General features: G+C 33.7%; 2 protein-coding genes across 5 annotated transcripts; one reads left to right on the forward strand and one right to left on the reverse strand.

The window, feature by feature from the left end:
* The first annotated feature begins 981 nt into the window (after positions 1 to 981).
* LOC141446583 (facilitated trehalose transporter Tret1-like) lies at positions 982 to 24,957 on the forward strand. The gene is made up of 11 exons (XM_074113124.1): positions 982 to 1,128; positions 4,676 to 5,010; positions 5,949 to 6,224; positions 8,403 to 8,705; positions 8,843 to 8,951; positions 9,072 to 9,368; positions 16,268 to 16,605; positions 16,692 to 16,967; positions 20,538 to 20,843; positions 21,741 to 21,849; positions 22,445 to 24,957. The coding sequence occupies exons 1-11, from the start codon at positions 1,035 to 1,037 to the stop codon at positions 22,744 to 22,746; spliced, it is 2,745 nt and encodes a 914-aa protein (XP_073969225.1). The 5' UTR covers positions 982 to 1,034; the 3' UTR covers positions 22,747 to 24,957.
* A 1,475-nt stretch (positions 24,958 to 26,432) lies between these two features.
* Positions 26,433 to 44,666, reverse strand: LOC141446989 (uncharacterized). Of its 4 annotated transcripts, none has more exons than XM_074114085.1 (8): positions 44,529 to 44,666; positions 35,385 to 35,904; positions 33,079 to 33,248; positions 32,618 to 32,763; positions 30,991 to 31,211; positions 30,764 to 30,906; positions 29,050 to 29,350; positions 26,433 to 26,923 (listed from the first exon to the last, which is right to left on the reverse strand). In XM_074114085.1, exons 2-8 carry the CDS (start codon positions 35,759 to 35,761, stop codon positions 26,665 to 26,667), a joined length of 1,617 nt encoding a protein of 538 aa, XP_073970186.1. In that variant the 5' UTR covers positions 35,762 to 35,904; positions 44,529 to 44,666; the 3' UTR covers positions 26,433 to 26,664. The 4 variants fall into 4 exon arrangements, with proteins under 4 accessions (XP_073970186.1, XP_073970187.1, XP_073970188.1 ...); XM_074114086.1 differs by lacking the exon at positions 44,529 to 44,666 and adding an exon at positions 36,147 to 36,382; XM_074114087.1 differs by lacking the exon at positions 44,529 to 44,666 and adding an exon at positions 36,102 to 36,382.
* Between the last annotated feature and the right edge of the window lie 27,423 nt (positions 44,667 to 72,089).

Below are 72,089 nucleotides of genomic sequence, written 5' to 3' on the forward strand. Positions count from 1 at the left end.
GAGGTAGCCTACTGTGTCGTTGCTCTTTTACTTTTATCTTGATGTTTTGTTGAATGAAAAATAAATAACTAGGTTTAGTATCAAAAAAATGTGCATAATTTTTTTGGCTAGGGAACTCATACATTTGCTAGATGCATCAATTTCAAAACAACTTACTTTAATAAGAGAAAATATTGTCCTCTATTCAAAAATTGTTTTTTGAACTAGAATACTTTGGAAATTTTGGGGTTCTCTTAAGAAACTCGCACATGTTTTTTTTTTTAAACCACCATTCCACAGTTATGTATGAAAAATTTACTTCGGATTTTCTGCAAACTTGGAACTTTAAGCCATATATAAAGGTTGAAAGGAAAATTTTGCTGGTTTCAGGTGTTCTTTTAAAAATGGTTTAACTTAACCAATAATTCCTTCAATTTATTCCAAATGAGCCCAATTAGCATTAGCCAATAATGGCCATCAAGAAACAAATCTATTTATTCCATCATTATAAAAATTGGGTCTTCTGGATTTAATTCCGGATTATACAAATGCCATGCAAGTATATCCTCATTAGTGAAAGTTCCACCAGCGAGAAAATTATCTAAATGATTCAAATATTCGGATAATTCCATTTTTGGATTGGTACCAGAGGGTAGGACTTCTTGGTGCAAGAACAATGGTATTATGCTTACAATTAAGACTTGGAAACCCGCAGAGACCCAAGATCCTTGAAGAAATGGCTAATATAACTCCCTCCCACAGGTTGCAAGGTGGATTATCTTTGAGTTACCATTAAAAAGCGTTTGTAACTGACATGGTCACAAAAAAAAAAATCCTGTGAACAATAATGAAATATTAGCATATTAGATGAGTATATTCTGTGCATGTTTTAACAGGTGTTTGTTCCTTAATACCAGATTAATGGTGCAGATAATGGGATATAGTCTGAGTGTGAAGATACAGGTGAATCAGATATAAGTGGGGGGAAGGGATAAGAATTTCATTTAATAATAAAACACCAAGATAAGAAATTTTGAGGATGCAATCATGCAGTGATGAGCTTATTTCCTTGCCTAACCATGGAAGGTAAGGTTCAGGAGGCAGTTGCATCTGGTTCCAGGATTAGATTGTATTTCGCTGTTGCCGTAGGTAAGTAAGAAATGGAATTTTTTCATATTTAGGTACTTTGAATTAAATTTTTTTTTTATCTGTCGTCACTATTTCAAGAAAATATTAGTGAAATTGTGAGTTTTTGAATTTAATAGACAGAAAAAGATTTTGGGTAACAAAATTTAAAGAATAATGTAGGAGAGATAATGAAAAAAAAAAACAATTGAAAAGATTTAAACGACTCGTCTTTCAGTTTTCAGATTTCAGCAAAAATTTTAGTATTAGGACAATACGAAATGTTAGTTTTGTACGATTTTGCATCTTTGATTTTTTTTTCCACAACAAGACAAGTATTTCTTAGGACAAGGTCTACGCAATGTTGGTGTGTGTGTCTTAGAGAGAAATAGATCGAGCTAAAATAATTTCTTCATATTTATTATTCTAATGCTCCTGGTAAAACCATAATTTCGAAAATTTGTAATTAGCGTAAGAAAAATAGTGTTCCAAAGTCTAAACCAGACTTACTGTAGCTTATTAGTTACTTATCTCTTTGCAAACATGATGAGCATTTAATTTAAAAAAATTGAAATTGCTACTTTAGTTGATAAAAAAAAAAAATTAATTAAATAAATAAACAATCTCGATTAAAATTTTCCATTAAAAATTTTAAAAAATGGGACGAAATAGGCACTTTTTTCCCCACATACTTTTCAAGTACATAATGCATTTTATCTTTGGAAAAACCACTTAAAGGTCAGAAGAGAAATAATTGTGTTTTATAAAATAGCAATATTTAATAATTTTCCCCATTTTTATTTTTGTTCCTATTTTCCTTATTTTTTCCAAATTTTTACAGATAAAAGGCACGTTTACAAGAGAACAAGTTTTGCATTTGAACGCCAAATATTCAGTTGAAATATTAAATAAATATTTAAAACTCTTAAAACTATTTAAAATTTTTTTTTTTTTTGTTATTGTCTTCGAGGAAGTATTTTGATTGAGAAGTTTTCATAGAAATACGTTTTGAATTTTCTCAAATAATGGCGTCTCAGATAGGTGTATTGGAGTTTCGTCCTTATTCTCACCATCGCTTTCTAGACCCAGTTTCTATTAGTTACCCTTTTAAATCGACAATGTCCTGTGAGGAAATCTGTCAGACCGAAGAAAAGCTCCAGTCTCTCTTTGTACTCTTCTCTTTGGGGGGAAAAATGTTCAACGAAATTTTTCTTCTTGATCATTCCGCCCTTGTAGAAGTTTCCACCCTCTGCTGCTCATGACCTTTCTCACATCAATCGCCCTATCCTAGTCATTCTAAGGGCGTTTTTTTTTGCTAACACATTTCATCAACTAACAATAGAGGCACTAATTCAAGAAGCACAACCATACTGGTTGGGGGTAAGGTCTACAATAGCACAATAGGCAGGCCTGCTCAAGTCATCGCTCCGCAAGGCCATCTTAGTATAATTGGGGACCAGTTCCCGGGGGGTTCTCCGCTGTGTTTCTGGACGCCACAAAAATCACGAGTGGCTATACTATCAGTTGCTTTTATGCGGCTGTTCCAGAGGGGCTTTCAGGTTTTTAACCTCTTCAATTCCAGTTCTTTTTCAGTCAATCGGATCGTAGGGGACATTGTTCTGATAAACGGCATAACTATGTTTTTTTTTTTTAAAAAATATTTTTTTTTTAAAAAAACCACAGAGATGGTGAATTCAGTAAAATTCACCTTAAGTGTTATTTATTGCTACCATCATGGTGAGGCGGCCCTTAGCAATGAACAGGGCTTGTTCACGCGGAGAGAAAGTATTTGAGTAGAGATAAAGATAACCATAATAATAATAATAATAATAAGGGAAGGGGGGAAGGGATTAGCTATGAGGTTAGCATACTGGACTCCCACGCGGAGGTCCCGGGTTCGAATCCAGCAGCTGACCCTTAGATTTTCTCTTCCTAGGAGCTTCTTACAGCTCACTGTCCGGTGATGGACAGTGTTGTCTGTAACGAGAGAACACTGTCCGGAGGCCGGCAGTGCACTGGAAAAAGCTCCGGGCGCTAATGACCTCAGCTGTTGATGCGCCAAAAAAAAAAAAAAAAAAATAAGGGAAGGGGTGAAGGGATTAGCTATGAGGTTAGCATACTGGACTCCCACGCGGAGGTCCCGGGTTCGAATCCAGCAGCTGACCCTTAGATTTTCTCTTCCTAGGAGCTTCTTACAGCTCACTGTCCGGTGATGGACAGTGTTGTCTGTAACGAGAGAACACTGTCCGGAGGCCGGCAGTGCACTGGAAAAAGCTCCGGGCGCTAATGACCTCAGCTGTTGATGCGCCAAAAAAAAAAATTAAAAATAATAATAATAATAGGCGCTAATGACCTTTGGCAGTCGATGTGCCAAAGAAAAAAAAAATTATAATAATCCAAATATGTTTATTGTGGAAATTTTTTTAATTAATTTCACTTTATAAACATTTAAATTTTTCAATTCAATACTGTTATTAAAACTGATCACTTGAATATAATGTTATAAACAACTTCAACAGCTATTATACTGGATAATATACACTTGTAATCAATCTTCAAACTTCAATTTTTTTCTTTTATTTACACCACTCACGTTTACAGCAAGAGTCTCCTCATAATCACTTTCTATTTCTCATCTTGTAGACTTCCAACCATTTTCTCTTCTAAGTCTGACCTTCTATTTCTTGCTCGTCTGATCTTTTCTGAAGGAATCCATTTTCTGGAGATATTTTTTTGGAGGTATCATGTATATTACTGATAATTCTCTTAGCTGGTCGTGGATATTCACATTTTTTTCTCCCTTTTTTCTCAAACTGCCCTTGCACTTCTTCAGAAATCTATTTCAACTGTTTTCACCTGACTGATAAAACTTTTTTAACAGTTGTCCTCGTTTTGAAAACCTTTAATTTTCGCAAATTCCAGAAACATGAAAATAATTGTATTTAGCTAATGGTCTTGTTGAATGTATGTATGTTTACAGGATAGCTAAAAACGAGAATACTTAGGTTTTCTGAAATATTGTATTCAGTTTTGGTATTTCTTCAATTTAAGATACTAAGGTTTAAATCGGAATCCATTAAGCCAATGTGCGTTTTTACCTAAGCGAGTTTCAGTTTTTTTAAAAGAAATAGTCCCTACGATTACCTTTAACATCGTGTGCTATTCACCCAACTAAATACATTTCACTTTCATTTTAAAATTTTCTTTTAGTTTTTATAAAATTATTTTTGTGTGGAGTTTACAAGCCATTACAACTTTAAGCTTGAGTTATATTTGTTGCATATTCTGTTAACCATTTCTTGCTTAAAGTTTGAACCTATCTGGGTAAATATTACTTACATGTAGTAACTTATATTTAAGTCCAAAGCTTTTTATTATTATTATTTGTTGTCTTATTTTTTTTAATGGTTAATGTTTGAATATCTATTGAAAATACGTTTAAGTCCTCAGCTAGATAATATTTTTGATTTTGCGGTGCCTGCCTTTACGGCTCCTTAATTTAATGTATATGATCTACTTATATTAAGAATTTGTTTTTCTTCTTAGTACAGTTAATTTACTTTGTTTACAGTGAATCTACTTTATGTTGGTGTTGGCTGTGTTATGGCATGGACTTCTCCTACGGTTCCCAAGCTATCAAAATTTATAACACATGAGGAAGCTTCCTGGATTGGCTCGTTATACTCACTGGGTGCAACGTTTGGTCCAATTATAACATACCTAGGACTGGACAATATTGGACGTAAAGGAACTTTATATATTTTAGCCGGATGTTATATTATTTCTTGGATTACGTTAGCTGTATCTACTAATATATATGTAATATATGCGGGTAGAATTATTGGCGGAATTGGCGTTGGTGGCACGTTCAGCTGTGGTCCAGTCTTTGTTGCAGAAATAACGGATGTAAGTCAGATCATTTTATCTTATCTTTATGATGCTAAAATTTTATTCGTAAGGCAAAAAATATCATTCAGAAATTAAGATACGAGAAAGAACGAGTAATCTGTAACATCAGCTGAGTAGAACTTGCTCGATGTTGTCAAACATTTAATAATATAAAAAAGGATACTTTTAATCGATTTATATTTTAAAACATTATTATATCTCCCTTCCACATAAAATACCAATTCTGTTTGTAAAGAAAGTTTGCTGAGTCTTTAACTACGACCTTTGTAAACATTGGGCTAGATAAAAGATAATTAGAAATAGTTTGCGACTTCGGCTTTAACTCGTTTGTGGAAAGGAGCCTGAAATTTAGGGGTCGTCAGTCTCTTAAATCAAGTATTTCAGGTGCTAGCTGCAGAACGGATACTGGAAAGTGGGTTATATTATTCTTCTAATCATTTCAATGCACATTTACATTTCATAGTCCTAGACGGAAACACGTCTTTGACGACTCTCATGAACTGTACTTATGTGCACCAGTCTGGGATATCAAAACAGATTAATCGGGGGATTTCACTAATGGTTTATTTGGGCCCTTTTTTTTTAAATTTTCTATACAGTCTGTATTGCACAGACAGCGAAATTGTATAACCAAAACTAATTCGACCAAAAGAACTATTGGGACATCCCGAAATATCTAGGTTTATTCATTTAGAATTTAAGGAACACCTGTGAAGTGTTCAGTGTGTAAGTATGAGAGTTTTGCGTTTGGGTTGGGAGAGTCAGAATTTTGCTTGTATGTTCGCTAACCTCAAAAATAGTTGTGTACCTCAGTTATCTCTGCAACTCCAGTAAGGATAAAAGCAAATAGTTCAATTAAATATTTTAAAATGACTTTTATCCTATTGTTTGTTATTTTATATAAATTCTATACCTATATCTTTTTACTGTTTCAGGACGAAAACAGAGGAATGTTGGGCTCTGTAACGCAAGCAACAATGGCTATTGGTTTTCTAATGGAATACTGTATCGGCCCCTACACCACTTACTTTGTCTTGACAACAATCTCAGTAATACCAATTATAGTTTTTATTGCACTATTCTATCTAATACCGGAAAGTCCGTACTATTTATTGATCAAGAATAGAAAAGCTGAAGCAATTGAATCGCTTAAATGGTACAGAGGCGCTGACCAGTTATATTCAGTGCAAAAGGAATTAACGAGCATTGAGGTAAGATAATGTTAGAGTTAATTATTTTTTTTAAATTAAAATTTTCAGTGTTGAAATCATAGCAGGTTCTATTTTGACGAAAGTGGTGGATTTTACGAACTGCTCTGGTGTTTTTGCGAGGGTAAATTGGGTCTGTGGTTAACTTAACTCTAAAATAAAAAAAAATTTCTACAGTTTTCTAGCCAGATGTCACAGTGGATCCACTGAACTTGGACATAACATCTTACGCCTGTTTATCCTTTGGTTTAATACATTTCCTTCACTGTATATTGCTTTTGGTGAAGGCCTTCTTAGTGGCTATCAAGTCTAGTTTCCTTTAAACAATATCCTTTTACAAAACATTAAATCAAGTCCCTTTTTTGGTACAAACTTGTAAATTAAAAAAACAAAATTAATTACGTGCATTTCGGTAAGAGATAATCATGTGAATATTCAGCCCCAGATCTTTACTTTTATTTAACCCAAAAATAAAATTGATTATGAGAAGTGTTCAAGATAATAAAATTTCCGTTCTTAAAATTTGGTACGAAAAAAACCTTGAAACTACATTCCTATCTATGTATCACTTAAATTATAATTCACGTGGTAGCTATTTGTTCGTTTAAACTGATTAATTCTTATTAATTATAAGTGTCTAGCCTAAACTCTTGTACATTAGCTATTTTTTCCAATCTCGTTTTGCCACGATTAAAATTATTCCTGATAATTAACACATTTAAAATTGTTCATCGAGTGTGCTGAAAAACGTGTAAACTTTTTTTTTTGTAAATTTCAAGTAGGAAGTTTTTATTCGATCTTGAATGTCACAAGTGTTAAGTAATTTTGGTTGTTTTTTTTTTTTTTTTCAGAGTAAGTTGACATCTTAATGCGAATAAGTGAAAGTAATTGTGTTTTTTTTAGTCGTATTACGACATCAGGTGCTGTCAAAGAATTTCCTCGAATATCATTAAAAAATTGTTTAAATTATAAAAAAAAAATATGATAATAATTAGTAGCGAGAGCTGTAAATTGCACATATGCTCATTTATGGGCAGATAAGCTAATTAAACCATTTTGATAACGTTTAACAATAAAGAGTATAGAAGAGTATATGCTACTAAGCTCTCCGTATATTTAATTAATTTTACAAATTAATATCTTTTAATTAACCCGAATTATATTTGTCACAATTTATTGTACTAGATATTAATACCTTTTATGTAACATCACGAAGTTTATTAAATGGCAAGGCCGTTTTGTGCTGATTGCCGAAATCATGCCTACAACTTGTACAGTCACATGTAGAACTATAGATGGCTGTAGGTAGTTCTAGGTTATAGTATTTGAGTTTAACTTCAATTCTTAATTGTCATTTAAGTATAAGTATTATGAGCCAACTCTTAACTTTGAAATACAATTAGGTATTAATTATGTAAGTAAAATTGTAAGAAATCGGTCGAGCAGAATCGCCAAGTTTTTAGCAATTGTTTCATGTTTTTCTTTTGCTTAAATTGCTGTAAAAGAGTCATGTGAGTAACTCTGATTTATATTATTTCTTAACTTTATTACTATTTATCACTGATTGATAGATGGACAGAAAAATTTATCGCAAATATATTAACAGAAATAAAACATGTGAATAGTGTGATTACTGAAATGATTACAACAATTATCTGCTAGGAGATTGTGACTGCTATTTTGACAACAAAATATTTTACAAAATTAGGGATGGTAAATTTAAAACAAAAACAAATATATAACAATTAAATCAGGCTGTAAAAAGAAAATGAAAACAAATCTATTCAATTTAAGTAATTGAATTGTGGAGTGAACAATAGAATGCTAATTACATACAAGTTTTGGGCTAGAATTGTAAATTAATAATTAAAATTTTCCATGAAAGTATGACCCGGATATTTTGATATACCCAATATGCCAGCCAATTAAAGCCATTCAGAAGCAGAATTTCTCTTTCTGAATCGATCTTGGCAAAGAAGTTCTTTCTCGTAAAATCGACTATTTTACAATGATCCAGAAAATGAAAAACATCTTCAATGACGCTCATACTACATATGTATACTGCGTTTATAATTTCTACCCTGAATTTACGGCTTATAGTTTAGATCAAGCAGTTCTTCCCTGATTTTCACAATTAGTTAGTGATGGACAGTTATTGAAATAAAAATTGTAATGTTCCAGGAGAGTGTTGAATTGAGAAAGAACAAAGTTGGAATATCTGGACTCTGGCAACGAGGCCCGAAGAAAGCACTCCTAATATCACTGTACTTGCTGATTATACAACAGGGCAGCGGAAACAATGCAATCATCAGTTTTGCCGAGTATATCTTTGAAATGGGTCATATTGCCGTTACGGGTTCAATGTGTGCCATTATTGGAGGTTTTACAAATCTTGTTGGCGGTATTATGACACCGTTTGTTGTGCGTAAATTCTCCATGAAGACTTCATTTCTAATCTCAGCATTTGGAGTTGCTATAACATTGGTAAATTTTGTTTGTAATGTTTTAGTGATTTTTTGTTCAGTTCTAATGTTAGTTTGTAAGTTAGTTTTAGCTTATCAGTAAATGATTTTTGCTCTATTTCACATCAATTATATTCAAACAGTAATTTCTTGTTCCAGGGTCTCCTTGCTTTGTACTTTTATCTACAATCGTCTGGGGCAGACGGTGCTAAAGTTTGGTTTCTACCACTTGCAGCTTACATTCTATTCAACATATTTTTTTGTTTGGGTTAGTAATTTAATTTGAAACATCTCAGCTAACTGCACCCTTTCCATCGCAAGCATATTTATTGAATTTAATTTTTATTTTAGTCTAAACACAAATCAAAATAGTTTATTTTGATTTCAGGTTGTGGCCCACTTCCTTGGCCAATGTTAGCGGAAATGTATCCAATAGAAGTGAAAAGTATGGCGTCATTTGTGTGTGGAATGTTCTCCTGTTTATTTGGTTTTATTGTGATTGAAGTAACGGCTGAATTTCTAAACTTGGCCGGACCAACCACGGTATTTGCATCGCTTTGCCTCTTTATAACATTGATCACTTTTGGTGCTGTGTTTTTGGTACCGGATACCACAGGATTGTCATTGTCTGAAATTCATAATTATTTGGCCACGGGAAAACGACCGCAAAAATCTGAAGGTAATTGCTAAATGTTGTCGAAAATACCCAGAGGCGCACCTAATTTTTTATCGAGGGTTTCGATAACTTGGGAAGTAAATGCTTTACTTTTTTTTTTCATTTTAAAACTATTCAGTTTCATTATTTATTTTTTTCCACATCAAAACTTTTCTAATTCAGGTAATTTCTGAGATAATGTTTACAAAATAATTTTGGCTATAAAATAATCAATAAGTGGCAATTTCTAATAAGTGAGTAATTACTTTAAACTGAAGTTTTGGTACCAGAAAACCTCTTAGGAAAAAGAGTTAGGGCCACAGGATAAAGTGCTAAGCCGAAGAGTTGTACCTCGGTAAACCTAGGAAAACTATCCACAGTCTTTCAAGCAGATATTGTTGCCAACTTAGAAGAATTAAGAGTTGGTTGGTTTCTGTGGTGATTTCATTTATGCTGCTGAGATAATCTAAAAGCACTCAATTCCAGAGTTGTCATTTTCTCAGGTATCCAGGTGGATTTTTTGGATAACTAATCCTACAAAGCAAACTCAAGGCTAGTGAGGGTCTGCTTGGATATACTGATGAGTGACGGTGTCCGAGTATTGAAGATCCGGGGGGTAATAAAGCAAAAGTATTCCCTCGCAGGTATTGCATCATGTATGGCAAAAGTTAAATGTTAAATAGTGCAAACAACAGAACGTATGTACGAATATCTGCACAATATAACAATATTCTCCTCATAAAGTAGGACCTGGATTTCCTCCTATAAGTTTTCGTCATCCGTCCTGGCCTTTGTCCTTGAGGCTGCGACCTTATCAAACTAATCTGACTAAGGTCCTTCTTCATTCAACTAGCCATCTAAATAGAGGTATTTCTTGAATTCTTTATCAATGCTGAAATTTCTTTAGTCTGGATTACAATAGATTGTTATATGAAAAACTTTTTCTGAAGGAATGATTTCAATCTTTGGGTGTGCCACAACAATTAATCAGCAAAGAATCTCAATTTTATTAGACAAAGGGACTGATTTTCCTTTTTGAAGAGCGAAAGATAAAAAGACGTCGGTACTAAGCCTTATTGATCGTAGTATAATACTAACAATCATCAATTTCAATTTTTAAATATTAATGAATTAATTATAAATGATGAGTGGAAGAGTTTTCGGCAATGGCCAGAGAAAGTCTTCATTAAAAAAGTGAAAAATAAATAAATGAATATAAAACTTTATTGATGTTCTACGTTTCAGGAACTGTACATGCACTTCATCCGGAGTTTCTGGAAAACGATAATAGAATCCCCAGAAGCTACTGATGAAGAGCACCCATGGTACCCAAAACGTAGAGCACCAATAAAAATTGTTTTTATGAAGTCTTTTTCTGGTCATAGCCGAATATCTTTCTTTTTAATTTAAGGCCTGACAAGTTATGAACCAGATTTTTTAAAAAAGAGAAGTTTTTAACTGAGAAATTCTGAAATAATTTACGCCAAAACTAGTGTGGTTAGTCCCATAGTGCTAGATAATATCGTTGATTTTATCTATAGTAGCACGCATGATTATTGTTTCCCTATCTGGTCTCAGACTATATCGTACTTCATCATAAGTTGATTAATCAATTCGGAGTAGAGATTTCGATTTCATTTCTGTTTCTGTCACGTACTAAACTTGCTGATTACAGTCATTAGCAGCCAATTCAAAATGGGACCAACTTTGCACATTATGAATATACGTATTTAAAATTTCTTTTTAGGGCTCATCTTTGAAATTCTTTTGCATAATGCAGTATTATTATTTTTATAAGGGGAATGCTTTTTTATTGTTTTAAAAATATTACATCTAACATTCTTATTTGAATTAGATAACACATTTGCATTTTTTTTTTTAATTTAATATTTGTGATCTCAAATAGTTAGATAATTTAAATAAAAATCTGTAAATATTACTAATGACTTTCAAATGGATTCATAAAAAGACAAATATAAAATAATAAATGTGATAATGAGTTAACTTGCAAACAAAACTGTTTTTTATTCATAGCATTTTATAAAAAAATTATTAAAAATAAATTGAGCAATTTTTTTACCTTAAACTGTATCTTTTTTAATTTAATATCTCCCCAAATTGACTATAATTGACTCATATTGACTATAATCTAGAAATTACGTTGGTGAAAGCTAGTAAGAACGTAGGCTAGGCCACAGCCTCTAGCTTAGGACTACATTTTTTCTAAAAAAATTTTGTAATAGTAAGATTGTAACTAAAAAATTATAGAAAAAAATTAAATTATTTGTTATTAATAAACAAAAGAAATTATAAATCATTCTGAGTAGGTGTAACACTGTCTGAATTTAATTAAGACGCAACCATTATGGGAACAAAAAAAGGAAAATTGGGTAAACTTTGGTTTCCAGGTAATAACACAATTTGGGTGGCAGTTGCAGATATAAGAATATTCTTTTAAAATATGTGTTCAAATTTTTTTACATCTTCAATTCTCTCCATAAAACAGAGATAAAGACCACAAATTTAGACGAAGTGGAGAGGTATCAAGTATTCTTAAAGAAGTTATTGTAAGTGGTATATTTAGCGGGCATTTCCAGGCAAACTCTACCAACAAAGTGTTTTAATCAAGAAAAAGCAAGGAAATTTATAGTTTATTAATTCGAACTCCAAAATTAAATATCGAATAAAATTATTTAAATTCAGCAAATATTTTAAACAATATTTTTCGAAGGATTTCATAGTATTTCAGAAAAAAAGAATGAGTAAAACATAGTTTCTTTTTAAGCCAGCAGATGCCACTAGGTCCCAAACAAGAATTGGAAAATTCAACAATCATCGGTGGAAATAATACCGAATTTATTCAATGGAGAAAAGTATTTCTTTTTTAAATAAAATAATGGATTGGTTTTTAGTTTTTTATTCATTTATATATATTATTCAGCTACCTTAAACTATTATAGTTTTCTGTAAATTAAAATAATAGATGCGATTAATAATTGAATACATAAATATTCATTCTACAGAAACAGATTTAATCTTTTACTGGTGCAGAATTACAGAGATTTTCCCTGAACAAACCTTGACAATACATTAGTGCTAGAATAGAAAAGCTGGCTGGTTTTCAGCAAATTACCTGTGGTAGTCACCCACAAAATGTAATAAATTTTAAATAGTTGCTTTAATGGTTAAAGTTCCATAAAAGGAATCTTAATAGAAAGGTTTATTATCGGAAAATGAGAAATATTTGTTTCGAAGAGGAAGAGTAAAGGGGTCTGACTAAGCTTTTTCGAAAGAATAGAAATCTACGATTTGTGCAAACAGATGGATCTAGTAACTAGTGTGTGGTACAAGTTCTGCTGAGATGTGCGACCGTTTTGACAATAATGCTAAAGGGCAAAACTGCACCGAGGAGTCCTTTGTACATAAAAATTCTGTCGGATTCGGAGACCTTGATCAGGGGCTTTTCTGGATTCATTCGAGGAAGTAGAGGTAGAGGTGCTTAGCCAAAAAAAAGGCAAAGATGTAAAGCCTACCGAAAATAGGCTAGACCAGGTAAACTAGGATTCGTCTGAAAGAAAGTGAGATACTTTCTCTAATTGCTAATTAGAATGGAATAGAAGTTGTGACAATAAGTACCACAATGGGAAAAGCCTAGATTTGGTGTGAAATATTGGATCAGATTGAGTAGGTTCCTGAATCGGAACTAGCGGCGCCCTTTGAATTTCTCTTTCTTACGAAATCCATATGATCATTGATGGACAATATTTTCTGCAATAAGAGAATGCTGTCGGCACGGTATCGGAAACCGATAACGTGACATATAAGCGGCAAAATGTCTGCTAAAGAACTGAGTGATTCATATTTTGGACAGGACAGAAGGTGCACCAACTTTACAATAACAATGTAAAAATTATATTGCCAATAATGTAAATAATTTTTGTAAACATTCAAATTATGTAATACACAATTATTATAATTGTAAAATATGATCCACAGCCCTGAAGATGGGCTAGTTCTAGTTCTAGAATAATTGGCATTATTCTTTTCTTCATACTGAATTAATGAATAACTCACCAAAAGCAACGAACGATACCTTTTTTCCTAGTTACTTAATTAGAACTTAATGAAGCAAAAGTCCATAAAACACAAAACCGGCTTCATATTATAAAAAAAAAAAGAAGTTGAACAACTTAAGCAGCAATCAAACAAACTGCTACAAAAGTTAAAGTCACAATGTGAAATTGAAAAATCTCAGTATAATTATTGCACACTACTTGGCTCTTCTTATCAGAAATATTCTCAAGTTATTGGAATGGATCTGTTAAACAATTTTTTTTTTTTTCTAAATAATAAGAAATATTTCATTTTTCTCCCATAATCTGCACAATATGACATATCAACAACTATTGACCTTCAATTGTAAAAAATGTCCCCACCTAGGAGGCAATTCTTTACAAGCAAGTGCTTTTTCAAATTCCTATTATTGTTAATTTTTTTCCATTTATCATCATTAAGTTATCTAAAACAAAATGTATTTAAATATATAAAACTTGAACAAAGTGAATTCTATTTTAAATGTTTAGTTTGTGCTGTTGACTCTAAACTACAGTACTTCTTTTCAAATTTTATTATTTTATTTTTAAATAATTAAAAACTAAGAAAATTTAATTGAGTTCATTTAATTAGAGTGAGTATTATTATCAGTTTTATTATCATTAAAATTTGGGTGAGGTTATATAAATATTTAGTTAAAATTTAATGATGAGTAAGGTGGTTGCAACTGGCTCTCTGCTCCACAGTATATCGCATCCGATTCCTACGAATTCTCCCTTAGACTTTTGCTAGCGACGCGCCATTCACTCCAGATATTCTGATCCTTTACTAGTCAGCTGCCCTAGTCATCTTTTTTCACTTAGAATCTTGGCACACAGAGCTTATCAAACTATTGGCTGATCAGAGTACGTACATCATCTTCACCATTAAACGACATACTCTTCCATCTGTGTTCTTGTTCAACAGTCCTACCTGTATCATCCGAAAATGTGCGGTATTCGCAATGCACCAGACAATATTTGGGAACCCCATACAATACTTAAACGTACTGAACTTTACTAGTGACCCTAATTTAAAAAAATGCAACAAACTAGCATTACAGAGTAAATGACGTTTATATCTAGCCCTTTCTTGTACCGATATGTACTTAGGGATCTGTATCTATACGGTACAGCGAAACGTTCCTACAGATACAGTCTCAAATTCTCTGCCATATTATAAACGTTCCCTTCTAAGTTAGCAACCAAACTATCCATGAAGACCTCAACATTCTTTTTATTTTTGAAGTTTCTAATTCTCGCAGCGCTAAGTTCCATCAAAACTTCACACTTTAATATTATTGTTGCATTTTCTTTTTTTAATTTTTTTTTTGACCTACTAGTCCATTGATAAAATTCATCCCTGGATCATTAATGTTCTCGCTTTATGCTGTGCTCTAGAGCAGTTATTAAAAAATATTCAATTTAAATTTAAAAAATAAAATACTTATTTAACACGTACCTAATTATACTTTTACCCTCTACTTATTTTAATATTATAATTAATATAAATGTAACTAATTTACTGTTCATTATTTTAGGTGACTGAATTATAGTTTCAATAGGATGAACAATTAGTGCCAGTTTCAGTCATTATAAACTTTATTATGCCGAGCTTTCGACCTAGGGACTAGGTCATCTTCAGGGCTGTGGAACATATTTACAATTATATTACCAATTAATTATATTACAATGAATATGTATAATGTAACGAAAATTTAGAAAAATATTTACCTAATTTACAATATACTGTTTTACATCATTAGAGGGTTGATGTGTCTTGTATGTTCATGGACATTGTAAATTAGGTAAATATTTTTCTAAATTTTCGTTACATTATACATATTCATTGTAATATAATTAATTGTTAACACACTGTAAATATGTTCCACAGCCCTGAAGATGACCTAGTCCCTAGGTCGAAAGCTCGGCATAATGAAGTTTATAATGACTGAAACTGGCAATAATTTTTCATCCTATTGTAACTAATTAAAAAATAAATAAATAAATAAATAAATACTGTTTTCCATCTATTCTAGAGAAGGTGGAGCTGCTTGACGTAAAAGATAATATTAATTCTCAATCTCTTTTTACTGCTTCTCAATCATGGAATTGAATGAAAAAGGTTTACGACGTTACTCGTTTCATGATGTAGAGGTTAAATCAAGGAAGAACTTATACTTTGCAGTTGGATGTGGTAAGTATTGTAGATTGTGAAATTATTCTGTAAAAAAGAAATAAGCTGTAATCCAAAGCTTCAACCTACTGTTGCTTTTGTACAAAATGAGTACCACAAAAAAATTGTTGGCAAAGTTAAAAAAAAAAAATCTAAAAGAAAACCATAAATTGGTCCCACAAAAGTATTACTTACTGTTGGTACTTATAGTGTCACCATGATTAGGAAATTCAAAAGTTGGAAAGAGTGTCTAAAGCCCAGGTATGATCAGAACAATAGAAGCTGCCCAAGCAGCAGAGTACATAAGGTCTCCAGACAACGTTTCTGTCTCATTCATTCACTGAGGATTCATTCTTACTCGCCAATGTTACTTTACTCGTCATTCGGCTTAGCAAAGTCGTTTTAGTGATGATAGTTTATATTTAGTTTACCCCAGTTAGTTATTTCAATGTAAGGTTGTTATTGAGATAGTGTTAATGTTAACTAAAATGCTCTATTTAACCTGCCAGCTTTCTTAATCAAATCTAATTTGATTGACACCAGATCATGCTGGTGCCTATCAATAAATAGCTACTTAAGTCTTAATTCGTGGCTGTATATTGAAATTTATAAAATTTATTTGAGACGATTTTTTTAAATAACATTGTTATTTACACTTGCAGTGAACCTGTTATACGTCTGTTGCGGTTGTGTAACAGCATGGCCTTCACCAACAATACCAAAATTAATGGATATATCCATAAACGCGGATCAAGCATCCTGGATTGGCTCTTTATTTTCTTTTGGTGCAGCATTTGGTCCAATAATAACAGCACTTTGCTTGAATACAATTGGCCGTCGAGCCACATTATATATTATATCAACATGCTATCTAATATCATGGATTATATTGGCTTCATCAACGGAAGTATATGTGATTTATGTGGGTAGGATTATTGGAGGATTTGGTGTTGGCGGTACATTCCCAAGTTCTACAGTCTTCATTGCTGAAATAGCTGACGTGAGAACTAATTTTTGCCTTAAGTTCCAAAAAAAAAAGACGTGAATCTTCCTTTATTTATTTTTTTAAAAACTTTATTCTTTCAGGTGAAAAGCAGAGGTGCAGTTAATTCTGTAAATATGTGTTCTTTTGCGCTGGGATTGTTAATTGAGTACTGCATTGGTCCGTACACCAATTATCTAACCTTAGTAATTGTATCAGCGATTCCAGTATTCGTTTTCTATTTCGTATTCTACTTCACCCCGGAAAGTCCATATTATTTAATAATGAAAAGTAGAAGAACAGAAGCAATACAGGCAGTAATTTGGTTCAGAGGAGGCATCAAATCTCACATTGCTGATCGACAGTTGTCAGATATACAGGTATCTAAATTTTAATTTAGATATTTCTAGCCTTTATAATCGATTAAATAATATCATTTATTTTTCTAACAGCAGCGTTTTTAAAAACTGGAAAATAAGCCTGCTTATTTATAGATCTTTAAGGCTTTCTGGAAAGCTCTTCCATTCTCCAAAGCCTTTGTGCCTTTTTGGAAACGTAAGTATATTTGCAATTGAAGTGGTAGAACAAATATAATGTAGTGTTAGAGCAGCTCTTATCACTTTAATAAAAGAAATAGTTATGGTTGCGAGAGACTTGTAAACAGACTACGAATTTGTGAGAAGTAAAAGGGACATTAATTACTGCATTATCTTTTGAAGGAAGATGGACACATCTATTGACATTAGGAATTACCAATTTAATGCGACAGGCGTTTACCAACTCAACCAACACTTTAGTAGTGATGCCAGCAATCACGCCTCGTCTATGATTAATAAATATTTAATCACACGCTAATTTAGCGATAGAGTGTAAACCATAGAAGCCAAATCGTTGGAGACATTAAATTTATAGAACTGTTAATTATTTAACCAGTTAACTGTTTCGACCTTGTTGGAAAATGTGTCCCTTACGTGCGTCGTACAAATATAGGCGATGACGAATATATTCGTCAAACACAGAGTATTTGATATGAAATTTGGTTACAATGAAATTACTTTTATATTGTTTTCGTTATTTATTTCATGAATATTTATTCATTTATTTATATTAACATAAATAGGAATCAAAAACATCAAAAATCCATTTACGAATCTATTTTAGTTTTAACCAAAATTGCAAAATTAACTGCCGATGGACATCAGGGCCGGATTTAGATGAAAAGAGGCCCTAGGCTTTACTTATGAGGCCCTTTCACCTCCCATTTTTAAGTTTGTAAATTACATGAGAGATAATAAAATACATCACTACTGTGATATATATCAATATGTTAAATGAAACATGTTGTTTCATGTTGAAACATTCTACCAGAGCTTAGTAGCATAAGGCACGTCAATATTTGCCATAGCAATCAGTGAACGTATGAACCATACTTTGGTGCAATTTAGTATATATTAAAACGAACAGACCCAATGAGCCGAACGCGTTGATCATAACCAATACATTTTTATATTTGTTTATTAGTCATAAGTGAAGAATTTCACCTTATTTTCGGTTCAGTGTTTTAGTGTTCACTGTTTTTTAAAATAGTGTAATTTTAATTTTGCTAACAATTTGAATGTAGGCCCCTCTTGATCTTGAGGCCCTAGGCTGAAGCCTAGTTAGCCTATAGGTAAATCCGGCCCTGATGGTCACTACTGAAGACGCATGACGAATATACTCGTCATAACACAAAATTTTACACTTTTTTCATGTCGAATATCTTCGTTATAAACAGTTAACTGGTTATTATAGATGGAGATAGAATATTAATTATATAAAAATGGATAGAAACAATTAATTAAACCATATTTGTATCTGGACATAACGTCAGGACGGCTCAATACGATATGCAGATACCCTTGAATAATTTTTTTTTTTTGGACTTGGTGTATATTGGACGATCAACTCCGAAAGTAAAACGACGAGGATCAAGCGGTGAGAGTAGATGAGGGCTTGTACGAAAAGTGTCTATTATTCTACAAAGAGTAGAACACAGTTGGAGTATAGAGCTGGTGGTTCGCCACGTAGGGCACCATCCCGAAATTCACCTACGTTGTTCTACAGGTATTTGGCATTGTCCCGAACTGCCCATTTTATCCCAATCCATTCTTGCGGTCTTCTTAAGGACAATAAAGTAAGTCTTGGAAGTCGTAAATAAGTTTTCTATTAATTTATTTATTTTCTAATATATTTTTATTTTAGTATTTGTGTTGTATATTTATCATTTTTTGACTTGTTTTTTTTCAGGTATTTTTTTGTTTATCACTTTATAATTTTCTTTTTGTTTTGTAATTACATTGTTTATTTTTTATCAAATTTTTCTTATATTGTCTAGGTTCGTACATGTGCCCACACCGTAATGTTTTTGTGACATTACAATTTTTTTGATATAATTGAGCGGTCCAATTCACTGTAAACTGTCATTAATGTTTGACTTTTTTTTGTTAAGTAGTCAGCTAGTTTGGCCTTTTCAATTATCAGCATTTAATATAGGAGCTGTTACCTTCTATTTTGAACAAACTCTTATGTATGTATCTTGTAAAATTTTATTGATATTTTACAACAATAAAATTTTGAAAGTAGAAAGAATAGTTGATGTTGATCATAGGAAGCCATTTAATGAGTAATAACAAAGTTGACGATTAAACGAACGCCTTGGTTTTCGAGTTTACGACAATTTCTTCTAAAACAATATATAATAGTTTTATATATATATATATATATATATATATATATATATATATCTACAAATTAATGTAAATTATAATATGTTCCACCATCCTAGAGATGTTTGTTTTAGTCTGTGGCGACCCACTGTTGGCACGAGACTGCCTCGGGCTCCTCCGAGGCGAAAATGTGTTTTAGTTGATTTATTTCTATTTTATTTTATTTTTATTCATTTAAATATTATACACATGTTTTTGTCAATATGACACATGTGAGTTTTTCATAAAACACCAGGAGCTGTTAGGAAGTAAAAAAAATAGATTGTATGTACTAAGGTACAAGAAATACAGCCTTAAAGATACATATTTGTGGTTCTTATTTTACGCATAACCACAAGTGGTTCAACAACTTAAAAGGTCTATGAGAGCCCTGCGCCTGGCACCGACGGTCTGGCACGCCCGCCAAAAACCATTTGTTCATCAACAATTGGGAACCTGTTCGCATGTTTTCCTTAGGATCGACGCGCACAGGTCCCCGCTGGCTCCGCCTTATGAAGGTCCATATCCCGTACTCTCACGAACTGACAAGACCCTATGTATCGACCGACGGGGCAAAAGTAAAACGGTCACCATCGACCGGGTCAAGGCGGCCTATGGACTGGCCACACCAGGCCTTGTCATAACATCAGTGGCGCCAGAGCCTACCCAGGTCCAAGAGAAACAACTGGGAGCACACCCGATCGACACCACACAGAATCACGCTACACGATTCGGGCGAATCAGCAAAACCCCGCAGCGCTATGGTACGCAGCGCTGCTAGGAAGGGGGGTGCTGTGGCGACCCACTGTTGGCACGAGACTGCCTCGGGCTCCTCCGAGGCGAAAATGTGTTTTAGTTGATTTATTTCTATTTTATTTTATTTTTATTCATTTAAATATTATACACATGTTTTTGTCAATATGACACATGTGAGTTTTTCATAAAACACCAGGAGCTGTTAGGAAGTAAAAAAATAGATTGTATGTACTAAGGTACAAGAAATACAGCCTTAAAGATACATATTTGTGGTTCTTATTTTACGCATAACCACAAGTCCATAGGTCGAAAGCTTTGCAATAATAAAATTATAAAAATTATTACAAAAATTGGCAATAATCTTTTTCGCCTTTGGATTATTGAATGTCACCAAATTAATAAATAATAATGAACTGTACTCTACAATTAATAATGTTTTATTTTCTCCAGAAAAATGCTGAATTGAAACTAAAATTCAAAGATGGATTTAAATTACTTTTCCAAAAAGTAACCCTCAAAGCACTTCTCATATCTTTTTACATATTATTAATCCAACAAGGAAGCGGATGCAATGTAATAACTACTTTCGCAGAGACTATATTCGAAATGGGACATATAGCCATATCTGGTTCTATTGTAGCCATAATCGGTGGAATTACCACCTTATTCGCTGGAATATCAACTCCTTTCATTGTGAATAGATTTTCTATGAAGAAAACATTTGTGGTGACCTCATACATCTTTGCTTTAACTTTGGTAATTGATTATTATTAATTATTTTTTTCAAATTCAAGTTTTGAGTTTATAATTAAAGTCTTAAATTGTAAATTTAGGCATAGAAATAAGAAGAAGAAACGAAAATTGGTGTAACTTAAATGTAATGTACAGTCACAATAATTGTTTTACAATTATAAGAATTAAATATTTAAGTAAAATTTGAAATTTGAAAAATCAGTTGCATGCATGTGCCACATTTAATTTATAAATTTTATGTTTCTTGACTTTTTACCTTAACAAAAACTTACAATTTAAAATGTTGAGTATAAGGGTTGATTAAACGCCAAAAGGTACACAAATCAGCAGTACCCAACATTTCATTAATTCTTCATTGATATTATTTAAGTAATATTAATTTTCATTAATATTTTTTAGTATTTATTAGATGTCACAGACCCTTGTGCTGGCCATTTTCATCTACAAATATTTGTTCAAGTATTTTTATAGTTTTTGATTTTTCGGTATAAATTCCTAGTTTCAAGGATAATTTTAATTACATAATTAGTGGCAAAAGAAAATTGTGTCTGTTAGCACTCAATTTTTTCTCAACCCTGCAATTCTTTACCTACCCAAAATTGTGACTTTTTTCGTGGTCTTATTACTTATCACTTCTCGAATTCCCTTATGAATTAACGATTAAAAAACCAAAACGCGATGTTTAATCGTTCAATGGCTGTTAAAATGTAGCGTAACTACGCTACTTGCCATCCTAGAATTTTATTTACCATAATCCCATTCCAAATACTCCTTCTTGACAGTCTTTGCATTTTAAAAATAACCTTTTATGTACAAGTGATTGATTTTTTTAAAAATTTCATTAAGTGTCTTAATAATTAAATAATGTTTTTAAAAAGTTAAACTTAAATGTTTTTTTAGGCACTTCTTGCAGTATATTTCTACCTAGAAGAGTCTGGATATGACGTCTCTCAACTTTCTGCATTACCAGTTCTGTCTTACATTCTGTATTCCGTGTTCGTTTGCTGGGGTAAGTTATATGAATTGGTGTAAATTTTGGTTAAGTTACTCGTGTCTGTTCTTTATTGATGAGGTAAGATCTCTTGACTATTTGAACATCTATAATAATTTCTTTTCTTTGTAAAAATAGAAAAAGGCTTTTGCTTGAATTTTCATTTTTATGAAAAATCTTTTTTTTAGAAGATGTTCTTTTACGTCTCATGGTCTTTTCATTTTAATCGAACCTTCAATGGAGCTTACATCTTTGATTTTATCCGTTGTAACACCGACTGATCATCGAAGGTAGATTAATCAGTTTGGATGTGAAGACTTCGACTTCACTTACTGACTTCTTCACCCCTTATACTTCCTGAAACCGGTCAAGTACACAATAAACCTCAAAGATATTATCCAGCTCTGCGGGGACCTAACCATAGTTTTTTTTTTTATTTCAAAAATAATGCTACTTGAGGTTACCTTCAAAGAAGGTTCTACTTGAGGTCACCTTCTTTTTAGTACAAATTTTAAATTTCAAGAAAATCTAAGTACGTGAATTAAGGTAAGAGAAAATTATATGAGTGTTAAAACTAAATTTGTTTTATTTAAAATTGTATTTTACTTTGCAGGTACTGCAACGGCTCCTTGGGCAATTGTATCAGAAATGTTTCTACTTGAAATAAAAGGCATAGCCACCTGTCTTTGCGGTATTGTATCTTCACTGTCCGGATTCATTATTATCGAGATCTCGGCCATAGTTCTAAACAGTGCAGGACCGTCCATTGTGTTCACATACTTCTGTGTATTCACCTTGATAGCTATAACTGGGTCTATATTTCTAGTACCCGACACTACTGGTCTTACATTGCAGGAAATACAAGATTATTTAGCTACAGGTATACGTCCAAATAAATCTGAAGCGATATCTTGAGGTGTTGCACTTATGTAAAGGTGATTTACGAGCTATTAGTCATTTTAAGGATATTACTGAGCCTAGTCGCTTAAAAAACTGAATTGCAAACACAAACACAATGCACTTGGGACCTACAAGGTTAATTGATGATGCTAATGTTTCGGGGAATGGCGAACATAAGTGAACTTTAGCTCACCACAACGTTGCACTCTTTTTAAGAACCCATTTAACACTTGACAGACGCTTTCATTCACCATCTATCATTAAGAAAACTTCATTGCGTGGAATTCGTCGCAAAAATTTGATATTTAATTCACGAATTTAATTTACGAAAAGATTTTATAGGAATTGAATGGTCATCCTATCACCGTGTAACCGATGATTTGATGTGGCACTCTCAAAATGGAGCACTTTTACAGCCCTACCTACCAGATTAGACGTGAAATTCTTCGGAGTGTCTTTAGGTAAAACTTGAAGTATAGTGTTCAAATTGGACTTGAACATAATAATATTTAAAAAAAAATGATTACAAAATTTATGAGGTTACATAAAATTTATGAGGATAAAACTTGGCAAAAACGGTTTTTTTAAATAGTTCATAAGCTGATAAATTACTACTCGAAATTCTGAAAAAAGGAAGCTTAAATTCCAATATACTTCGTTTATGCAGTTAACTAAAAGCTCAGCAAATCATAAGTTCAGCAATTGTTACAGGTTTAACATTGTTAGCGTGGTTAATAAATTAAATCTTATACTGAAAATTGTATGATGCAGTAAACATAATTATGTGTGAATCAATTTCAGCTTTAGCAACAAAATGTCTGAGCATTTCTTACATAAGTTAGAACTAAATTGAAAGTTTTATTTGTTTAAAATAAAAAAAAAAAGAGATGTGCCTTACATTTGATCCTGTACATCAGTGGATAGTCTCTTGCGTTAATAATTTTTAACTTTGTTAAGAAAAATTAACAATCCGAACTAAATGAACACTTATTTCAATAATTATTACAAAAAAAGATTTGGGCAAAAGATCTTTTATTTCATTCAGTTAAGCTATATACCATAATTCAGTTAGTACCATCTAATCTTTAATTCAAAATATACCACAAGATGATCGACTCCACTTAAAGAAAGAAAACTAGTAGTTCTTAAAATCACCACTAGAGTTCATTACTTACTAGGCAATGAGTTAACTGCACTCGGCACTTGTTATTAAAATTAATTACAACAGCAATAATAATCCACTTGGAGATGATTCCAAGCAGATCATCCAAGGGATAAAAAAAAATGAATTTTTTGTTCTCCTCTCACTCAGACAAATAGAGATCAGAGATTGTGGATATGTAAAAAATGTTTTGTTTTATGTTATAATGGCTTCTACAGCGTATGTATAAATAAACATATATTAGCTAATAATAAATAATATTGTTTTGAAATTGTTCGTCAATCTTCAATGTACATCAGTCTAAGGGGTGAATATAAGGTGGTAAAATTTGGTTTTATTATAAGAGTATACTCCTGTGCATAGGCGTCGACAGCCTCCAAGCCACTTAAAGAACTTAAACGAATGAAAACAGTAACATTTGAAGGAAGAACTATTTGTATTCATTAGAAAATAATAAATATTTATTTTTTAAAAAAAGTTTGTAAAGTTTTTGAAAAATATTTAAACAAAGTAGGTAATCTTAGTTATCCAACACTCTCTTTATGTTCATTCATATTGGCAGTCTGTTTAAGAATTGAAGTGGCCTAAACCCAATGTCTATAATAATGGCCTCGAGTAGCAAGCCCAAAAGTAAGGTACTTTTTTTTGCTAAGAATCATCCTCTCCGCCATATTTTCTTCTTTGTTCACACTACTGATACCTGGCTTCCTCATTAAGTCTTGCCAAATTTCGATATAGCAGGGAAGGGCTTTAGACCAAAACGATTCTAATCTTAATTCGTTTAACCAATTGCCCAATATCTTTGTGATGATATTTGCATTGATTTATATGTTTACATATGAACAGCTCGTTGTTGTCTCGTTAAACGTTAATTATAATAATTTCTTTCATAATTAAAATATTTCACTACTGAAGTTAATGGAAATAATCTTTGAAAGTTTCATGCCTGTCAATGTTCTGGATTGTTCAATTCTTCTCACGTATAGATTACCTTCTTTAAGATCATCAATAACAAATAGGTCTTTTTTTTTTAGAGTTAAATACAAATATTTTTTTTCAAAGTTCTTCATTTTCCTTCAATTATTTTGATGCATTATTTTATTTCATTTATTTTTAGTGTAAAGCAAGGCATTTTAATCAAATTTTAATATAAATCATAACTTTGATGGAATAGTTTTCCTGGATTTACAGTAATTTATCCTATTTACTCAGATCATTCATTTTCCGATTTATGGTGGAGCTAACTGCACGTATATATATGGTCATTTAAGGGTTTTTTAACAATTAATTAAGACCCTAAAATTGCAGAAGTCGATTAAAGGTAAGATGTAAGCACTACAAGCGCCTAGCAGATGCTGACATCTGGTGTGAATTTATTGAACTTACTGCACTAGAAATGTATTTACTACTTCATAAAATATTGAAAAATAAATACCACAAATACAAATAAATTTATTTAACTAAAGAGACTCTTGTTCTAAAAACTTGACTTTTTAAAAATTAAAAAAAATCCTTTCAAATTATAAAACAAATAAATGTTAAACTGAAAGTTTGTTCCAGCTAATTTTTTCAAGTTTTACTTAAAATATTTCCATATTTTTATAATTGTAAATATTAAATAATTTTTTTTTTCTTTACACGCTTGTTTGTAATTTTTTTCAGCATTAAAATAAGAAAACTGGAGGGCTGAGAAACTAAAAAAAAACAAACTTTTTTTTGAGAGAGAGAGCTCAGAAAAGGCAACCACTTGATGGAATAAAACTTAAGCTGTTTGAAAATACTTCCCATGTTGAACGGCATTGCCATTTAATGATACAAAGAACTAGACAACACTACGAAAGGAACCCAAGAAAACAAAATTAATTTCTACCACCTAGAGATATAGATAGATTTAGCTCACTAACAATTCCTTAATTTCGTTGTAGAACCTGAATTCGGAGGTCTTGATCGTCTAGATTCTGGTCTCTTGGAATTGGAAACAAAGCAGACATGTGGAGTTATGCTCGGACAGAATAAAGGCTTAAATATAAAAGGAGGGTACACTAAATGCACCGTTTATTGATTTTTGACAAATTTAAATGGATTTTTTCAATAATCTCTATTTTTTTCTTCATACACTAAATAAATTCAAACTAAATGTTTTTTTTCGTTAACTCTTTTAAAGGATGGAAAATTAACGTCATTTCCTTCACAAATCGCATTTTCTTCTGTTATTTCTTATGTAATTTATATTTCTAGGCTAATTTAAAATTTTTACATGCAGTTTCAAATATCATGGACCAGCATTTTTAAACACGATATTAAGTCCGGTATTTGGAGGAGTTCGTTAGGAGAAGTTTTGTTTATATAAAATTACAAGATTCTCCACTGCTAACTAGATAAATAACCATGCTACATTAATGGTAAATAATATAGAGACCCTTGAGCAGGGTGGAGAGACTGTATCGCATTTTTCTTTTAGTTTTAATGGCGCTTACCAAAATAATAATAAGTGATAAATTTAATGTTATTAAACTTTATCAAAAAGAAAGGTAGCAATTTAATTTTATTATGTCTTTTAATTTTAATTTTATTTTTTCGATTTCAATTATCTGTCACTTTATTATTGTTTTTACAAATTGTTGACTTTCTTTCGGAGCATCTTCTTTTTAATTTTTATTTTGCTTGTTCAACGGTGCTTTTTCCTTGATCAGTACTTCTGCTAGAGTGTCTCTCGTTAATTGATTATTTTCTTGTCCTTCATCAGTTTCACCCTTCTATTCCATCCTATTTCAGTGGAATTTCCTTCTTCTTTTTTCTTTTTTCGATTCCTTAGGTTTAACTTCTTCAATTTCATCAACATTCAAGCCCATAGATATTCTCAATTTATTATCTTCTTTTTTTAAAATATCACCCACTGTTTTAAATTTCCTAAATTTGATTGTATCACCAGCTTTACTTGGTCTTTTTACTACAAAATTTAGAAGTTCAGGATCGCCTGATTCTAGAACTCTCTCGGCTGGTATTGCCGGATTGAAATTTTCAACGAAACTAAAAACAACAAAAAAGTTTTATTATTTTTTTGGTACTTAATAATTGAAAGTGTTAAGAAAAGATGAATTTATGTGTACGAGGGTCGTTTGAAAAGTCCGTGCAAAGTCAGAGAGATAGCACTACTGGCGCGTATCGAGGTTATGTTTAGTTAGTAGCATCTCTTGGAAGAACACCCACCAAGTTTCAGCCAGATCGGTCTATTTCTTTGTGTTTGGCATTCGTTTGAATCGAGGAAGTCCGAGTGATTTTCAAAAAATGGACGAAAAAGAATTTCGTGTGTTGATTAAACACTACTTTATGAAAGGCAAAACGCCTCATGAGACTAAAGAGAAGCTTGATAAACATTATGGTGACTCTGCACCTTCGATTAGAACAGTTTATAAGTGGTTTCAAAATTTTCGGAGTGGCCATATGGACACAAGTGACGCTGAACGTTCTGGACGCCCTGTTGAGGTTACTACTCCAGAAATCATTGATAAAATCCATGATATGGTGATGGATTACAGAAGAGTGAAGGTGCGTGAGATTGCTAGTGCTGTGGGCATCTCGAATGAACGGGTACATAATATTTTGCATCAACATTTGGACATGACAAAGCTATCCGCAAGATGTGTGCCGCGATTGCTCACGCTTGACCAAAAACGAAATCGTATGAAGTGTTGCAAGGACGGTTTGCAGCTGTTCCAGAAGAATCTTGGATACATCACTACACAAAGAACAATCTAAACAATGGGTTACCAAGGGGGAATCTGCGCCAAAAAAGGCGAAGACCGTTCCTTCGGCCGGAAAGATTATGGCGACTGTCTTTTGGGATTCGCAAGGAATAATCCTCATCGACTATCTGGAAAAGGGTAAAACTATTACAGGTGCATATTATTCATCGTTATTGGACCGTTTGAAAACCGAGCTGCAAGAAAAACACCCACGATTGGCCCACAAAAAAGTCCTTTTCCATCACGACAACGCACCAGCTCACACCTCAGCAGTTGTGGTCGCAAAATTAATGGAAATAGGGTTCCAACTCGTTTCACATCCCCCCTATTCTCCAGACTTGGCTCCCTCGGACTACTATTTGTTCCCCAATATGAAGAAATGGCTGGCGGGAAAAATATTTTATTCAAACGAGGAGGTGATTGCAGAAACGAATGGCTATTTTTCAGACTTGGACAAATCCTATTATTCGGAAGGGATCAACAAACTAGAGCAGCGTTGGACGAAGTGTATAAGCCTAAAAGGAGACTATGTTGAAAAATAAAAAAGGTTTACCCCAAGAAATTAAGTAGTTTTTATCTTTGCACGGACTTTTCAAACGACCCTCGTATAGGAAGATAGAAGAGAGGTACTCTTTTACTCCTATTTTGAAAAAAAAAAACATTGCGATTGTGTGAAATTTTCAGAAAATGAGTTTTTCCAGGAGATACATGTTTTGAGGCTGGCTAAATGCGCACTCAAAATCAGAGAGAGAGAGATTTTAAGCGTAAGTTTAGTGACGTATTGAAGCTAACTAGCTTTGTTGTTCATTCTTTTTAGTGACTGATTCATAGTTTCAATATGAGTCTATTCACAGACTTTGATTATGAGAATTCACATCTGTTTTATTTTAATTTTGTAACCTTGAAGAATCTGCAAAATTTATTGAAGGGCTAATTTGGAGGCTCTTCCAAATTTGGAGTATTCTCTTTTTAATGAAAGGCATATTATACCTAGGTTTGATTTTGATTTGTTAAGTGTATTCTATTAATTTTAGAAGAAATTTGCGTATGGGTTCTACTTCCTGTTCTAAAATTAGATTAACTAAGTATTCATTTAAATGTCATGCAATTGCGTATCAGTGATTAAAAGAGATTGGGCTAAATGGTTCGTGAGAGGGGATATTTGGAAAGAGAATTTTATGAAACGGTATTTGGCGAGACAAAGTGGACAAACTAGAAGGGTAGTATTTACTAGGGTACACAAGATTTAGCATTGAAGGGTTTGGATGAAGGTTCGAGTATTTGGCTGTACTGTAGTTCTAATCTGTACGTCCAATCAGGAGTTAGCGGTGAGTTAAGTAATGTCCGCAAAAGTTTGTATTAGAATTAAGTATTAAAACAAAAATATAAACAATAAACGTTTGCACGAACCCCGAGGGCACAGCCTGGTGCAGTGGTAATAGCGTTTCGCTCCAATTTATCTCCTCGCAATCACTTTCTGGATATCGATTGAATTTCGGTGGATTTTTACTGAATTTTATATATTGATGCAATTTGTGTTTAAAGCTGTACTTCTTCAAGTTAGCCGATACATCTTCACTCTCTGTTTCTGTATCTTCAATTTTTTCTTTAGATATGTCTTCTGTGATTTCATCGTATACATTACGAAGGGTTTGTATGACCTCTTGTTTGTCTTCTTTCGTGTTCGGATAACGTGCATCATCGTCGTATTCTGTAAATGAAAGCATTGTTTTACTAATTCCCATTTCTTTGTGTTAAGTGGTAACATGCTAGGTCTCACGATAGCCGAGCGGTTAGAGATGTAGGGGTTATAGCCTTCTTGAAAAACAAAGGCATTGCTTTACTTTTACTGCAATTTTTTATTAGAAGCGTACGTAATTCGATTTCTTGTATTTCCATCAGAGATGCATTTGTCGTTATAGCTTAAATACAAATAAAAACGATGTTTTTTCTTTTTTCGATAAATATTTTGGGAGACCCAACTTAGGAGCCTACAAGAAAGAGACCAACTTTCCTCGACATACTAGATTCTACACTTGCACAACTCCCTTACACTCCCTTGTCTGCTGAAACTCCTCTTCATTCTAGATTGCCATCCTAATCCATTCTACCATGAAATAGCTACCTACACCTAAGATCCTTTCATATCCCTACAGGCACAAAAGACTTTAACCTATCCTTCTCTAACTTTCTACTGTAACTGCAGGTTTTACTGTCCTTTTTCCCCAGCAAAAATGTTATCCTTGTTTTATTCTAAACTTGGAAGATTGTAATGTGAAGAATGTGCTTCATTATTTTTTATGAGCTAAACATATATTTTGTGTAATTAAGTTTATATCTATCTATCTTTATTACTTAAGATTAAAGATTAAAATTAGCGGGACAGGGCCTAAGCCCCAAGGCACCGCAGCTAAAAGTGGTTTATTATGATTCCACTTTTTGGATCTAATAGACGAAACCTCCCCTACTAAAGTGGTTGAAGACTTTCCCTACTAGTTCTTTTTGCGCTACTATCGCCTTTGGTCTCAAAGATCCAAAGGTTTCATAGCGCAACTGCTCGATTGCAACGCAATCTGCACACAACGGTTCCGAGCTATTAAGCCCCCACCTTGTACAGATACTTCCTGAACCTATCATGTCCACTTGAATCGGCCAGCGATCAGAGTAATCTGATTTCTGCCCAAGCACAGAGACTCTTCATTTCAAGTGTTCACACAGCCAAGACATCATATTCTTGCTGTGTTTGAATCGCAGGACACATAACCCAGTTCTTTTCATGCTCTCTCCGGATCCAATCTCTTGAGAGCCACACGAACTGCACCCTTGGTGATTCCCAGAACTGGTTCCGGGCCAATGATAAGAGTGGTTAGCTCCGTTCCTGGCCAGTTGGTCGACTGTTTCATTCCCCTTGATCCCCCATAATATGACAATGCACCCATTCCAGCCGAACATTATTGTGTCCAGTCAGCTGTTCCAGCGATCTATAGTAAGTTGAGAAAAATAAAAAACAAAATTCTTGTTCAAAAAATTTGTTCTTAAACTTGAAATAAATGAATTCCTAACGCTCATGTGCATTGTATTTCATACTTGTTGTTAATAAAACATGAATTTCAGCATGAGTTACCATTCAATTTTGTCAATAAATATGGTGGAAAACTTTCAACACGTTTTGGTTTTTTTAAAGTTCTTGTAATTGGCCAATACTCTACGCTTTCCGGATGTCGAATCAGTGTGGCCAACAATTTGAAAGTGCAATTTTCAGCAAATCTGTTGATAAATGTGAAAATTTTTTATTTTATAAAATATTTATGGTTTTTTTTTAAAATTAATTAATGTTGAACGGAGCCTTACATGGAATAAAGTAATTCTGTCATAACTATTAAATCATTGTGAATGTTTTCTTTATGTTGTAGCACTTCATTTTCTTCTAGAAATAGCAATTCGGAACTATTATCAGTTATTCTGGTTTTCTTGCGTAAACCTAAAGCTTCGTAAACATTGACAACCTCTATTGAGCTTTCATCATCGGCCTTTTTCTTCAAATACTTTGCTGTTTCATATATTAGTTCTGCCTGCAAGGCCATTTTCAGAATTATTTTTGGATTTGTAAAAGTTAATTTATGAATAAGATTTTTTAAAATTTTTGATATTTTTTCTTTCATTAAAATTTCCCAATTTCTAATTTCCCAAATTTTAATTAAAGAGGGGTTTTTATTTCCTCGTTTTTTTTTACACTAATATAAGAGGAAGTACTGCAATCGTGTAAAATATTCAATCTCCTGAAAAATCTCTTTTTAATTGGTGGTCCCCATTGTGTAAAATACGAGGGTTTTTTACAATTTTGTGGGTATGTGTCAGTTAAACTCTTCGTGATCGGCTAATTCAAAACCGAAAAATTTAGGCAAATTCAAAGATAACTAGTGTTATCAATAAACGATAAACTTTTGGACAAAATCAATAAAACAGGTAGTGCCAACTAACTGAATCCATTTTTCAGCTTTGATTTTTTAAGATTATCTCTAAAATGGCTCCCAATATTTGGTTTAAACGGGGTATATTTCCTTAGGTGAATTCCTTTCAGGGCATTAACGAAGAGGATCTGTTTTCTCAACTTATCGATGATAGGTTTTTCCTTCCCAAGAAGTGTCATCCTTAGCCAGACTCTCACACTGACACAACACGTGCAATGACGTTTCCCCCTCCTCCTCCTCCTGACAGAACCTACAAAGGCTATCATCTGCCTGGCCAATGGTTAATAGGCCTACAATTATCCTTGTAAACCCCACACGGGCTTTGACGGATTAAATCTGCAGTCAGCCTTGGCCGAATAGCCCATAATGAACTTCTTCGCCTGTCTCTTCTCCAGTAGTGGCCGACCACCACTCTTGAGACCTACTTTGCTTTTGATGGCCGCACTCTTAAAAGCACTTGGAGTCCACAAAATCCCGGGATCCGGGCCCCACGAAGTCTCCCGCAGCGGCTTTACGGACCAACAGACCTGTCTGAAAGAGACACAAGAAGAAAAACCTTATTTTGGTCATTTCTGACAAGCCTTGAGTTGACCTAGTTTGGCACCAATTGCTAGTGGAGCAGCCTGGCTGTCCGAGAAGATTACGATCCTAGAATTAATTATCCTTAAGTCTGACCATCTCGGCAGGCACAGAACCTAATTGCAGCTAGCTCAGCCTGTAAAGGCCGTAGCTAGTTTTCCTGGACACTCAGGGGATACTTCAGGGGAAATTTCAAAATTAAAATTTTCCTTGATTACATTATCTTCTCTTACAGAGCAAAATTCGAAATTACGAGTTAATTGAATTTTGGAAATTTCACAACTTTTTCCTCTAAGTGTGTCTTCTATTTTATACTACTCCAAATTTATGATTTTTCAATTTATTGTAATTATTACATTCTTCTTGCACTGAGCGGGGTGGAAATGTGCAGTTTGAAAAAATGAAAAATGAAAAGGAAGCAAACTTACTGCATTCACTTTACTCATATCGCCGATAGATTTAATAAAATCCGGATTTGGTATTGAATTAGTCTCAAGTCTCTCCATATATTTACCAGAGTTAATTAACATTTGATCCAGGTCATCAAATATTTCATATCTTGTTGATGATGTAACTGTTAAAATAGTTAAAGTACTTGTATAAACGCTACAGATTTGTCTTAGTAATTTAAGAATATCACTATATTTCTTTTTGTCAAGTTTAGAAACTATGTAATATTGGTAAGGAGAAACTTCGTATAATTAGATTTTCATTTCCTAATTCTTTCCAATGAAGATGTTGCCTATTACGAGAGGATACTGTGACTGTTCGGTGACCAGCAGTCCACTGAGATCTTCAAATATTTACACGACCTAAATTAAACAATCTCCCTCTCTCCACACACACACACACACACACACAAATAAAGAACAAACTTATTTACTCGTACATTGAATAGCCTTCCAAATATGTGTGAACCATAAGACAAAAGCTTTTTGATTTCTTTCCGTTACATTACGCAATTGGCACGTTTTGATGGCTAAACATAGCATGTCCAACATCCAAAAAGATATGTTATTAGTTTTGTAATTTTTCACATTCAAAAACTTTGCAAGAAGTCTGAAACATTTAAAATAAAAAAGGTAGAAATAAAAGAGTATATACTCGTATGTTTCATAGCTGATGTTAGTACACTATCTGGAGAAAAAAATGAGAATAATACAAAGTATATGATCCTGGAGAAGATTAAGGAGATTTGCGAATTCGCTGGAGTTTGGAAGAAGAGCAATATTTCAAGTAACTATTTTTGAGTCTTATGTCTAGATAAGTCATCGGTCAGGATATTAGTTGCAGAGAATCATGGCCAGTCTTAACTTGATAATCCGGAAGATGTTACGAGTTAGATTAGATTCAGCTAGGGCGGCCCTTAAGGCCTACACCACTGCGACCCCTTTGGATCTATTGTGGCTCCCCTAATCTAGAGCTTGCCCTCCAAACTCGTCCGTTTAATCAGACTCTTAATTCTGGAGAGCGACTCCTGGGTAAAGCTCACAGGCCTTGGTTTTTCCTCCCCGAGAAGTAACATCCTTAGCCATACAAGCGGCCTCACACTGACACAACACGTGCAGACTGCCGTTTCCTCCTCTTCTTCCTGACAGAACCTACAAAGGATATCATCTGCCAGGCCCATGCGATGCATGTGCTTTCTGAGCCAGCAGAGTGGCCAGTTAATTTAGTCCTACAATAGTCCTTATAGTCCCACGGCCTTGGCGGATTAATTCTGCAGTCAGCCTCGGCGAATAGCCTCTGATGAACTCCTTCGCCTGTCTCTGCCCCCGTGGTGGCAAGCCACCACTCCTGAGACCTACTCTGCACCCATAAGTTAATAATGGTTGCAGTCTTAACACACTTCGGAACCCCAAATCAGGGCTCCGGGCCAACAAAGTGTCCCGCAGAGCCTTCCCGAGCCAATAAATCTGGCACTAAGTTTCCCTTATGTCCTGAATGACCAGGTATTCAAATCAGAAAGACCTTATTTTGGTCACTAAGTTCCTTCAGGGCACCCAGACAGTCCCAAACCAGCCTTGAGTTGATCTGGTAAGAACCAATAGCTCGCAGAGCCGCCTGGCTGTCCGAGAAAATCACGACCTTAGAATTAGTTATTCCTCGACCAACAATCTCGGTAGCACAGAACCTAATTGGAGCTAGCTCAGCATGAAAAACCGTAGCTAGTTTACCTAGGCTAACCGAAAAGCTATATTTCGGTTTCGTCCCGTACACTACCGCTCCCACACCCTCCTCTGTCTTGGAGCCATCCGTGTACCACATCGAATCTCCCTCAACTGGGGGTCCACGTCTACAAGCCTCCCGGTCTCCAATACAGACTTTGAGAGGCTTGTCGAACTTATATTTGGCAGGCCCAGAATAGGGTCGGCCTCCAGTTCCTCGTATAACACTTGATACGCTCCCCCTTATGTTACGAGTTAGTTCCTAGTCAAATCAAGATTTTTGTTTTTAAAGCTAAAATTGGAGGACCCAGTTGCGCAGAGGGAAGTACAAGCAAATGGAAGTGCAAAGAGTATAGCTTTTACCCAAAAATTGTTGACATTCGTTGCAGAGGTACATCCAAAACTTTGCAGTAAATGAATTATTGAATTTTTAGTAAGTTTTTTCTTTTTAAATAATAATTTCTGTAATTAAAGAAATTGCAAAAGAAAACGAGATCTGGAACCCGTTATTTAAACTACATGAAATTCCGAATCGAATGATACCTTATTAATGCAAATCGGTGGACACGTATAGGCGCTACGTTCTTTTACAAAAAAGGTAAAAGAACAAGAACAATAAGAAGAATAAGTTTTTGCGACCCACAGTTTTAACGCTTCTCAAAGGATCAAACCCCAAAGTGCTCTTCCATTCTGAATGAGAAGTTCCGGCATTAACTGAAGTGATAATTATCCATTTGATCAAACTTCTATAGCATTCCTCAAAATGCTGAAGCCCGCTTCAAAGCCTCCACTCTTGTAGAAGGTTCTATTTCAAACTTAGCTTCATAAATTTCCGTCTTTGATATTCGAATCTTTTGCTTTACTACTGTCTCACTTCTTTGTATCGTTTAACTTTTATCTTCTTCCACCAATATCTCTGCTTGGAGGATACCCTCCTCTTGTTAACATATAGAAAATGACTAAAACATTATTTATTATAAAAAAGAAATACAGTCTATCTAAATTTAAGTCTTCCATTTAAACTCACTTAATGCTTATATGCGGACAAGAATTTAAAATATGAGGCACAAATTTTGCATAGTTCGGATCAAAGCTTCTGTCCAGTCCTTGAATAATATTTTCACAAGAGGTACCAACATGATTCAATTCTTGGCCAACAGTGTCCTGTAGTACATTTTGTTGACTATCTTCTGGCACGGCTAATCTGGTAATCAGTTCATCAATGACTATTTCGCCGTCGTTTATTAACGGCGGTGTGGTCGTATTATCACCCAGAAAACTTAAATACCACAATCTTTGACATTCGTTACAATATCTATCGAAATTTTCATGCTCTTCGCAGTGATGATCTGGCTGCCTAAATGGATTTTTTCTAACTCTACGCTTCTTTTTTTTATCATCCATAATCGAACGATTGTAGTGGTCTATGCGAGAAAATTTCTAGTTGATCGGAAATTTTTTACTTTATTATTTTTTGTTTCATTCCAACAATGGTCGATTGTAAACTGGAAGTCGATTTATTGTAGCTAGTGGACTCTATTATAAATCTGCAACACAATATCGAACACTAATTTTAATTTCTTTTCAAAACTATGTATCTTTAAACGATTGGAGTGATTGACGATGGAAGTAAGAGACTCGATAATTCTCTTAATACTAGCAATGTTCAGTTCTCTGTTAAATTACTATCTATTCCATTTCATGAGTCTAGCTAACTGTACACTAGACAAAACAGACCGCTCACCTTAAAGGTTCCAAAATTTTGGATCAATAAAGATAAATTATTCACCTATTACAGGAACTTTTTAAAACAAGTAGAGCACTTCTACGAATCTTTCAATTTTATGCAACCATTTGATTGTTACTACCATAATATTGCTGAAGAGTATTTGTTGTAGAACCTCTATGTTTCGAAACTTTGTTAATCACAATGTTTAAAAAATAATTTTGATTATTTGCAAAAAAAGTGGCCTTATTTTATGAATTTTAATATTTAGAGAACATTTTTCTTTTTTTTAAATACAAACTTTTCATAGCAACAGAGTTGCCAATGAATGATCTTTATTCTAATATTATAATTAGGGAACGGATTCCTATGTATTTACATATTTTTTTCTAGGCAATTTACAGACGTTTTTCAACTAGAAGTATTCATACTGACACTTTTTAAGCCGTTTGAGTCTACTTTTATTTCACATATTTCCACATATTTGGATGTTATCGCATATTTATACATATTTGATTAAAATAAATAAATATTTCTACATATTTAATCAAAATGTGTAGATATTTTTTCATATTTTTCAATTTGGGCATATTTTCATAATTGGGAGGTGGTTGACAAGAACTGTGAACCACAGACTGTAGGGCTGTGAATCACAGTGGGTACAATGGTTATTGTAATTTAGTGTATTCTTTTTTGGGTGAAATGCCACGAACATCGGCCTCAAACAAACAACTGGTTGCTAAATATCTTCGCGAGTTTCCAGCAGAACTTTTTCGAAGTGATGGAGACATTTTGTACTGCACAGCTTGTGACAAGCGCGTTTCTTGCTCTCAACGTTCCCGAGTCACCCAACATATTGCCACCGGATCGCACATAGAGAATAAAAACAGAAAGAAAGAGAGGACGTCCTATCAAGCCTTCCTTACATCTCCATCATCAAGTAAGTTTACTCTGAGTCGGGCTTTGGTTAGAGCAGATATCCCTTTCCACAAACGTAAAAATCCTCATTTCAAAGGATTCTTAGAGACCTATATTGGGGAAAAAAATGCCTGACGAGAGCACTCTGCGGAAAAACTACCTGGAAGATATCTATAAAGATACACTAACCAAAATTCGAGAACTTATCAAAGATGGACCGATTTGGGTGTCAATTGATGAAACCACTGACGTTGAGGGCAGGTATATTGCCAATGCAGTTATTGGAAAACTTGACAGTGATGCTGATGTGGATTCAAAGCCATTTCTTTTGAACTGTGAGGTTCTCGAAAAATGCAATCATTCCACCATTTCACGATTCTTCGATGCCTCAATGCATATCCTATGGCCCAGTGGAGTTTTGAACGAAAAAGTACTTTTGTTTCTCTCTGATGCTGCCCCCAACATGGTCAAGGCTGGGCAATCTATTCAGGTATTTTATCCTAAGATAATTCATGTGACGTGTATTGCTCATGCTTTGCATCGAGTAGCAGAAACTGTCCGATCTTTGTTCAGTGACGTAGATTCCTTAATCTCCTCGGTTAAAAAAGTGTTCTTAAAAGCACCAAGTCGCATTAAAATGCTAAAAGATCTCTATCCAGACTTGTGCCTTCCACCAGAACCAATATTGACAAGATGGGGTACTTGGCTGGAAGCAGCTCAGTATTACTATGAAAACTACAATAAAATCAAGAATGTCCTTTCACATCTCGAAGACGAAGCAGTAGCGATAAATACAGCCTTTTTATAAATAGTAAAAATGTTCTTTGTTTTATAAATCATTATAACTTGTAAAAACAAATTATTTTGTTCCTAATAAATTATTATAAATTGTAAAAATGTTCTTTTCTTGTATAAATAATTATAACTTGCCCCCTCCCCCCAAAAAAAATTCCATTTTCATAAAAAAAATGTCCATTTTACTTAAATATTCCAGAAAATATTTTAAGAAAATCACATATTTTCCACATAATTGACGAAAATAAATGCATATTTTAATTAAATATTTGGCATTTTTAAATACATAAAAATCCGTTCCTTAATTATAATTATTAAACCAAAGTCTTTATAATTTTATTGTCAATCTAAATCAACCCAACAATGATATCGTCGAACCAAATCAAATCTTTTTGTACATGAGTTTTGGTTTCATAGATTATTTGTGAGTTTAGTTGTGTTTATTTAAATTTAAAAACAAAACTTATATTTGTTTATTGGGAGTAATGATTGAGCCGTTCGCTTCACAAATCGATTAACTCCACTTTTTTGAAATATCTTAAATTTAAGTGTCAAAACACTTGGTTCAGTCATAGCTTTTTATGTAGTTTATAATAAATTTCCCCAAATAATGAAGATTAACACCATTAAACGATCAAAACATTTATTGAACATTGAATAATTAAATAATTTATTTCAGAAGCCGTTTTCATTAAACTGCATGCTTGTAAATCGTTGCAACTTAACAAAAACTTACAGTTTAAAAAGTTAAGTATAAGGGTTGATTAAACGCCAAAAGGTACACAAATCAGCAAGTACCCAACATTTCATTAATACTTCATTGATATTATTTAAGTAATTTTACCGCATTAATTTTCATTAATATTTTTTAAGAATTTATTAGATGTCACATACCCTTATGCTGGCCATTTTCATCTACAAAATATTTGTTCAAGTAGCACACCATTTAACTTAGATTGACTGTAATATCTATTTATCTATAATAATCAAACTATTAATCACTGGTGAAAAAGAAAACGTTATAAAAAATAAAAAAATATGAGGCTAAAAAATTCATAAACTTTTTTAAAAATTGCTTACACCAACTTACATCAATGATTTTATTTATTTTTATTTTTAAATAAAAATCGTCGGTTTAAGTTCATTCTTCGATAAAGTAATTGTTATTTTATGAAGTAGTCAATCTGGCTTTATCGTAAATAATATAGTTTTCTTCAATTACATTCTCCATCTAGGTGTTCTTCCCACAATGTTGTGTATATGTAATATAAAATAAATAAGATATGCATATTTTTAGGACAGCTAATTATTCCAGTATTTTACCATAAGTAAAATTAGGGGAACTAAATTAAATTACAATTGAGAAATGAATAATTGTTGTTGAATAATCTACTTGTTATTAACTGTGTGTTATTTGTCCTCACGAATATTTCGGTAAGACGAATTCAAGACTGAAATATTGCTTTAAATCCTCCGTGATTCAAATTTAAACAGTAGCCGGCTCTAAATTTGTCTTTTTCTAATTTAACATGCATGTATATGTGACAACTTCAGAATCAGAAGAATAATTTGGAATAGAGTTAAAATAAAGTACCTATTTATACGAAGATATAATATACATTTTATCACAATTATAACTATTATGAATGAACTGGCCAGCATAAGGGTATGTGACATCTAATAAATTCTTAAAAAATATTAATGAAAATTAATGCGGTAAAATTACTTAAATAATATCAATGAAGTATTAATGAAATGTTGGGTACTTGCTGATTTGTGTACCTTTTGGCGTTTAATCAACCCTTATACTTAACTTTTTAAACTGTAAGTTTTTGTTAAGGAGATTTTTGTACCTTTTGGACAGATTTTCCTTTTTGTCTATTAGCAAAGTTACATATCTGCTTTACAGATTGGATTTTTTTAAAATTTGGAATAAGCTATTCTATCATTATAACCTGATAAGGTGTTAAATCGGAACCGTAACTACCACTGGAGAGATCTTTTTAAAGAATGGTTATAGTTGCGGTCCCCAAACCATCCTCAATAACAATTTTTTTGAGAAAGCCTTTTTATATAAAATAGGAAGGTATTTGTACGTAAATAGCAAAATTAAACTGCGATTTCAGTACTTCCTTTTAAGAGGAGCAAGAAAAATAAACTGCGATTACAGTACTTCTTTCTAAAAGGCAAAGATTTTGAATCGAACGACAATTCATTGATGTAAATCGGTTCACTCATTGATAATTTTAACGATTGCAGTACTTCCTCTTAGTAGGTGTAAGAGCATGATGGCACTTCACAGCCACGTAGAGGAGCTTTAATCACTTCTTCGTGCTAAATTTTATCAAAATCGGGTTAAGCTTTGTAGAAATATTGGTAATAATAGTTTTAGAAAGGGCCTTATTTGGGTGGGGCAAACTCCCCTCCTTATGAGGCATAGCGTCGAGACTTTTAAAGTACAAATCTGTACAAAATTTCGATTCATTCATGAAAATCGGTTCACGTGTCGATAATTTGAAACGATTGCTATACTTCCCCTTAATAAGTGTAAGAGCAGATCGTCGCTTTATTGTTAGGTAGGGGAGCCCTAACCCTATCATCCTACCAAATTTTATCAAAATAGGGCCAAGATTTACAGAGTAATTAGTAATAATAATTTTGGAGGGGGCCTTACATAAAGGGGGCTAACTCCTCTCCCATTCGATGTACAGGGCCGAGACCCCCAAAAGGCACATCTACATAAAGTTCCGAATCGAATGACACCTCATTCATGAAAATCGGTTCACGCGTTTAGGCGCTACGTTGTTTACAAAAAAGGTAACAAGAACAACAAGAAGAAGAAGAACAAGAACAAGAACATTTTTTGAAAAAGCCGTTTTTGCTCATTTTCGGCAACTTTTTTCTCGAAACCTATTAGATCTGGGTGGTTGCAAAAAAATTATAGTTATAAAGGAGAATTTGGAGTAAGATTTAAAGAAAATTTGGGAATTTTATCTTTTATAGAAAAATAGAAAAAAATTGTCAAAGTTGGGTGTTTTTCAACGTTACACTTTTTCGTGCAGTTTTTGATGGTCAACCCTTATACAACTGTCCTACCGGACAGTTTTAATAATTCAACTCAAATTCAGTGGCAGGCGCTGAATGGTAACGGTAAATTTATTTGAATCTATATTATAAACAGGATTTTAAAAAGCAATGTACATTATTTCATCGCATTTCTCCATTTTTTTGGTTTTATAGAGTACACTTTTCGGGAATGGAGGTAAAATGAGCTCCAAAATGCGGTTCTATTAATTATTGCGCCTCCAAATGGGAACACTGACTCAACAATGCAAGCTCTTTAAGGAGATCCCAGGAAGTTATGGAAGCCGAAGACCACTTTTAGCTGTGCCCCTTTCCCCTGAAATGTTCTTAGGCGGCTCCCCTTCACCAAACTAAAGGAACCAAGCTGTCCAATAAAGTTCTAGGAAGAGAGAAGCCAGAAGATGTCACGGATCTTCCCTGTGCCCCTCCCCCCCAAAGAAACCAGCCTCTAAATCAGAAATTTGGAAAAGATCTAGAGAAGGCAATCACCGATCCCACGGTTACTTTTTAACGCCAGAGGTGCGCCAAGATCTAAGGGGGAAAATATGACCTGTTTCCTTCCCCATATTCTAAGGTTTTAAATTTTTACCAAGAGTAAAAGAGCTGTCCAAGTAAACAAATTGATTCTAGCATCCATAAAAGTAAATTTTGACAGACAAACCTGGTTACCAGAAGTGACTATTAAATAGAAATTACTTTAAGAAATTATTTGATTCTAATTTGAGATAATTAGAAATAATATATTTTGTACCAAAGTAAAAGGGAGGATTCCAGCTATCTGTCCTTAGAGTTTCTCTTTCTAGCAGTCTCTTACAGCTCAGGTGAAAGGATAGGGTTCTCGGTAACGAGAGAACACTCTGCAAAGTTCAAGAGAGAACGCCAAGACCTAATGACGCGTTCTAAATTATTAAGGTCGCCTGTGTTTTTTTTAGGATGTTCATCTAAATTATTAAATTAAAAAAATATTGAATGCTTTTATATAATTTCTTGAATAGTTATAATTAAAGAAATAAATAAGTAAACAATTTGCGAGAATTAAATAAATAAAAGGAAAATGAAAGTAATGAAAATGTAAATTATGTATAAAAGTGAAAATCTGCAATAAACATTTCTGTTTTGTACTTTAATAAAATAATTGACCATTTTGAAAGCAATCAAATTCATAGACACAACATAATACAAATAATATGTATATAAGATGCATATAATATAGTTGTGACCTCATATAGACATCCATACATTATATATACTACATAAAATCTCAGCTGAGAAGGAAAGTGTTGCCAATTCACTTTCATTACAAAATGAATAGAGACTGATTTGAATTGTGATGCCACCCGTCAAGTACTATATCTTTTCTATGATATTATTTTATTTTGCTCCGAGTATATTCAGTTTTTTTATTTATTTATTATCTTCTATTCTTATAAATACGCCACCATAGAAACAGGTCAAATTTTATAAACATATTCAATTTAAGAAATAAACAAGTGTATGTTAGTCTGTTTTTACAAAGATGGTTCGTTAGTCTTTATTCCACGAGATATAAGTATTTTGTTATTAATATAAAATAAAAGTGAATTAGGAAATAAATGGTTTAAATTTTCCCTTATTTTTAAACAGTTTTACCAGCAATACTGCCTGAGGCGTGTGGTCTCATCATTCAAGAAAAACATCTAATATTATTTCCCTTCCGCCCCAACGCCTTTTCTCTAGATATTCCAAAGATGGCTCCGCTGGTTTTTTTTAAAGATAAATCTGGGTGTATTTAGTACAGGATATGTTCTGGTCTAAGTACAGATAAGAATCCAAGCTCTGCAGGTAAGTTCCAGGTGGAAGAAGTAGCTTGAAAATCAAGGATAACCGCTCCATTTAGCCAGTTCCTCTTTTTATTCGACCACGCAGATGATTCTATGGATGTTGAAATAGTTTATGTTGGAAGATGGACTAATTCCATCTGGCTATGGGAAGTTCCTAATCTTGTATCTATAGAAATGAGCTCAAAACTCTGGAGGATATAGGATATATTATTTTTGTTTGTTTGCTTATCCAAAGTTTTGCCTTTTCTGTGACGTAATGAGGCATTGTCAATTCAGAGGTTACTTGTTAAGGCAAGACCTAAACCACTGCTATGCAATTATTCAAGGAAGATTCCGATACCTAAGAGATTACCAGAAAAAAGATATAACCTCCCTTGGAACCCCTCTGATCCTGGGATTTATCCAACATCTGAAACTGTGTGGGGATGTTTTTAGAACTCGGCTGGCAATAGCATTGCACTGTTATACTATTTTGGAGGAGAGGAAGAGGTGATTTTGCTCGTAGCAATACCGTAGAACTTCATTGGTGTAAACATCTGTTAGCTATTCTGGAAGTCAAAAGCGGTTAAGCTACACCTATGAATTCATCTGGAGCTTACACAAAACCTTAAGTATGTCGAAACTGTGCTTTTAAAAAACCCAAGAAATACAGAGACGAACTCTCTACTTCAAATCCTTTTTATTTAATACACTGCTAGGATCGTTTCTACATTTTATAGAGACTTGATCTTTGTAACTAATTAACAAACTTGACTTTTATGTATAGGTATGTGTTCCCAAGAGTTTTTTAATTTTTTTTTTTAATGTTAACACTTTAACAATAAAAATGAGAATCACACAATGAACGTACAGAAATAATTAATTCAAAACATCTGGACCTGCCTCCTTGAGCGAACAGATGAATATACGAAGAACATGAATAGAGAAATATACAAAACCGGTCCTGTGGCTCTTTAAAAATTCGAAAAAAAAACAATCTTACCCTAAATGTGTATTTACAGGATCATACACCTGTCCTACAAATATAACATCACATTCATTTCTAGGTGGGAATGAGTTCAGGGCAGTGGTGTGTGTTCAGGATGACCTAGATTTTTGTAATCTCTCTTATATTAGACAAGAAAAAGTACTACGATAGTAAACAATTTTTAGAAATCAAAGTAATCTTCGAAAATGGATATTTTCGAAGATAACTACTTATTTCGTATCATTTGAAAAGTGAGCTGTAAAAAGCTTCTAGGTAGAGAAAAATCTATGTGCCAGCTGCTGGATTCGAACCCGGGATCTCCGGTTGGGAATCCAATATGCTAACCGCAGAGCTAATCCCTTCCCCGTCACTGATTTGTTTATTGTACTTACAATTATTGCATCTATATCTGCCTGTTTTAGGAAATCTAGCTTTCTGTGCTTAATCGAAGAGTACTATTGACACAGACGTGTGAAATGTAGTCGTTATGTCGTATGACCAATATACAAGAAGATTTTAGATTATAGAACGGAAGCGCTAACATATATAATTAGATATTTGATTTATTTTTTATTGACTGACTGCCAGCGGCAACAGTGCCTTTTTGATTGTACTTTGCCCCAACATTTCCTACTTCTTACCGCAAAAATTGCGCTCATCCCCATAAATACATTCCCGCCCAAAAAAATTACATCCATTCCATCAAATTCTTACACCAATAAAACTTTCTTCCATCTCCTGCTTAAAGTATTCAACATATTAAGGCATTTATAAGGTTGTACTTAAATTTTATTTGACATATATTAAATTTAGAATAATACGTAATTTGTTTTGTACGACTATATAAAAATCAAAACTTACGAATTAAGAGCAGACGTATCAATAGTGCACAAAGCATTTGAACTTCCTTCAGTAAATTTAATTTAATAATGAGTTAATAATTAAAAAATTTTAGAAAAATTATTTTAGTAAAAAAGACGACATTTAACCATTTAGAATATATATTGTAACATCTGTTTTTCCTCCGTATTCTGTTCATAGTAAATATTCTTACTAACAATTATTTTAAAATTTCAAACAGATTAACAAGAAATAGATAATATTTATCTATCAAGTTGTTTATTGAGATATTTCTAAAGTTTATTATTGTTGAGACAAGTTTAAAATAAAAGCAATAAATAAACGTTAACCACTACACTATTAGAAATGCTATAAAAAGTAATTTTATTACAATCTTAATCTAGCCATTTCACTTTTATTATGGCCACCTTCGTAAATTATTAATTGTCTCGGTTATTTTTATTATTTTTTACTATTTTTCATTTTGATTAGTTTTAAGATCAATCCTCTCCTTGTAATTTTGCAAATTAATCAAAAGGATTCTTTGTTGGAGACAGAAAAGCAAAAAAAACTTATCTGGCGCCAGGCTTCGATTATGTCATCTATGCGCGAGTTCTTTCTTATAGTAAAGATTGTTTGCGGAAGTTAAGTTAACCTAAACAACATTGATCTGCCAAGCACTGAGAGATGATGTCAGAAAAATCTAGAGCTTCCAGAGCTCAACAAGAGAAAAAAGTTGAAGCTTACATAGTTTTCGAAGCTTTTATTCATCTTTTTTTCATTCATTCTTTTTTATTCTAAGCTTTTTGATGTAGGTTATTTTTATAGCAAAAATGCTTTAAAAAGTAAGCTTAAACAATTTCATCAAATATTCACGATCTCATGCCGTTTAATAATGTCAGATTTGGGAAGTGCAAGGCAAAAGAGTGTGGAGTGTGGCAAATATGATTAAATTAGATATTTATCAAATATTTTATTCGATGTGAATAAAAAAAATCAAAAAGGAATTAGAGAAAATGGAAATAGCAATAGAAAATGCGAGGAGTATGAGGGAAAGGATATGCTAAGAATATGTGGGAGTAACACGTGGGGAGAAGTGAAATGTTTAGGTTTATATGGCTAAAAGTGTAGAGGTTAGATTGGAATAGCTGTGTTGGATGGAAGGGAATGAGCGCGCGCGAGAACGCGGATGTATGGGGAGAGACGGGAATGTTGCGATGCTAGAACGGGCGGCAGTGGAGACGGCCAGCCGACAGGAGGTTGTGATGGTTTTTGGGGGGTGGTGGTTGTAGTAGAGGGTATTGGAGAGAGAGGCGCAGCATGAGAATTCGGCTGGGACCGGTGACTCGTTGGAGGCGGGGGAAGTTAGTGCAAAAGGGGAGGGTGTCTAGACCGTATCGACCGGCCTGGAGAACCGCCGTGCCTAGAGATCTTGGGCGGGGAAACGGCCCGACAAAGAAAACTGGGCGGCCGCCCTAGATTTGGAAATAGGTCACAACCACGTGCCTCTCTTCCCGCGCGCGCTCACTTTTCTCTCTCTCTCTCTTCCGCCAGCTTTAGTTCCTTCTTCCGCTTTAACACCACCACCCCCACTATGGCCATCACCATCATCATCATCATCTACACACACGTATAAAAACCGAGGTAGACAAATATAACACTAACTACAAATATACGACTCACAACATACTGAAAAGCTTCCTTCCTGCCTAACCTCGTCCCTCTTCCAGTCCCTACTAACAGGAGTCAAAGGTTGCGCGCTGCAGACCTGTTGCCAAGATACCTAAGACACTTCCAATATGCGTCGCAAGCTACTTAGTTTTCCTCTTCTTTTTCTACAAAGAGAAGGGCACTTTTACAATCACTGCGCGGCCTACAGCATCTTATCAATACTTATTTCTTACGCTTATTTTTTTTTTATTTATTTTTTTAAATTCTCGAATACTAGCAATCAGGGTTTAAAAATCGATAATTAAAAATAAACATATAAAAATCAAATCTGATCCAAATTTTTATCTGGTAATTTTAAAAATCATTTTACTATTTTTTATCAAGAGTGATCTTTTGATTTTGGATCAACAGCTGGGAAAAATAATATCTTGATCATTATTTCTGGGCCGAAATCTTTTCGATCAATGTTGCTTGATTCCATTCTTACCATTGGCGATAAGCTTTCCTAGACAGGATTAAGTCGAGCAAAGTGGGCGAGAGATATAAATAATAATAAAATTCTAGACGATAAATAAAAGGCTCGTGGCAATTTTGTTTTTTATTACTATTTAATATTCCATTAATTACATTTACGTAAACAGCATTGCAAATATTGAGAAACGAAATGCATTTTATTTTAATTCAATCAGATTTTTATTTTTTGAGAGCAATTTTTTCGATCAAGAATTATTCTTTATCGATAAATCAGGCATAATTTTTAAATTTATCGATAAAAAAATAATGATTATTTCATTAAAAATAATTATCGATTTCAAACCCTGCTTAGCAATAATGAACACAATAAATAATTACTATTATTTAATATAACCATATTTCCATTGATTTATCCAAAAGATTGGTTTACTACAAACATAAAAACGTCAAGGCTTTTGTACTTATCCTAACTACACTATAGAAAAAGACAGTATTTGTAATTGTGCAGTTTTTCGATTTTAATTTTTAACCGGATATACAGGGTGACCAGAGTTATATGCTCCACCAACTTTTTTTTTAAACGGTGGGAAATTTCGAAAAAATAAAAAACACGTATTCAATCATTTTTAGTCTAGTTTATTTTCAGTGATTGACCCGTTTTTTGAAACCCCTGTATTTCGAGATACAGCATCCAACTTTGTTTTTTTCAAATGGAACGTTATATTTTTTTGTGCATATTTTTATAGTATTTGAGCTCCTAAAAACAACAAAAAAACAATTTTTGAAATCGGTTAGGTTTTTCAAAAGTTATGGTAATTTAAAATATGAAAAACAAATTTCAGTTTACTGTCAAAATTACCTTATTTTTTTTAAAGGATCTGTTCAAACTGGGCATAACCAACGGATAGGCAAGCCAAGACTCTGAACTCCCACGCTTTGCTTGTAGCAGCACTTATGGTGGCGAAGTCAAGATCTAGACAGGCTAGAGTTATTCGACGTTCAGGTTGTTTTTTCTACAAACGTTTGGTGTGGAGTTTTAGGAAATCAACTAATCGGCCCATACTTCTACAGAGAGAACTTAACTGGTGCAAGATATCTAACTTTTTTTAAAGAGACATTTTGCCAGTTCTGCTTGAAGATGTTCATCTACAACGTCGGCTAGATATGTATTTTCAACAAGATGGTTGGTTGGCACATAATGCGAGAATGGTTCGAGGTTACCTGGACAGAAATTTCCGTGAAAAGTGCTTAGGGACTCATTGTCCGATCCAATGGCCACCTCGATCTCTGGACTTAACCCAAATGGACTATTTTTTGTGGAGATATCTAAAAAATAAAGTATACAGTAACCTTAATCCCGTGGCTTCAGCCGATGGTCTGAAACGTCGAATTACTCTAGCCTGCCTAGATCTTGACTTCGCTACCATAAGTGCTGCTACAAGCAAAGCGTGGGAGTTCAGAGTTTTGGTTTGCCTATCCGTTGATTGTGCCCAGTTTGAACAGATTCTTTAAAAAAAATAAGGTAATTTTGGCAATAAACTGAAATTTATTTTTCATATTTTAAATACCCATAACTTTTGAAAAACCTAACCGATTTCAAAAATTGTTTTTTTGTTGTTTTTAGGAGCTCAAATACTATAAAAATATGCACAAAAAAATATAACGTTCCATTTGAAAAAAACAAAGTTGGATGCTGTATCTCGAGATACAGGGGTTTCAAAAAACGGGTCAATCACTGAAAATAAACTAGACCAAAAATGATTAAATACGTGTTTTTTATTTTTTCGAAATTTCCCGCCGTTAAAAAAAAAGTGGGTGGAGCATATAACTCTGGTCACCCTGTATATCAGTTTCCAGCTTCAAATTGGATATTTCCGGTGTTTGGTTCAAAAAACAAAAAATTGGGCGCCATCATTACCGTGTGCGATAGTTGAGATTTTTATGGAGCATGCGCAGTAGATTGCTTAAACTGTTATTCATAAAAACTAGTGTGCAATGAATTGTGTAAGTAACTGTTTGTGGAACAGAATATATACTGTTATTGTAACAATGAAAAGTTTAAAGCTTTTTAAAAAACGTTATTTACCGAGACCAGAAGGATAAATTACAGAAATCTGTTAAAATATTGAAAATAAGATAACAAATATTACCATATGACTATTTGAACAAATAAAAAGCAACTCCAAGGCTAAAATATCGATGTAGAGAACAAAAAAGAGAAACAAAGTAGTGGCTGACAAAGGAATAATAGAATAAAGAATAATTGTATTTAAATATGCCATCTAAATAGCAGCTGTTGAAATAAAATTCAGTTATGTGAGAAAATACTTAACGAGTTGGAAAAATCCTAGAATGGGGCACTTCACTTTTCTTCAGTTATTGCGATTAAAAAAAAAGAAAAATCCATTTCTACCAAACTTAGTGTAAAACCTTCAACAACCTAGAACCACACATCATCTGAGATTAGCGCACCCAGCACATTCAAAAGATGAAAGAAACAGCCCGAAATCCAACAAAATCAATGACAAAAAAGAAGAAGACAAAATCTATGGTCATCGCCAAGTTTCAAAACAAATAGGTCGGCAACGGATATCACTGTGAAGTTTTAATGATTTGTTTTTACATGATTCCAAATTTTAGACGTTGAAGTTTTATTTAAAAAAAATAAAAATCAATTGATTATCGGCCATATTTTCAATTTTCACAAATTCCAATATGGTATTATAATAGTGCAATTTAATTTTGAGTTTTTCCACCCAAAAAAAGAAAAGATTTTCACTAATCGGTCTGTTTGTGTCTCCACCTCAAAACATTTTTTTTTGCGTTTATTGTGCTACAATCAGCGCATTAGCGCCATAAGTAACAATGATACAATAGTAGTAACAAATGATAAGTTAACGAGTGGAGAAGTTACCCAGTGGTAACACTCCAAAACATTATATGGTTAGTCACTCTCTTCACTGGAGAGGAGATTACGAGGCCACTGTCTCTTAAGGCGTCTTGTCCGGGTTATTAGGAGAGTTCTTGAAGAAAGATTTCTGAGCTAGAGGATTTATATGACTACAGGTTGAAGTAGAGTTTTCTGTATCGTGTTTTCAGCGACTTGGGCGAAAAAAGGAATGTTAAGGTCAGTGTGTATAGTCCAGGTTGGAGCCATAAAATGAAGCGTTTACGATAGTTCGAAGTATTTTAGATTGTAGCGATTGAATCCTTTGGAGATTGGAGCGTTTGGTTGAATCCCACAGCACCTATTCCATACGCCCAGATGGGTTTCAAAATAGAACTATAAATCAGTCTTTTGTTGTCTAGATCGTGTTTTGATCTATCGTCTAAGAGTCTTTTAAGCAGTCGACAGCATCTGTTCAGTTCAGATCTTTTAAGTCTAGTGTGGGGGTTCCAAGAAAGTCTTCGGTCTAAGTAAAGCCCAAGGTAGCCGGGCAACGTTCACTACTGGTAGAGGTGTTAGCTTATAGCAGACTGGATGAAGAGTAATGCGACGAAGAGTGAAGGTGATGTTTTGCGTCTTAGTTTCATTAAGCTTAATAATTTAAAATTCAAATTTAATATTTAACATAGTTTTAAATTTTAGAATTTTTTGATTAAAATCAGTCAACCGTAAATGCCCCTTCACCCCTTAGTACCCCTTAGATTTTATTTGAACTTTTTGTAGTGATTTCAAACGCACAGATGTATAATTTTGATTGGATACAATTTTCCCGATTTTAGTGCTGAGAGAGGGGATTGATTCCTTCCGAATTAATAATGACTCCAAAAGCTCGGAGTTTAATGAATGAGTAAGAACTTACAGAATAGTAGAATTTGTATCTTCTAGATCTAATTACTTTAATTATTGATGCGAATACAGCAAATTATTCAGGAAACCCAAAAATTTATAACTATAAAATCCGCATTTCAACAAAATCAATTTATCGTTTCCTTGGTCCCCGATCAATGCATTTAATGTTTGGCATTTTACGTGTAAATCCTTAACAAAGTACTAATTATGTTGATAATGTATATTTTAGGTAGAACACAGATGATTTATTGACTGAGCTGTCGTACAGTTACAGCACTAAATTGACAATTTTCTGAATACAAGCTTTTGTTATGATTAGTTGTTGAATTCATAAACGAAATTATCTTCTCATTTTGTAGACGTTCGTCAAGAAATTCAATCTGTTCAATAAATATAAATTTCCTGTAGATTGATGGAAATCTACCAGAATATATCCACGTAGATTTTTATCTTGTCTCTAGTAAAATATGATTTTAGTCTAAACACAAAAAAATTGTTACCCGTGGGAGGAAGGCCGGATGTATCGTAGAAATGACTTCAAATTAGAGGAATACATAAATTACATTTTCTTTTTTCGCGACTGTTAAATAAAGAGCCCATTTTATGTTTTTGAACTATCCGGCGGACCAAAACCACGCTCTTGACCACTAGACCAACATCCGCCCCTCCCTGGCAAGATATTCTTACCCTAATCCATAGGTCTAGAAGTCTTGCATTCTGGGTGCATTAAAATGATGTGATGATTGCTTTTATTTGATGATAAAACAAATTTATCCTGACTCACCCACAACCATTACATTGCACTACATGTTTTAAAATCTTCAATTATTATTATTTTTTCACTTTGCGTCACCAAAAAAAAAAACTTTTTCGCAGCCAGAGGACCCCCCCCCCAAACTGGTGTATTTCTGGTGGAAAATTAATAACGAAAACCGTTCACGAATAGATAAAATTGTCAGTTTGATCTTAAATATCTCGACTAATATTAGGGATATCAAAACGGGATTAAAGTCGTTTTTTAAGTAGTTTTCATAATCATTGTCAAAACCAGTGGTCCTTATGAAACCTCAATCGGGTTTTTGGCCGTAACTCCGCCAAAAATAAAGATACAGCATCGGTGGTGAAAAATTTGAAATGTAGACAAAAAAAACATATAGTTTACTTCGTGGGTTTTTTCTAAATTCCGCTTTCCTAAAACGTTATTAGCGATTGGTGCGTTTTAAAAGGATCACCATGTATATATATTTATCAGTATTTTTACTTTCTTTACCTTTTACCTTTTCAATTTAGAAAATGTGATTGTGACATGCAACATCTATTTTAAGTAAACCGGAATAAATAATTAAATAATTAAAATAATTTTTATATTATTTTAGATTTTTATATTTTATTTTCCCCCTTTTATATTTGTATTCTTAAATATATTACGAATACATATACTCTACATTTACATAAATCATAATTATTTATTTTAAAAGGACACTCAAAAATTTGGGATAAATATTCACGTCATCCTTTTCCTTATTCAGATTTTTTTTCTATCTTGAAAATTTTACTAAATATTTGTGCCAAGCGTAATATTTATTTAAATATATGAGAAGTGAGAATTGTCAGCTGCTCCAATGTGTTATTCTGGTGAACAATTTTTTAAATGTATGTAAAAATGTAAATTGGAAAGATAAAAGGATATTTAGAAGGCAATTATAAAATTGCGGGAAATGACAAAAGAGCTGTGAGATGGTTAAAGAAACAGCTGTCACTGAATTTACACCCCATGGTAAGGAAGTACATTTGGCCAAAGTTTAACCGGAAATCCACAGCCACCGGACCCAGCTTTGGGCAATCAGATTAAAGCAACATTTCTCAGGTTTTTGCGGTTACTTCTTCCCTTTTTTTTTGCTACCCCTATTATTTGAATTCCCAACTGTTGGTAAAACCCTCAACTTAACTTATTCCCAGTCTTCTTACGACCCAGTAGTGAAATGCTCTTCTTTTTTCTTTACGGCAGTAGTGCTGGAATGGTGGTCGGTGATAATCCACGGTTGCGTTCTGCTTAATCTACTTAGGGGTTACCAAGTTTTATTGTATTTCTAGTTGTGGACACAGTTCGAAGGGTGTACTTGTGCGTAGGGGGGAAAGATGCAAGTGTCCCCTTTAAAGAAGGGGTTGACATATCTCCTTTTTGCTGTACATATATGCATATAATAGCCTGTAGATGTTGACAAGATTGGGACGCTCTGGTCCTGCATAAAAAAAAGGGTTCCAAAGAAGGCGTCTGGTGTCGCCACTTTTGCTAACGGTATCTCCCAATACATGGGATATTTGTCATGCACACAAAGATTTAAACAGTCTATACGTACACACTACTACGTTTACACTTTCATTTAAAAGACTTGCTTCTTTTTTTTTCTCTTTGGAGTAACCGGTTAGAAAACTTCCGTATCATACCACCCGCCACTATAACGGATATCCGAGAACCGTGGGTTCCCTGGACTGTCCACCAACTCGCCTGACTCTGCCATTCTTCCAACTTCTTTTCATTAAATAAAAAGGGTTCGCAATTTTTGCAACTTCACCCTTCGGATCTCTTCTAAAAGCTCAGACTAATATATCTTTTAGTTGATATAAATGATGTAGCAGCTAGGGTTCCGACTGACAGGGTACTTTTTAGAAATTTCTCTCCCCATAACACCTTAATGTTGGCATATTCTCTTCTTTTTTTTGGGGACCGGTTCCTCCTGTACGTCTCTTTACTTCAGAATTTTTAAAGTGTAAAATTAGTGGATGAATAAATATTTTTAATATTTTTCAAACTGGATTCAATATAAGAAATCTTTTTGCTTATACCAACAATACTAACAATCTTTTACACCTAACAGACGGTTTGAGGGCCAGAAGAAATTTGACAAAAAACAGTGCTGATAGGTTCATTTCTTGATCCCATACTAATTATAATCTAACAACACTCGACACTTCTACCTTCTGACGCGTCTTTACAACTTGTCATACTGATTTACATATAATAAAGTATCGCCCACTTTTTCAGGCCGACTTCACGTCCAACTACCAAGTTAGATGCGTAGACGGAAGCGACTAACAAACACACTTCACTACAAAGTTCTCATATTAACCATTAAGTCCAAGACCTCTAGACCGAGGAAATCGAACCCACTAAACGAACAATACATCTTAGCTTTGCGGGTCTAGTCCATATAACCGCTCGGCTATCTTGCTATTCCTGATTTTCATAATATCTTACAATAATTTCAAATTTCAAACATATTCCCAGGCCAAGAGCACTTATGGGTGAGGGAGTAAAAAACATATTTGCCTCTAAAGTGCTTTTGTTGTGTAATTTATGGTCCTACCACTTATATAATGTTAACAAGGATTAAATGAGTAACTGATTTTGCTACTTTAAATACCTAAATAGTAAACATTTGAATAAATTATGTTCATTTTTAAGAGATGCATCCAAGATATAGATCTTGGCTGTTACAAGAATTTGATTATTAAATTTTGTTTTTTGTTAATTTTGGTAAATTTTGTTAAAAATTTAATTTTTTGTTCTTTCTTTATTTATATCCAAACATATTTGTATTAATTATAAAATTTACTTTACAGTTCAAACAGAATTTTTGTATCTTTTTTAATTTAAACATTTATAATTTTTTGATTAAAATTTATTTATTTTATTGCAACTCATGCAGACGGAGTAAATTGCAAGCATTATTTGTGTTTTGTTCTCATGATTCATTTCATTGTAAAATTTTTCGAATCAATAAAAATTCTGTTATTATTATTATTGCTACTCTGAAAAAAGTAGCGCAACCAAAAGTGCGAATCGCCACAAAGTTTTTCCTGATTTTATGAAAAACAAATTCAACTTTTTCTTTAAACATAGTATATTATCTATCCGAATTACTTTTCTTTAAAAATCTATCCAGGAAAATTCATTTTAAGGCTGCCCTTAGAAAATATTTTTCCTTTAAAGTGCTATTTCATTTTATGTTTTTAAAGGCTTTATTACCGGTGATGAATCCTGAGTAGCAGAACGACAAAGTTAGCAACATTGATAATCCTGATTTCTTAACTGAGCAAACCTGCAACTTCCCCTGTCCACCACCTGCAGTTATCCAAGCGTAACTAATCATCCGGAGAAAATATGCCAATTATGATTGCATTAAGTGAAAGTTGATCGGCTATGGGTAAACACCGGATTGGTTTTGTTGTCCAAAACCTGTAGATACCCTGAAGTAGGGAGATGATGTTCCGGCAGCCACTTGCGCTCCCTATTCTAGTGAAAAGGGACCACTCTGCACCCTCCTCATCACTAATTTAAACACCCTACCCCGTGTTAGATCACGTGGGTCTAAAGTAGCGGACATTCCTCCCCAAGTGTGGGCGCAATGGAATCTTCACAACGGTTTCTTTCTTGGTCTCCAGTACCCTACAAGTTCCATATTCCTAACGGACATCTCAAATATAATTATACTTTATTATTGTCCAAAAGGGTGAGAGAGGGGGAAGTGCTCATATTTTTGCAGAACTGTCACATTTTGTTAACATCAAGAAAAAAGGGTTACCAACAATGGATTCAAATTAGAATTAAAAATTCTTCTAAATACTTGATGGGGTTACGTTATCTTTAATACTACCTACCCACCAGTACCCTCAATACAATTTTTCAGATTCTACACTTTCTCCTGTGGGTTAATAAAATCTTTGGCCTACACCTGGAACCCAGTACCCTTAGAAAAAGATTAGCTTTGAGAGTCTTTGCCTTTTAATCACTCGGCTTTTTTCAAATTATTTTTGAATAACTTGCGAAGAACTATGATCCGATTTGTTTTTTACTCTCGAAAAGTGTAGAACCATCAGAAATATTCCTTCGGATGAACAAAGAACACGAGGCAGTAGTTACATGAGTTTGCAGGCGAAGGTGAACAATTTCAGGGTTCTCCAGGCTTTGAGATCAAGACAAAGAGAGAAGCTGGTGAGGATTACGTGAATGAAAAATAAAAATAAATTGTATTGATCTAATAAACTAATTTTATAGATTTAATAAATACTGATTTAGGGAAGGGATTATCTATGCGGTTAGCGTATTGGATTTCCACGCGGAGGTCCCGGGTTCGAATCCAGCTGCTGACCCTTAGATTTTCTCTTCCTAGGAGCTTCTTACAGCTCACTGTCCGGTGATGGACAGTGTTGTCTGTAACGAGAGAACACTGTCCGGAAGCTGGCGGTGCACTGAAATAAGCTCCGGGCGCCAATAACCTTAGATGTTGACGCGCCTCAAATCATTAAAAAAAAAAAAAAAAATACTGATTTGATGTACAGCTATTTCTCTGTTTAATTACTGAATAGTCCTCGTGTTTTATTTCGCACAACTTCTGTGATTTAAAAATTAGGGAAAACTAAATAAGTGACTTAAATTCAGAGTTTGAAGGAAATACTATTTTACAAATCACCTTTTTCACTTTTATAAAAAGGTATTTTCAAAAGAAAATACCTTTTTATAAAGTTCGTACATCTGTTCCGCATTTTTTTTGTTTTTAACTTAATTTAATCTATAACTGTCTATTGGCAACAAGTAAATACTCGTATGGTTACGTTTAATACATAAACAAGATAAATGAAAGGATAGATTGTGGGCCATCCAACGATGACCACCTTGAGTCAACTAATACAGGATACCGATGGAGTGAATTTGGAGGATGCCCTTTTTTGTCAGGTGATCAGGTGGTCGTGAGGCTATTGACGCTTCAGTCTTCGGCGAGGATTCGAGGGAAGAGGAGAATGGGACTAGTTGTGTATGAGCGGTTTGAAGTGTTGGTAAAGTTTGGAATGAAATTTGGTGTCTCGAGATTTCGATAGGTCAAAGATAAAAGGGAGTTTTAGGTCTGTCTATGATAGTCTGATTGCTGACGTAGAATTGATCAATTTGAGGGATTGGCTGCGGTTAAGGTTGGGGCCTTCGTACCGTTCAAGCCCTAATGTTCAGATTGGGGCTAGTAGGGCTTTATAGAGTTTCTTTTTGTTCATAAGAGACAATTTGGAGCGTTTGTCGAGGAGTGTTTTGCGATTGGAGGCGATTAGTGGGTGGATTTAGGCTGCCTCTAAAGTATCATTTTAGTTTGATGTGCAGTTATACAATCTGGATGTTAGTGTTGAATAGATTTTCATATTCTTAGTTTAGAAAATGTAAAAGGTTTATAGCCTTAAAACAGTGGTAAGAGAGAGTCACGTGAGTAGCCCCGCCAGTATTCGTTTCCCTCCAAAAAATTTGCCGCAATTGCGATATATCTACCATAGCAGGAGCACAAAATAAGAAGGTTATGAATGGCTAATTTTTTACACAACCCTCAGTGAAATAAATAATAATAAAAATAATTCCTCTTTCCACGATGATATTATCTATCTAATCTCCAGGAAGAAAAGTTGAAGAGGGGGTAACAGAAGGAGCAAATATAAGACAAAGAAAAACTGTTGGATAAAATGAGAAGGATTTCTATTGGATAAAGAAAGAAAATATTTAGATTAGGCTAGATAATTTCCTAGACCTGTATAACCGCTATTCTATACCTTAATCTTCAAATCGTGACCTAAACATCTACATCAATGAATCCCAACAACAGTCATCTGGAGCACGTAGCCGTTGCTAGCCCCCCCTAGCTCATGAAATCCGTTATCGTTATAAACACCAACTCGCACAACAATCAGGACAAATATTACGCAATGCAAATCAACAATATGGCAAATAGTGTGCCACAATCGTTAATATAAGCAAATCTAGCAAGTATTTGGATATTAAAATAGTAATATGAACGAACGGATGTTGGCAGAGAAGGAAGTTGATCTAACAAAGTAAATATCTGAACGGAAGAGAGCAAAGTAGCAGTAATTAATCCTAAATGAAGGTCACAGATTCTGTGTGGTTGCAATCATTTGTTGGTCAGGTAGTTAATTACGAAATTAAACTAAAAAAATCTGCCCTGAAGCAATCACATGGTTTCTCTTACTGAAATTGTCGACGCCCTTACCTTATAAATTTGTGTAAACAACGAATTTAACGTTATCCAAATTGTAAAATTGTATAAATCACCCAAAATGATATTAAAGAGGCAACCTAAATTCATTATCAAAATGCATTAAACAAATTTTGTACAAGAAAATTATTCAGATTTCAGCAACATTGACGCAGCAAGCTGTTCTCCACCAGATTCAGTACCTGTTTTTTGTTTTTTGTTTTACTTTTGGGAGAAGCGAGACGCGGGGAAATTTTTTTTTTAAAAAAACAAAAATAAAAAATATAAAAAGAAGAGAGAGATAGTAGCAACATATTCGCGCATTCAGATCAACCTGAATGAACACTGAATGAACACATAGTCTTCTCTCAATTAATTCGAACCCAAACAACTGCAATACGTGCACCACGCTAACCCCAGGCTGGCTTTTGCAGAAAGAAAAGAGGGGGGAAAAAAATTCCCTATTATGGCGGAAAGATAAACACATTTTGTTGGCTACATCTGGCCATTGTATGTGGGTACGTATTTTTTAACAATTTTTTTTTTTTTTTAAACTTATTTAGTCTCCTGGAGTTGTTACAGGGATTACCCAATCATTGTCCTGTATATTCCTTTCTGTCCGTCTGTATGTTGGTTTGCATGAATGGTTTCCAAACCAATGGTTTATTTAGTGAGTTTTGATGAATGAACCATTTTTTTTTCTTTCTTTTCTCTTTCATTTTCTCTTGCTGCACCCAGCTAAATAAGAGTTTTTTAAATTGAGAAATATTCGTTTTGAGGCGCTATAAGTGCTTAAAAAAAAATGAATCTTAATGTTGGGTCAAAACCAAAAAAGCTTAAAAATGAGTAATTACTGTTCATTATTTTTGGTGACTGAATCATAGTTTCAATAGGATTTAAAAATTATTGCCAGTTTCAGTCATTATAAACTTTATTATGCCGCAAGCTTTCGACCTAGGGACTAGGTCCATCTTCAGGGCTGTGGAACATATTTACAGTCTAAATTTCAAACAACAACATATATACGGCCAACTTACTGCAAAATACTTGACAATTGGCAAACGCTGACTTCCTTACAATCAAAAACACCAACATACACAGACCGATCACATTCAGTCCAAGAACAGACAAGACAGAAGACATACCAACTCACTAATGATGTAAAACTGCTACGATGAGTTGAAGTGGCTTTTTCCCTGTCTATCGCCGCCAATATTTTTTGGCTTCTTTCCTTTTTCAAGTCATCCAGTCTCAAAGGCCTTCCTATATTTTTCAACTCCTTAAGTTTAAATCCTCCATCCATTCCCGTAACACTAGATCTCGCTCATCTGATCTCTATATTCCCTCTCACCGTACCTCATCCTTTGACAAGTCCTTCCTAATACGTGCTACCTCTCTCTGGAACTCCTTGCCTTCGTCTGTCCGCCACGCTCCTACCCTATCCATCTTTAAATCCCGTCTATTCAGTTATCTCCTTTCTATTCAGCTTCCTCCGAAATTCTAATTGTTTTAATTTATTTCCTTAATTTCTGCTGTTTTATTATTTTATTTTTACTTTCATTTTTACTTATTATATTTTCACTTTTGTAAATATTTATTTATTTAATTTCTGTATAATACAGGCTATTTGTTCCTGTATTTATTCTTAGGGGACAATTGTCCCAGAATAATAAATTTCTTTTCTATTTCTATTTCTAAAACAGTATATTGTAAATTAGGTAAATATTTTTGTAAATTACTTTACATTATACAAATTCATTTTAAAATATTGTAATTATTGTTACCACACTGTATAATATGTTCCACAGCCCTGAAGATGACCTAGTCCCTAGGTCGAAAGCTCGGCATAATGAAGTTTATAATGACTGAAACTGGCAATAATTTTTAAATCCTATTTAAAAATGAGGTTTAAGACACTTAGTGCTGGATAATATCTTTGTTTTTATTCGTCGTAGAACACAATTTCAATCTTTCCTCCATAATCAGATATAGGTTAATGAGATTGGAGTGTAGAGAATTCAACTTCAACTATTTTTCCGTTTCGCAATTCATATGCTGACTTACAGTTAAAATTCCCAATTTCAAATTTGTTATATGATTTAGTTGCCATTATAGCACCTGGCAACTAGATTTTGGATTAATTCAGCCAAACAAAAAGCTAGCCACTTTACTATTATCTATTTTGCAATTTTTTTGAGATTTTTCAAAAATACAAAATCCCCCTTTTTACGATTTTTCTTTAAAATTTTATTTGAAAACTTTTCCGAATATAAATTCGATTGAAACAATTTTAGGGCGAGAAGAGTGTGCTATTGCTTAGAGTGTCTGTTATCAGCTAATTGTTTTATTACGGAAAGGCACATTTTTACAAACAATAAACAAAAATTAAATTAAAATAAAATATAATCATTAATTTAGAGTTATAAAATTAATTTAAATCGTATTAATTAAATGTAGTAAGGACTAAATATGTAACCGAAATTCTAAATTTGAAGAGATTTGCTGACCTGATTTGCTACTTGTCTATTTTTTTTTCAGGGCGGGGCCTAACGTCCCAACTACCAATTAGGTGCCGTGGACGAGAGAACGGAATCTCATACTTTACAATAAACAATTTTTCCCAACGAATAAAAAGTAGCCATACCCGGGATTCGAACTGGCGATCTCCATCTCTCAAAGCCACACACTTGACCACTAAACCAACACACGCCCCTAATCTTAATTAAATCTTAAATTGAGGGGAGAATTATGTCCATTTTATTCCATGGATTTCGAACGCTAACCACTGTACTGATCTCTCTTAACATAATTAAATTTATAAATTGTTTTGTTAATACTGAATAAAATAAAACTGTTAACCTAAAAAATTTTATATGTTTAGCAATCTAATAATTTTATAATCGTTTTTGGGTTCGATTAATGAAAAATGAAAAACCACACTAATTGAGCACATACAGATTAAAACGCGTAAAAACTGTTATCGAACTCTGAACCTTTCTTCGCTGAATTTAATATAATTAATAGTTTCATTATCTGATGATTACAAACAGTCACACACCAAAAAGGCTCATTCACAATTTTTTTTTAAAAAAACATCAATATAGCTCTTTTTAATTTGTAATTTTGTGAATAAATTCTAGCGATCATTTATCTTCATAATGATGATGATAACCTAAGGCCATTCATAAAAGCAAAACAGGACTTCAACTACTGTATGCAACCACCTGTTGCATTAGTGTGTGATGATCTCATCATCTCTAACCGCGATCATCCATTCACACACACACATACTCACACTCACACTCACCGGCAAGAATTAATGGGAGCTAACGCCACATGACAGACGACCGCAACTGACAACCTGGACGTTTCAAACGTTTTGTTATTGATTTATTTATTTATTTATTTATTTTAAATTTCCCTTATTTCTGTAATAAAAGAAAGTATTGATTAATAATAGTTCTCAAGATTCTAATTTTGAAATTATTATCGCTTCTAATCTTAAGGTACCTAACAGTATATTACTAACAAAATCGGCAAAGCACCTTATTAACCACACTTCACCGAACCGAAACAGTATCAACAAGACAATGATGCTGCTACATATTCAGGAAGGAAAGGAAGACATATAGAACATCTTAGAAAGGGTATACAAAGAGGAAGCCATTCGCCAAAACATTCAGAACGACCAAATTAACTTTACTCGGATACAATTTTTAAAGCTATACCGCAAACCTCACAAAAGGAAGTATGAATATACTAGCAAGATGCATTTTCTTTACTATTTTAAAGTTTTCCTTTAAATATTTTACTTATTCACGCATTCATTAAATTATTAGCAACACATTTTTAACAACTGGTATAACACTGACTTGTCACAAACGAGAACTTTTTTCAAATTTGACTAAACTCTGTAAATAAACAGTTTTAGGATAGTAGAAGGCACACCCAAACCTTTGAACTTGACAATGTAAAACAAATTATCATTTTTAAAAAATAAGAAAAATTCTTGAAGATGTCCAAGCATCTGGTTCGAAAGGATGGCAAAAAATATTAAAAAACTTATGATTTAAATTTGGTAATAATCTTTTTTATCTCATAATATTACACTATATTGTCTCCATTAAAATTTTAAAAATTAAAACTTATTAATTAAGAAGAAGTAACGATAAATAGTACCCAACTAGTGTTGGGAGATTGATCTTCCCTATCTAAATCTCTTTAACAAAAACTTACAGTTTAAAAAGTTAAGTATAAGGGTTGATTAAAGAAGAAGTAGAACAAGAACATTTTCTGAAAATGTTGTTTTTTTCCAGTTTTTGCTAACTTTTTTCTCGAAATCTATTAGATCTGGGTTGTTGCAAAAAAATTACAGTTATAAAGGAGGATTTGCCCTATATTATAAAGAAAATTTGGGAATTTTATCTTTTATAGAAAAAGAGAAAAAAATTGTCAAAGACGGGTGTTTTTCAACGTTACGCTTTTTCGAGCAGTTTTTGACGATCAACCCTTATACAACTGTCCTACCGGGCAGTTTTAATTTAGGATGATAATGGACCTATCATTTAACGATAGCAGAAATATTGTATTATGTTCTTTTTTCTTTCTTTTTAATAATTTTTTACCCTCCAATTATATGGTGCAAATTCGCTAGTCTCTTCATTAGTCTGCAGTGTCTGCAGCTAGGGTTACAAAGCTGTGACACGTCTTAGCCGAACATCAACGCAAGGAAGCAATATCCTTCTTAATTATATCTCCCTCTCTACCAACAGGTGTTGGTGACATCTCTTGTGTAATAAATTAGTAACAGAAGAACCTTTATTATGTTATCGTGTGCTCAGTATAGAAGACAAGTGTAATTTAAATCTTTCTTTATATAATAATAAATTATTATAAAATTACTTAAAAGTTTTAGAGTTTAAGTTGAAATCTTGAAAGGATGGAATTGTTTGTAAAGTTTATATCAGTGCAGTGAAATAAGGGAACTTATCTAACAGTAACTATGATAATAAATCTCTGAGAGTTATAAATTCTTTAATAGAATTATCATCAAACAGACTCATGGTGACAATTAAATGTCAAGAAAGACATAGTTATTAATTATTTAAGCAAAATAATTATTGATTCAACTTTTAAAAAACATTAATCTATCTGAAAGATGTTTGTTAGTGTATTAAAATATTTGAAACATTTCCTTGTAACCCTTTTACTGCATTTTTTCTAAAAGCAATAATTGCATTTCAGTAGAATTTCATTGGTTACGTCATTGCACAAGGTATGGAAGCAACATTAGACCATAAAGGTTATAGGCTAGACCCGCAAAGCTGAGATGTATTGTTGGTTTAGTGGGTCCATTTCCCCTGGTCTAGATCTTTAATATTAGTTAATACTTAATATTTGAACTTTGTCGAAAATTAGGTTTGTTAGTCGCCTCCGTTCACGATACCTAATTTGGTAATTGGACTTAAAGACCCCCTTTAAAAAAAAAATAGGCACGGCTGTACTCTTTTATCCTGAAAATAGGACATTAAAACTGTCCGTGAGGACAGTTGTTTAAGGGTTGATCGTCAAAAAATGCACGAAAAAGAGTAACGTTGAAAAACACCCAACTTTGACAATTTTTTTTTCTCTTTTTCTATAAAAGATAAAATTCCCATTTTTTTTTTTAATTTAGGGAAAATCCCCGTTTACAAGAGAAATTTTTTTGGAACCACTTAGATTTGATAGATTTCGAGAAAAAAAGTTGCCAAAAATGAGTAAAAACCGCTTTTATAGAAAATGTTCTTGGTCTTGTTCTTGTTCTTCTTCTTGTATCTTTATTATAAACAACGTAGCGCCTAAACGCGTGAACCGATTTTCATGAATGAGGTGTCATTCGATTCGGAATTTTGTGTAGATGTGCTTTTTACCAAGTTCCAGTATTCCAAAGTATTCCTTAGGATAAAGTAAAAGTAAAAGTAAAGTAATCGCCTATTTTTTCAGGCGGGGCTTAACGTCCAACTACCAATTAGGTGTCGTGGACGGAGGCGACTAGTAAACATACTTTACTGTAAATTTCTTTTATTAACCATTAAATAAAATCCAAGGCCTAAGACCGGGAATCGAACCCAGTACCACAATATATATTAGCTTCGCAGGTCTCTCCTTAGGATAAATAAAGGGTTAAGTTTTCCAAAAAAGAGGGAAAAGTTTTAGGCTACCTGAAGAAATGCTACCCGAAGATGCTACCACATTAGCAGTAATGCAATAAATAGGAAGCGAAAGAAGTACACAGTCTTTTGTCTCTGAATAACCTGTTATAAAATAAAAAAAGATTTCTGGGGAACCTCCCTCTAAAGAAGCGACAATTACATTACAAAAATAAAGGTGAAAAAACAAATAAGTAAAAACATTTAAGGAGTAATATTCAAAGGAAGTTGTTGGCTACAGGTGCTAACGCATAGATGTGTCGTCCATTATCAGAATGGCTTGAATCACAGCGCCTCAATTTCTTACTACCCGCTAACCTGTAATTTATCCTGACAACAGCCATAATGGTTAAAGGACCATTTCTTATGTCCGGGACCATTCATCTTGTTCATCTCTCCCAATTATCACACTCTTCTGTGTAATTTTCTTCGTTCTGACTCTCTTCTCAAAATAAATTGGTTTCCTTTACTAATTCCTTGGTTCTAATGACTTTATTAAGTTTATATGTTTCTTATTGTGCCGTCTTTTTATATTTTTCTTCTAAATTGGGCAACTTATTACGCGTAAAAAGTAGAAGAGCAACTTTAAGATCAAATCGTTACAGGTATTCATTTTGAAGTAATTTGGTAGTTGGAAAGTTAAAACCTAATTTTCAAAGAAGCCACTTCCTTCATACGACAATAACTAATCACAGTAGAGAACGGTACAACGAGATCATCAAAACCAAAATTGATGCAAGATACACCAGAAGAGTTCAATGATTTGAAAAAGATTTGCAGATAGTGCAGAAATTTATAACGTATTTCTTAATTTAAACTGCAGGCAGTGGGGCGGCTGTAAATTGATTTTATTACTTCCAAAAAAACATACAAAAAGGATTCTGTAACAGATGTGACTGTATTTCCCCAAAATTCAACCTTGAACACTAACATTTGTAAAAATATTTTCCTTGATTGTGAGCTTGTATTCGCCAAAAAATTGTGAGAAGGTCATTTTTGAATGGTATTTATTTATTTGGCAATGTTGGCGGATGTGCAAACTTTTTATGAAGATTCTGGTGTTTAGATCAACTTCTTCTTCTTTTTTAATCGTTTGTTTAGTTTCAATTTACGTATTTATTGCGTTAGAAATGCTCTCAGGGTGGAGAGTTACCCAGTGGTAACTCCAAAAAACATTTTACTATCTATGGACTCTCGTCTTTTAAGATGACTTCTAGGAGTCTATCTAGAAGTGTTCTGAAAGAAGGTGGCTAGAACAAGACTAAGAACTAAACCCTGAAGAACTATCTATTGACTATCATCGTCAGAGAGGAGATCGCGAGGCCACTATCTTTAAAGATGATGTCTAGGGGCATTATTTGGCTGTGTTTTGGAAGAAACTGACTAGAACAAGACTAAGAACTAAACCCTGAAGAACTATCTATTGACTCTCATCGTCAGAGAGGAGATCGCGAAGCTACTGTCTTTAAAGATGACGTCTAGGGGTATTATCTGGTTGTGTTCTAGAAGAAATTGGATAGAACAGGACTAAGAACTAAACCCCGAGGAACTCTAGCCTTGATAACCTTTCGGGTACTCAAAATCTAGTTTATCTTTAACTGAAAAGTCCTGTCCAGTACAAATGGTGCTTTTTTTTTTGCGTTTATTGTTATTGCTAACGCGCTATAAGTAACAATGATAAGGTGACGAGTGGAGAAGTTACCCAGTGGTAATACTCCAAAACATTATATGGTTAGTCACTCTTTTCACTGGAGAGGAGATCACGAGGCCACTGTCTTTTAAGGCGTCTTGTCGGGTTATCAGGAAGAGTTCTAGAAGAAAGATTTCTGAGCTAGAGGATTTATATGAGATTGCAGGTTGAAGTGGAGTTTTCTGTATCGTGTTTTAGCAACTTGGGTGACAAAAGGAATGTTAAGGTCAGTGTGTATAGTCAGGTTGGAGACATAAAATGGAGCGTGTACAATAGTTCGAAGTATTGGAGATTGAAGCGTTTGGTTGAACCCCACAGCTCTATTCCATACGCCCAGATGGGTTTCAAAATAGAAGTATAAATCAGTCTTTTGTTGTCCAGAGAAAGTTTTGATCTATCGTCTAAGAGTCTTTTAAGTAGTCGATAGCGTCTGTTTAGTTCTGTTCTTTTAAGTCTAGTGTGGGGGTTACAAATGATGCAAAAGAAATGTCTGGCTTTAGTCTGAGATTGTAGAGATGTATGCCATATTGTATAGATCGCCGAAGATGCTTCCCAGTGATAAATCCAGTGATAAAACTGTCGAGTATTTTATGATCAATTTAGATGACTTTTTAAATACTTTCGAGAACCTAGGAAGATGACAGATTGGTCGATTGAGCTGGAAGGTTCGTGTTTTAGTTTCGTAGGATTTTTTTTTGGTAAAGACTGGAGAACTTTAAGGCGGTTCTTTGTCTGAAAAGTGTTCTCTAAGTATTCAGCTTGTAAATTGTTGATTTATCACCGATCTGATGTAGTCTCTGATGCAGTTCGGTTTAACGGGAGAGAACTGCATATTAATTTTGACAAATCTTTGCCTGACCCATTTATTCTGGACAGTAGGTTCTACAAGGTTTGGTTCTCTGAAATCCCAGTTTTTTTTTTGTTTTTTTTTGCAAAATATCAATGAGCTTGGAACAGAAAAAGTTTGGTACATTTAGCCAGATTCAAAAGTATTTTTAAAGTGTACAACTGCTTTTAATAAAGTAAATAAGGCACCACGGTAGCTGAACGGTTAAGGGCGAGACCTGCGAGGCTAATATGTATTGTGGTACTGGGTTCGATTCCCGGTCTTAGGCCTTGGATTTTATTTAAAGGTTAATAAAAGAAATTTACAGTAAAGTACGTTTGCTAGTTAGCCTTTGTCCAAACCTAATTGGTAGTTGGACGTTAAGCCCCGCCTGAAAAAATAGGCGATTACTTTATTAATAAAATTAATATTAATATTAATTATTTAGTAATAATTAATAAGAGTAAATTAAAGTAACGTATTTAAAAAAAACCATGAATGGAGAATAGTCAGCATAATAATTTTTCTAATTAAATAATTTGTAAATGAAATTATTAGTAATTAATATTATAAAACGTATTGTATAAGAAAGTAATGAATGAGATAAGAGCTGGACTTGTCTAACTGACCTAGGTGAACATTTTTGGCAGTGATTGTACTTCCAAAATGTTCTCCCTCAAGGAAAGACCTTGTGCACGCTTCTTTTTTCTAAAGATTTAATGTATTTCTTATTTTATTTTCTTGTTCAGCTCCTACTTTTTTATGCCCGTCCGGCTTAATTGGCGGAACGAGTGTCTAGAGTTTGCTACAGACAGAATCACCTCTTCTCCTTTACCAAGGCGCACGCGAGGAGTTCCACCGGATCCGTAACACACAGCTGGTTTTTTCTTCTAAATGCGCCAGGCCTGTGGGCGGTCTTTGAATGCAGAATGTTTCCCACTTCGTCCTCCCCTATTGCATCTTCTATTTTGCTTACAGCATCACTAGTGTAGGCTGTGTGTTTGTGAGCTTATTTTGCAAGGAGAAGAAGGAAATGTGGGAGAGAAGGAGAGAACTTTTGCAATAACTCCTTCTCTACAGCTATTCGCATATTGGTTACTAATAACTTCAAAAAACGATCGCAAATATTTCTTTTTTCTTTTTGTATATTTATATATTCGCGCCTTATATTAAATATGCAACTATAGTAGGCAGTTACACAAGGCACATTCTGAATTTATAAAATATAAGCTACGTGTTTCAATGAAACATAAAAGGCGTTACTTTCATTATGTCATACATCTTAAATCATCAGATTCCTTTTTCTTATGCAACGCTGATTGATGCATTTTACTGGATTACATTAAATCATTTGGTTCCGTTTTTAGGGAGAAACTAAAATAATAAGTAAAGTAAAATAATTGCTTATTTTAATTGCCTAAAAAATTAGGTGTCGAGAAAGGGCATACTTTATTATTATTATTATTTAAATTATTTAAGGCGCGTCAGCATCTGAGGTTATTGGCGTCCAGAGCTTTTTTCAGTGTACTGCCGGCCTCCATCATCAGACAGTGTTAGAAGCTCCTAGGAAGAGAAAAATCTAAAGGTCAGCAGCTGGATTCCGGGACCTCCGCTCGGGAATCCAATGCGCCAACCGCATAGCTAATCTCCTCCCAATACTTTGCTATTAACATTTTTTTTTTTTTTTAACAAATAAAATGTTGCTACACTTGGGATTCGAACCGGGGTTCTCCTACTTACACAAATCCACCCCTTTTTCTAATGGCTTCTTAGGGTTCTCAAGTAGGGGGGTAAAGTTGAACTTCTATCCTAATCAGAATTTCGATATGGAAGAATCTAACCGAAAGAGCATCTATTTAGGACGAGCTTTTTTTTGGGTTTCTGTGACTTTTCAGAAAGGTTGAACTTAAAACCTTTTTTCAGAAAAGTATCTCGCTGATTTATGTTCTTAAATACGTAACAACTTAGCCTAACAAGATAAATGGTTGAAAATGTGAAGCATGCTTACTAACGAGGGGAAAAAAATATCAGCATTTCGAATCCTAAGTTACTAAGCACGGGTTTTGTGCGAGCTGTGGCGTCACAGTTCTGTTATTTATTTATTAAAATAAAAATGCGTACCTAATATTCAGTAAAAATTCAATAAAATTTAATTAAATTATTTATTTAATAAAATATTAAATAAACGTTCTATAAAATTTAACTTAAAAGAAAAAATAAAATAAAATTTTAAGGATTAAATCTTAGAATATAAAGACGAAAGCGGATTACGTCATTTAAAAATAAATGCAGAGTACCTCCTAACTTCGCCAGGTGGTCAGTGGGAATTGGCGACATATGTTAAAAAAGTGTTTTTTTCCTTCTTTTTCATTCAGTATTTTATTTAGAGGCTCCTCTTCTGTCCTTGTTAGGAATTGTAAGCAAGAATGGATAACAATGGAACTGTAAGGCATAAATATAGGAACGTAGCATCTGGCTAGGCAAGTAGGCCAATCTCTTAAATAAATTGAATTTAACGAAGGTTAGGATAATAGAATTTAGTCTATTTGAGGTTATGATATGCATTTTGCCTTGTCCTTTATTTCAATGATCAGATTAAATCGTTTTCAGCTATTTCCAAGTGTCTGACGCTTTGTTTGAAGACGTAGAAGTAATCCTGAGGAATTTATTATAGATGAAATGCCTCTTCCTAGGCTCATTATTTAATTGGCAACCATCTGGCTGGTAAGGCCGAGAGATAGCTGGCCAGTACAGGTGCCTAACTTAATTACGTCGTGTGACTTAAATGAAAACTTTGGACCGGGTAGAATGAGAGTTACTTGGCGCTTGGAACCCAGAATAATGAACTACCTTGAGGGAAGATAGACAATATCTATACATATCCCATAAAATGTTGGAAGTCCTAAATACATGCTGTTTCTGAAGACAGTTCCAGAGACAGGCAGTATGAAATCTCTTTTTTGGTAGCTTGGCAAAGATTGGTCCAATGGTCCGCAAATATACTAATAAATAGAATTCAGATTCCCGATTTCTGCAAAGATAGTCCTGGGGGAGTGAAGGTGTATTCTAAACAGGTAGGTACCTTAAAATGGCAGACACCCCTTAGGGGGTCACGTGTTTGGCGGTACACTGGGTATCAAAGCTCCCCTAATTTAATCCTTACCTTAATCTAATTGACACAGCCTCCATAATATATTGAAAGCGTTCTGATGACGACTATTTTTAGAGAAAATTTATTTTAGAATTGTAGGCAATTGTGTCGCGAGTAACGGAAATTTTTAACCGGTGTGCACCGGCATTTTGGCTAGTGACTGGGTATAACTGGAACGTGAAGCTAATCTGCTTCAGTAATCCCAACTTAAATTGGTGACTTCTTGTTGTTGAAGGGATTAGGAATAGCCGTAGATCAAATGAGGAATCGTAAAAAGTCACCGAAATATGATGTACTAGGAATCATTTAACTTTGGCGGATCTGGAATACAGCTCCGGCGATTCTCTTAAACTTGGAATGCTAACTTATTTTAGATTGAAGAATATTTTTGTCTGTAATTGTAATTAATTACAGTTAACATTTTTAAACTGAGCATTTTAGAAAAGATTTTCATTTTAGAGTACGTAATCTGTAAATATTGAATTAGTTTACTGATTCAATTATAAGATAAATGTCCAGACGGAAAAAAGAAGTTCATTTACCAAGGCCAAAGTTTGGCTCCCCAAAAAAGAGTGAACTGTTTTGTTTTCTTATTTCTTTGGAAGAATATTGTGTAAGGTCAGGGTGACCTTGGTCTGGGAACAACAGTGTGCCGAACTGAAGGGGGGAACAACATTTGAAGTGAGATGTTTTGCCCACACCTGCCGTTCTGCAGCCCAAATTGCAATAACACCCGACTGCTCTTAAACATGAACCACGCTATCCTGTCAAACTGCTTTTTGTCTACCTCCAGACGCAACAAAATATAAATCCTCCTTCTTCTGCGGTCACACTCCAGTCAAACGTCTGCCATCCAATTTTTTAATAAAATTAATATTATCGTTTAAAGGAACTCCGTTTGTGCTCTCTTCCTCGTTAGAGAAGGTATTCTAATCTGTGCAAATTCGCAATATGATGTTTATACAGGAAATATTCGATATGAGGTTCCGTTTGAATCGATGTGCTTATAAATGTGAGCAGCATAACAAATATACGATAAATCACAGAAATATGAATCTTAACATATCGAATTACATCCCGCGCAGGAATCGATCATAAACTTTTGGATAAAATCAGCCGATTCAGAAGCGTCACTTTATTGAATCGATATTTCATTTAGCTGCAGGTTTTTCCTTTCCCTTTTTCCCTGAATCCTTATCCTGCTCATCTTAACCTTTCCAATTAGCACAGTTATGAAGGTTACAATGTTTTGTACATTTCACATCATTTATTTATTTTTTGTATCTATTTTTATTGAAATAAAGATTTATTCTATTCTATTCGATATTTCATTATTGTTTTTATTTTTAATCTTACTCAAGAATGGCTTTAAAAGTTTAGATCTATAATTTCTAGCTATTTTTAAATCTAAGTTCTAGGAGAGAGTTTTTAAGAAAATAAACTTATTTGGTCATTTAAGTAGGTAAAGCGGTCTCATCAATGACATATTATCGTAGGTCAATCCATAACAGAAAGAAGGTTCACATTAGTCAAAGTGGAGGCAATTCTTCTAAGGGGATATCCTAAAAATCAAACTCCTCTCCTCTTTGCGTAGATTGCAATGAGGAGGAGGATTTCAAACATATAATAATGATATGTCCACGTTATGTGGTAGAAAGGAAACGAATGTCTGACGATATATACAGGTATTTAGATGCACCATTTCGCTACGAAGACATTATATTCTCCACCAACATCTGTGTGCTTAAATCTGTAGCAGAGCTAGCAATGAAATATGAACTCGTATTTAAAAGTTATAGCCAATTAGAATGAATGCAAGAAAATGATTAGAGAAGGATTACGTGATTTCAATTTCGGATGGCAGGAATATAGAGTACTGATCCATCCATTAGTTTATGTAAGTAGTTGTATATAGTAGAGGGATGAATGTGTGAAGTGAATGTATTTATAAGTAAGAATGGAGAGTGAGTGATATTCTAGTGATAAGCACCTAGACGATGCTGGCTGTATGACGAAAGCCAATGCCAAAAAAAAAAAAAATCAAACCCTAATTCTTTCAGATGGGAGTTTAGGGTCAGACCCAGCATCCCTTTAGATTTAATACAAATAGGTGGCCTAAACGGACTACACGCAGGAAGAATGAAGAAGTAGAGGGCGTCCGAGAAAGGTATTGTTAGAGGACATACAGGAAGCTAGATGATTGGAGAAGAGAGATTGGAACGATAGGAGGAACAGAATTTTGGGAATTGGTGCATGAACACTATTCAACCAAAAGCCAAAAAAAGAAGGTTGAAGCCGTAATAAGTGAAAAGTATATTAGATTTTGGAAAAACTTTATATTGTGTCTGCGTTAACATTCTTCATTTCTACGAGGGTCGTTTGAAAAGACCGTGCAAAAATAAAAACTACTTAATTTTTTGGGGTAAACCTTTTTTATTTTTCAACATAGTCTCCTTTTAGGCTTATACACTTCGTCCAACGCTGCTCTAGTTTGTTGATCCCTTCCAAATAATAGGATTTGTCCAAGTCTGAAAAATAGATTCCGTTCCTGCAATCACCTCCTCGTTTGAATAAAATCTTTTTCCCGCCAGCCATTTCTTCATATTGGGGAACAAATAGTAGTCCGAGGGAGCCAAGTCTGGAGAATAGGGGGGTTGAGAAATGAGTTGGAACCCTATTTCTATTAATTTTGCGACCACAACTGCTGAGGTGTGAGCTGGTGCGTTGTCATGATGGAAAAGGACTTTTTTGTGGG

This window comes from Rhodnius prolixus, unplaced genomic scaffold (genome assembly GCF_049639745.1).
Source record: "Rhodnius prolixus isolate KJV_2025 unplaced genomic scaffold, Rpr scaffold_7, whole genome shotgun sequence".
Taxonomy (NCBI): Eukaryota; Metazoa; Arthropoda; class Insecta; order Hemiptera; family Reduviidae; genus Rhodnius; species Rhodnius prolixus.

What these genes read in the sequence shown, in the direction of transcription:
- LOC141446583 (XM_074113124.1), top strand. Translation starts at nt 1,035, where the DNA reads ATGAGCTTATTTCCTTGCCTAACCATGGAAGGTAAGGTTCAGGAGGCA. An exon ending in CAACATATTTTTTTGTTTGG is followed by an intron (nt 8,952 to 9,071) that starts GTTAGTAATTTA and finishes TTTTGATTTCAG; the next exon opens with GTTGTGGCCCACTTCCTTGG. An exon ending in GACAGTTGTCAGATATACAG is followed by an intron (nt 16,968 to 20,537) that starts GTATCTAAATTT and finishes TATTTTCTCCAG; the next exon opens with AAAAATGCTGAATTGAAACT.
- LOC141446989 (XM_074114085.1), bottom strand. Translation starts at nt 35,761, where the DNA reads ATGGATGATAAAAAAAAGAAGCGTAGAGTTAGAAAAAATCCATTTAGG. An exon ending in TGTCCGCATATAAGCATTAA is followed by an intron (nt 33,249 to 35,384) that starts GTGAGTTTAAAT and finishes TAAATGTTTCAG; the next exon opens with ACTTCTTGCAAAGTTTTTGA. An exon ending in CACCAGGCTGTGCCCTCGGG is followed by an intron (nt 26,924 to 29,049) that starts GTTCGTGCAAAC and finishes TGTTGTTTTTAG; the next exon opens with TTTCGTTGAAAATTTCAATC.